The 72,089-nt window shown below is 44.3% G+C and overlaps 1 pseudogene; it reads left to right on the forward strand.

Annotated features, from left to right (window-relative positions):
* Positions 1 to 6,298: 6,298 nt before the first annotated feature.
* On the forward strand, positions 6,299 to 39,828 carry LOC121581376 (annotated as a pseudogene).
* The last annotated feature ends 32,261 nt before the right edge of the window (positions 39,829 to 72,089 follow it).

Consider the following 72,089-nt stretch of genomic DNA (forward strand, 5'->3'; position numbering starts at 1 on the left):
TCTATTTAGAGTGTTTATATGCTGTTTAGTATGGCATGTAGCCTATTTGAAATGATGTTTATTAAAATACTTTTCATTCAAATCATATGGTTTGGTTTCAATACTTCAAAACCAAATGGTAGGTCCAGGTAGTCACAAAAATAGATGGGTGTTGGTTAAATGGTGATTTTAATGAATGGATTGAATTTGGAGCTGCAGGTTTTTTTTTCTTTTGAGCGAGGAGCGGTTTTTAACAGAGATGTTGGAAAGGAAGTGGAGTGCCAGAGAGGTGCTTAAGTGGAGCGGTGAGCGATGAGCGGGATTTCTGACAGCTCAACTCCGCTCACATGGCTGAGACTCAGATTTTTCACTTAAAATGTATGCAAAACAAAAAACATTTGATTTAACAAACCATACAACTCTATGCACAATGACCATTTTTAACAAATTTACACTGAACATTTTACAAAAACACATTCACTGGAAGAACTGTGCAGTTGCAAAGTTTGGTAACAGAATTTCAGTTTATGTGACAACGTTTTCCAAAAACTCTGTGAAATATCTGCTCCAAATAACAATTCAAAGATGTCTGCAGAAACAATGGGGTGTCAGCTATGACATGACACCTTGAGTTTGAAAAAATTTCTTTTGGTTATTGAACTACACTAAGTGAAGTGGATTTACACCCGGTAACAGAATTGCGGTAATGGAATTGCATCATGGGTCCATGATCTGTACTACACAGAAATGCATAATTATGGATATGAATGTGATGGTGATGGTACATAAATATTCAATATCCTCCTTTGCATATTTAGGTATTATTCTACACACTGGCTATTATTTGAATGAGCTCCGCCACCAAACAAGACCAAATTTGTTTGGTCCGGACCAAATCTGAACCAATCATAGACGTCTGTTTCAAAAGTTTGGACATCAGAGAACAGCACAGTAGAGCTCAGTAGAGTAGAGTTCAGTACAGTAGAGTATAGTCGAGTAGAGTAGTACAGCAGAGTGCAGTATAGTAAAGTATAGTACATTATAATGTACTCTACTCGAATGTGCTCTACTGTGTACTGTACTGATCTCTACTCCACTCTATTTTATAGTACGTGACAGTACTGAACTATACTCTACTTTTCTTTGCTGTACTCAGGGTTGGGTAGGTTACTTTATAAATGTAATCCGTTACAATTTTGGACAGGTTACTAGTTACCTGTCCAAAATTATAATCAGTAACAAAACTTTTGGATTACCCAAACTCAGTAATTTGATTACTTTCAGTTACTTTTGGATTACTTTCCCTTTAAGAGGCATTAGAAGAAGACAAAAAGGATTCATCAAATGCATTTGGTGTGTCATCATAGTGGTCTCTGACTTGTGGTCAGACACGCTCAGGTGGAACAAACTTAAAATTGAATGTAATTGAGAAAACAGGTGTCATAATGTATTTTTTCTGAATTTCAAAGTAATCCAAGAAGTAATAATCTAGTTTTTCAAAAGTATCTGTAATCTGATTGCAATATTTTTTCTGGTAACAATAACTCTTTACTTTTTTATATTAGTTGGCAGGGGTCTTTACTTCAACATCATTGTGGTTTGATGTATTTCTAATACCTATTTAAGACTTTCTGGTAGATGTTTTCCCTTTTCCATCTGTTTGACAAGAAATCAAAGCCTTTGCTTATTCCTAATTTTTAGGATGGAAAATGTATATATACCTTTATTTCATTTGAAACCCAATTTGACATGCTCTTAGAAACTTCATGTTGGTGCTCATGGGTCCTTCTAGATGGAAATGACCATCTGCTAAATGACTAAAATGGAAATGTTTTACATACAGATCTCATAATACTGTATTGAATTTTTTTCTTTGTCACAAATACAGTGCCTTCAGAAAAGACTCATACCCCCTGAATTCAAAATGGATTAAATAAAAAAAAATCTTACCCTTCTGCACACAGTACCCCATAATGACAGTGAAAACATGTTTTTAGAAATGTTTCCAAATGTATTGAAAATTAAATACAGATATCACATTTACATAAGTATTCACACCCCTTAGTCAATACTTTGTAGAAGCACCTTTGATGGCAATTGCAGCTTTGAGTCGTCTTGGGTATGTCTGTATCAGCTTTGCACATCTGGATTTCTGGATTTTCTCCCATTCATCCTTGCAGATTTTCTCAAACTCTGTTAAGTTAGATGAGAAGCAGCGCTGAACAGCAATCTTCAAGTCTTTACACAGATTTTCAATGGGATTCAAGTCTGGCCTTTGACTGGGCCACTCAAGGACTTTCACATTCTTGTTCTGAAGCCATTCCAGCATTGCTTTGTCTGTATTCTTGGGGTCATTGTCCTGTTGGAACATAAATATTCACCCAGTCCAAGGTCGTTTGCACTCTGAAGCAGGTTCTCATCAAGGATTTGCCTGTATTTGGTTCCATTCATTGTTCCCTATATCCTTACCAGTCTCCCAGTCCCTGCTGCTGAAAAGCATCCGCATAGCATGATGCTGCCACCACCATGCTTCACGGTAGGGATGGTGTTAGACGGGTGATGAGCTGTGCCTAGTTTTTTCTCCAAACAGTGCTTTGCATTCAGGCCTAAGAGTAAATGTTTTGTCTCATCAGACCACATAATCTTTTGCCTTATACTCTGAGTCTTTCACATGCCTTTTTGCAAACTCCAAGCATGTATGAATAATTTTAGCCAGTAGTTTTGAGAGTGGTGCTCATGAGCCAAAAGTGGTCCCTGTTTTTTGTGTACTGCATCATCCATTTCATATATGTTACGTCCTGCAAAAAATATTAATGTTATTTTTCTTTTGCAATTTTAATGATATGTTACGAATCCAATCCAGTCCCGGAGTGCATCTTTAATGATTTGTGTATTTCCAGGAGCTTTCAGCCTCCAGCTGACGAACTACACTTCCGCTAGACTTTCTCCCCAGTTACGCGATCGTCCCGAGTTACCACAACTACAAAGTCATAAACCTCGCCTATTATTACAATTTATCTAAATAAAAAATAATTTTAAACCTAACCTTAACACTAACCACACTGCTTATGCCTAACCTTACCTTAAATTAAGACCAAAAAGGTAATTTTTGTTTTCATGAATTTTTACAATATAGCCAATTTTACTTTGTGGCTGTGGTAACCAAGTTACGCTTACACACAGGCGTTCGAGCCTATGTTTTGAGCACGCTAGATAGCTAATTAGCACAGGTGTTCATCACATTTACATTTTAGTCATTTAGCAGACGCTCTTATCCAGAGCGATTTACAGGAGCAAACGCTGTAATATGGCCGTGTGGAAACACTAACTCTCACCCTATAAAGGTGTGTAGTAATTTAACCTTTTTATTACATTTTTTGGGGAAATTATTTCTCGATGATATGAAAGGTACATTCTTTATGTTTAACTTTCAGAACGAGCGTCGGGGCTCTTAACAAAACACCCCCGGCCATAGATACCTTCATGAATAGACGCTAAAGGTAGTTAGCGCCTATGAATGGGCTAGCCACATTTATTCTGTGAGTTTGGAGCTTGTTTTTGTCGGTTTGGTGGCTACTAAAGTTCAGGCTTCAATAATAAGGAAAAGGTCAATGAGCGTGAGCTAGGGGGCGGAATCGATTATGCTGAGCCGCGGGGCACCGGTCTATGGCCCGTGACGTGAACGGGTAAAAGCGGTAAGGGAGGAGTGCCCTTCTCAAATCGAACAGTAATCTTTGCTGCTCGGTCATGTTGTCAACAAGGCAGCATGGTGCATCATCCAGAAACATGCATCTCTTTCCCATAAAATATATGTTTAATTTTCAAACAAGTTTTCATTGGGAAGGCAGATAGTGTTTTATCAAAGGGACTTTTGCATGTGAAAACACAGAATCCTACTCATTACTCCACATGCTTTGTTTTGAGCCGACTTCTCCGTGGGCTTTGAACGGTGCACTTGGGTCACGCCCGGAAGCGAAGGCAGCCGGTTCCAAAACAAATGCAATCAACTTTCACCCGGTGCAAAACACGCCTACCCGGGCGCACAGGGCAGATTAATCGAATCGCCTCAGTGACGTGGTCCCTTTGGAACATGGTAGCTACTAGAATTGAGAGAGACCACGTCTTTGTAATGGCTATAGCCTTGAGCTGACAAGAAAGCCAAATGCATTGGATCTCATAGCCTTTGACACACAACCCTGGTTACCTGCAGACTAGGTTGACCTAGGCTAGGCCAGGATAATCAGCTGGTTGATAAACTGAATCAGGTTAGTTACAGTGGGGGGAAAAAGTATTTAGTCAGCCACCAATTGTGCAAGTTCTCCCACTTAAAAAGATGAGAGGCCTGTAATTTTCATCATAGGTACACGTCAACTATGACAGACAAATTGAGAAGAAAAAATCAAGAAAATCACATTGTAGAATTTTTTATGAATTTATTTGCAAATTATGGTGGAAAATAAGTATTTGGTCACCTACAAACAAGCAAGATTTCTGTCTCTCACAGACCTGTGACTTCTTCTTTAAGAGGCTCCTCTGTCCTCCACTCGTTACCTGTATTAATGGCACCTGTTTGAACTTGTTATCAGTATAAAAGACACCTGTCCACAACCTCAAACAGTCACACTCCAAACTCCACTATGGCCAAGACCAAAGAGCTGTCAAAGGACACCAGAAACAAAATTGTAGACCTGCACCAGGCTGGGAAGACTGAATCTGCAATAGGTAAGCAGCTTGGTTTGAAGAAATCAACTGTGGGAGCAATTATTAGGAAATGGAAGACATACAAGACCACTGACAATCTCCCTCGATCTGGGGCTCCACGCAAGATCTCACCCCGTGGGGTCAAAATGATCACAAGAACGGTGAGCAAAAATCCCAGAACCACACGGGGGGACCTAGTGAATGACCTGCAGAGAGCTGGGACCAAAGTAACAAAGCCTACCATCAGTAACACACTACGCCGCCAGGGACTCAAATCCTGCAGTGCCAGACGTGTCCCCCTGCTTAAGTCAGTACATGTCCAGGCCCGTCTGAAGTTTGCTAGAGTGCATTTGGATGATCCAGAAGAGGATTGGGAGAATGTCAGATGAAACCAAAATAGAACTTTTTGGTAAAAACTCAACTCGTCGTGTTTGGAGGACAAAGAATGCTGAGTTGCATCCAAAGAACACCATACCTACTGTGAAGCATGGGGGTGAAAACATCATGCTTTGGGGCTGTTTTTCTGCAAAGGGACCAGGACGACTGATCCGTGTAAAGGAAAGAATGAATGGGGCCATGTATCGTGAGATTTTGAGTGAAAACCTCCTTCCATCAGCAAGGGCATTGAAGATGAAACGTGGCTGGGTCTTTCAGCATGACAATGATCCCAAACACACCGCCCGGGCAACGAAGGAGTGGCTTCGTAAGAAGCATTTCAAGGTCCTGGAGTGGCCTAGCCAGTCTCCAGATCTCAACCCCATAGAAAATCTTTGGAGGGGAGTTGAAAGTCCGTGTTGCCCAGCGACAGCCGCAAAACATCACTGCTCTAGAGGAGATCTGCATGGAGGAATGGGCCAAAATACCAGCAACAGTGTGTGAAAACCTTGTGAAGACTTACAGAAAATGTTTGACCTGTGTCATTGCCAACAAAGGGTATATAACAAAGTATTGAGAAACTTTTGTTATTGACCAAATACTTATTTTCCACCATAATTTGCAAATAAATTCATAAAAAATCCTACAATGTGATTTTCTGGATTTTTTTTCTCTCATTTTGTCTGTCATAGTTGACGTGTACCTATGATGAAAATGACAGGCCTCTCTCATCTTTTTAAGTGGGAGAACTTGCACAATTGGTGGCTGACTAAATACTTTTTTTCCCCACTGTATAACTGGGGTTGGACCGAAAACCTACAGGATGGTAGCTCTCCAGGAACTGGGTCGGAGAGCCTTGACCTAGGCTATGTCAGGCAGAGATGCCATTCTTGACATTGCATTGCATACTTGGATTGGCGTAAGCATGGGCTAGACTAGAGGGAGATTTCATCATATGTCTTACACCAGTAATTAGATTTAAATCCATGAAGAGAAATGAACAAGTGCACACTCACTAACTAGTCTATACCCAGCACCTGTTCAAATGTGGTGGATTTTGTGCCCACTACTTTTTAAATGTTTATTGCCTGTCAGCTTACTGTTTTCCCTTATATCTCCCTCCTTTTCGCTCACCCTCTCTTCTCCCCTCTCGTCTTTCCTCTCCTTTTGTCTTTCCATCATTTTCTCTCATCATCTCTCTCTCTCCTCCTCTCTCCATCTCTCCATGCTTTAGCCCCAGGGGATGGTTGAGCCCAAAGTCTACCATGCTGTGGTGATTATCTTCCTGGAGTTCTTCGCCTGGGGGCTGCTCACCACTCCCATGCTTACAGTAGGTAAACCACCACCACACACCCGAGCCCACCCAGCCGTTCCACTAACACAGGCCTACCTAGGGATACATACAGTACAGTAGGGGCTTCTCACCACGCCCATGCTTACAGTAGGTAAACCACCACACACCTGAGCCCACTTGTCTGGAACACAAGCTTACCTAGGACTACATTACAGTAGGGATACAATGCATGCTCACCATGCTCATAAACGTCCACACACCTGAGCCCACCTATTCCCAAGCTTACTGTACATTGTGCTACCTACAGTAGGTATAGGCCAACACATGCTCACCACGCCCATGATCACAGTAGGTAGGTTAACCACCAACTGCTCCCCTTACATACTGTACGAAAACAAGCTTACTTAGGGCTACAGTACATAGTAGGGTACATAAATGTACATACAGTAGAGATACAACACATGCTCATTAGGTTTACATTCTAGTCATTTAATAGACACTCTTATCTAGAGCGACTAACAGTAGAGCAGGGTTAACTCGGTCCTAGGGACCCCAGGGGGTGCACGTTTTGGTTTTTGCCCTAGCACTACACAGCTGGTTCAAATAATCAACTAATCATCAAGCTTTGATCATTTGAATCAGCTGTGTAGTGTTAGTGCAAAAACCAAAACCCCTTGGGGTCCAGAGGACCGAGTTTGGGAAACGCTGCAGTAGAGAGTGCATACATTTTTTGTACTTTTTTGTACTGGTCCCCGTCGGAATCGAACCCACAACCCTGGCGTTGCAAGCGCCATGCACAGGACCCCCTCATGCTATGCTAATCACAACCTGGGCTCAAGTGTGACTCTCACACACCTAAGCCCAAATGCTCCCCTTCCTTGCTTAGGGATGCATACAGTTGGGATGTACAGGTGTCTGCCAAAATAAAGGAAACACTTGAGTAAATGAGGGATACAAAGTATATTGAAAGCAGGTGCTTCCACACAGGTGTGGTTCCAGAGTTAATTAAGCAATTAATACATCCATCATGCATATGGTCACGTATAAAAATGCCCAGTTCCCCATTTATTTTGGCTACCATGGCTAGAAGAAGAGATCTCAGTGACTTTGCTCCTTTGAGACCCCTCTTTCATAGTGAGTCACCAAATCTCAACCCAATTGAACACTTATGGGAGATTCTGGAGCGGCGCCTGAGAAAGTTTTTCACCACTATCAACAAAACACCAAATTATGGAATTTCTCATGGTAGAATGGTGCCGCATCCCTCCAATAGAGTTCCAGACACTTGTAGAATCTATGCCAAGGCCCATTGAAGCTGTTCTGGCAGCTTGTGGTGGGCCAACACCCTATTAAGACACTTTATGTTAGTTTCCTTTATGTTTGCAGTTACCTGTACAATACATGCTCATTGCTCACCCCGCCCATGATCAGGGTAAACTACAACCCACCCACCTGCATGAAAAACAAGCTTACTTAGGGCTACAGTACATAATAGGGTACATATTGTACATACAGTAGAGATACAGCACAAGCTCACCACACCCATGCTCACAGTAGGTAAACTACCTCACACCTTAGCCCATCCACCTGTTCCACTCTACTATATGGAACACAAGCTTCCTTAGGGCTACAGTAGAGTATGGAATAGGCTGAGTTTCCCTAACCATACAACCTGTCTGGAAAAAACTACAGGTCCTTGTTATAGCATAATTGGAAAATGTTGTTGCCTGTTTTCCGCCGGAGTAGGATAGAAAACAGCACATGACTCAGACTATTCTTTAAAGGATACTATGGTTGGTGTATGTGTCTTTCTTTGTCTTAATGTGTTTTTTTGATGTGTTTTTTATCATGTGTTGGTCATTGTTGTGTGTCCTGTCATTGTAAGTCATTGATGATATATGCTGTGATAAAACAATTTCCCAAGTTGGGATTAATGAAGTAATACTCTACTCTACTCTCTCTCTACTACAATCTACTCTCATATAGTGCCTTGCAAAAGTATTCATCCCCCTTGGATTACAACCTGTAATTTAAATGGCTTTTTATTTGGATTTCTTGTAATGGACACCCAAATTGGTGAAGTGAAATGAAAATGATTTTTTTTTCTAAGCATATGTATTCTCCCCCTTTACTATGAAGCCCCTAAATAAGATCTGGTGCAACCAATTACCTTCAGAAGTCACATAATTAGTTAAATAGATTGCACACGGGTGGACTTTAAGTGTCACATAATCTGTCACATGATCTCAGTATATATACACACTTGTTCTGAAAGGCCCCAGAGTCTGCAACACCACTAAGCAAGGGGCACCACCAAGCAAGCAGCACCATGAAGACCAAGGAGCTCTCCAAACAGGTCAGGGACAAAGTTGTGGAGAAGTACAGATCGAGGTTGGGTTATAAAAAAATTATCAGAAACTTTGAACATCCCATGGAGCACCATTTAAATCCATTATTAAAAAATGGAAAGAATATGGCACCACAACAAACCTGCCAAGAGAGGGCCGCCCACCAAAACTCACGGACCTGGCAACGAGGGCATTAATCAGAGAGGCAACAAAGAGACCAAAGATAACCCTGAAGGAGCTGCAAAGCTCCACAGCGGAGATTGGAGTATATGTCCATAGGACCACTTTAAGCCGTACACTCCACAGAGCTGGGCTTTACGGAAGAGTGGCCAGAAAAAATCCATTGCTTAAAGAAAAAAAATGATCAAACAAGTTTGGTGTTTGCCAAAAGGCATGTGGGAGACTCCCCAAACATATGGAAGAAGGTACTCTGGTCAGATGAGACTTAAATTTAGATTTTTGGCTATCAAGGAAAACGCTATGTCTGTCGCAAACCCAACACCTCTCATCACCCGAGAACACCATCATAGTGGTGGCAGCATCATGCTGTGGGGATGTTTTTCATCGGCAGGGACTGGGAAACTGGTCAGAATTGAAGGAATGATGGATGGCGTTAAATACAGGGAAATTCTTGAGGGAAACCTGTTTCAGTCTTCCAGAGATTTGAGACTGGGACGGAGGTTCACCTTCCACCAGGACAATGACCCTAAGAATACTGCTAAAGCAACACTCGAGTGGTTTAAGGGGAAACATTTAAATGTCTTGGAATGGCCTAGTCAAAGCCCAGACCTCAATCCAATTGAGAATATGTGGTATGACTTAAAGATTGCTGTACACCAGCGGAACCCATCCAACTTGAAGGAGTTGAAGCAGTTTTGCCTTGAAGAATGGGCAAAAGTCCCAGTGGCTAGATGTGCCAAGCTTATAGAGACATACACCAAGAGACTTGCAGCTGTAAATCCTTTAGCAAGCCGCTGTAACTATAAGGTGTGACTGCTCATGAGAAACCACATACACAGCCTACCGCAGAGCCTTACAATACAATGTAATGTCATTCACCAATATCTCAGATCTCTGTAGAAGTCTCTGAGCCACACCCGCCACCACACCACTAAACACTAGTGATGGGGATAAAAATCGATACAGGTACACATCGAGATATTATTTTTGATTATATATTATATCGTTTTGACAATATCGCAATATTATTTTTGTGCAAGTTTGCTGTACCTGCACCAAAACAGTATTGTTCCTTCATAGCTTGTTCTCCATCTTCTTTTTAAATAGGGAGTCATTTTGTTTTCAGCACTTTTGTTTCCATGACTGATCAAAACTTGTTTTCTCATGGCTCCCTCTAGTCCCTCTGCAACAGACATATGGTGAGCAATATGTTTGGAACATTGAATCGCAATAAAATCACAGTACATATAGAATCGTGAGTTTTGTAACACATATAGTATCGGCACCAAAGTTTCGTGATAATATCGTATCGTGAGGTCTCTGGCAATTCCCAGCCCTACTAAACATAACAAGTTCATTATAAGTTTCTCTGGATAAGAGAGTCTGCTAAATGACCTAAATGTATGTTCATAACTCCCTCCCCTCAAACAGGACTGTTTTAATGCATTATAATGCATTCATAATGACTGGTTATAATGCATTCATTCCTCCCTCCCCACTCCTTCATAATTCTGTCCTAAACCCAACCAGACTACCAGGGAGTGACATTTCCCAACAAACAGCTCCACAAACAGCTATGAATAATTGAATTGATAATCAAATGTTGAGGGCATGATAATGCAGTCTGTGTTGTGGGAATGAGAGGCTCAGTGTCGACAGATGCTACTTGGCTCAGCAATATGAAAAAGACATCAAGCAATGTATTGTTTGAACAAGGTGTCTTTTGCTTTTGAAAGGGCTTCTCAAAGGGAGTGGGAGAGAGAAGGTTAGTGAGTGGTTATTGTTCGACTATAGATGTTGTAGACACATCCGGGCACACACGACTCCCCTCAATGGACGGACTAATCATATCAGACAAACTATATAAAAGTGAATATGAATTGAAAATGCATTGTTTGTGTTCAGGACATTTCATGTTTACCTTTGCTACAGCTGGGCTACTTTTCCCCACCAAACAAATGATAAACAACTACATCTACAGCCCACATTATGGACAGTTTCAAATGATTTGTTTGAAGTCAGTGCTATGTGTTGTTCATTAGACTGTTTCTTACTGGACAAGTTCAGATAGCACCTCCTCGTTTCATTCCATTTCGGAATGTTTTCTTCGGTTTCTCACCTACTGAGCACGACCCTGGTCTGTGTGGAGGGTTAGTGGTGCTTATTGTGACTATGAAAATCTGTTCCACTTACTGGATCTCCCAGGGGGAGGTTGACATTTGCATGTTGCGTTAATCAGAGGGCAGTGGAGAGGGACGCTGGCTTCACTGTTTCCACTCAGGTCCTCCTTAGTTAGATGCACAGCTCAGTGAGCTCCCACTGTGCCCTATCCATTCACCTGTTCCTGCTACAGTACTCTCGCATGCTTCACCCTCTCTCACGCTCACACACTCTACTGCACCCACTGAGGTTCCCACTTTCATTAGCAACAGCCAGAGCCTCTCTCAGCCTCACCAAAGCCACTGTATTCTGCATCTGTGCAGGAAAACTCTCTTAGGGCAGGGTTTTTGCCCTAGCACTACACAGCTGATTCAAATAACCAACTCCTCATCAAGCTTTGATTATTTCAATCAGCTGTGTAGTGCTAGGGTAAAAACCAAAATGTGCACCCATGGGGGGCCCCGAGACTGAGTTTGAGAAACCCTGTCTTAGGGGCCTAGAATGGCTTCTCCTCTACATTTTGCATTTGGTCCATGTCCTCCTGACCAATACTCAAACCCTGTATGTGTTTGTTCTCTTAGTCCTGTCTAAACACTCACAGGGTCATGCTCCTACTGGTGTCAATGACCCCTCGCTCACCTGCTCTCAAACTGTGTTCCTCACCAATACTGTCTGTAGACTTTGAACTGCATCACATTGATTTAGGCTGAATTTGCACCATCATGCCCGACCCCTGTTTGTGAATTTGAAGGAAATGATACCATCTGCCTGCTTGCTTCAGAGTACTTTTCGGTCACTTAGACCTTCATCAGGCAATAACGTTGTACTTTAAGTGTGTTATTTACACACAGTGTGCTGGAGTCCCTCCCCTCAACCTTTCTACATCCGTTTCCATTATCTAACTAAACGTTTTCTCTCAGTATCTCAGACCCAGAAAGGTCACTATCAGGTAATGGAGCGGATATTGTGTAGTGGGTACCTTCCTGTCAGTCTGCTGTAGGTTGCCTAACTGTTGACTAACTGAAGTTACTGTAGTCAACACCAGCCACTGTATGTCATTACTTAGGTCTGTTACACTGTACTAATATGGACACAACCGTTTTTTGTTTTCTCAGTGGCTCTTTATATTGGAGTGGATAGTGTGTGTGCATTGGTGCTTTCCTTTGTTTAAGTTTGACTAACGCTGAAGTGTATACCAGTCACTGTCCTGTGTGGGTCATTTTACTGTAGGCTACTGTATGGACACAGCAGTTGATGAGGTGTTATGTGTTTGTTTCCCAGGTCTTATATGAAACGTTCCCTCAACACACATTCCTGATGAATGGGCTTATTCACGGTGTCAAGTTAAGATGTTAACAGCCGCCTAACCTGTTGCAGCTAGGACACTGAAGGTAAGATAACGACAGTTAACAGCAGCCTAGCCTGTTGCTCTCTAGCCTGTAGCTAGGACACTGAAGGTAAGATAACGACAGTTAACAGCAGCCTAGCCTGTTGCTCTCTAGCCTGTAGCTAGGACACTGAAGGTAAGATAACGACAGTTAACAGCAGCCTAGCCTGTTGCTCTCTAGCCTGTAGCTAGGACACTGAAGGTAAGATAACGACAGTTAACAGCAGCCTAGCCTGTTGCTCTCTAGCCTGTAGCTAGGACACTGAAGGTAAGATAACGACAGTTAACAGCAGCCTAGCCTGTTGCTCTCTAGCCTGTAGCTAGGACACTGAAGGTAAGATAACGACAGTTAACAGCAGCCTAGCCTGTTGCTCTCTAGCACAGTACTTCCCAACCCTCTCCTTGGAGACCACCAGATGTTTTAAAATTTTTGTTTTAGCCCTAAATTGGTTTACCTGATTCAATTAGTCAAGGAAGGGGTTGATGATTAGTAGACTAATTGAATCAAGTGTGCCAGTTTAGGGCTACAACAAAAATGTGAAACGTCTGGTGGTCCCAGAGGAGAGGGTTGGGGAAACGCTGCTCTACCCTGTAGCTAGGACACCCTGTAGGTAAGAAAGCGCTAAGCTAGCCGCTGCCTAGCGAGGACACTCGTCACTCAGCAGGTTAGATAAGAGAGAGACCCGTCATGGTAGAACTCTCTCTGCCAAGCACCGTGTGTTTGTTTTACCACTGACAGCTGCAGTAGTGCATGGCATCTTATCTCATGTAGGCTAAACTCAAAATGTTACATTTTAATCTCAGGTTGCCTGTTTAGTGGGGTGTGGAGATGACGGCAGTGTGGATAGTATACACTGAGTATACAAAACATTAAGAACACCTGCTCTTTCCATAGACTGACTAGGTGAATCCAGGTGAAAGCTATGATCCCTTATTGATGTCACAATCAGAGTAGATGAAAGGGAGGAGGCAGGTTAAAAAAGGATTGTGTATGTGTGCCATTCAGAGGGTGAATGGATTTCAGATTTTAGTGCCTTTGAACGGGGTATGGTAGTAGGTGCCAGGCGCGCCGGTTTGTGTCAAGAACTGCAACGCTGCTGGGTTTCCTGTGTGTATCAAGAATGGTCCACCACCCAAAGGACATCAGCATGATCCAGAATGATTGTACATAACTGTAGTTAGTTACTCAGTAGCTCAGTGCACAGCTCAATGAGGTCTCATTTCTCTCACTCCTTTTTCTCTCTCCCTCTCACGCTCTTCTCTTTCTCTCCTCTCCTTTTTCCTCTCTCCCTCTTTATTTCTCTCTCCCTCTCTTCCCCTCCCCTCTCTCTCCTCCTCTCTCCCTCTCTCCTTTTTACTCTCTCTCTCCCTCTCTCTTTATTTCTCTCTACCTCTTTCTCGCTCCCTCTTCCTCCCTCTCTCTCCCCTCTCTTTCTCTCCTCTCTCCCTCTCTTCCTCTATCTCCCTCTCTCCCTTTCCACTTTCTCACTCCCTTTCTCCTTTTTCCTCTCTCTCTCTCCCTCCCTCTCCCTTTCATTATTTCTGTCTCTACCCCTCCCTCTCTCCCGCCCCCTCCTCTCTCCCTCTGTCTCCTTTTTCCCGCTCTCTCCCTCTATCTCCCTCTTCCTCGCTCTCCCTCCCACCCTCTTTCTCCTCTTTCTCTCCCTCTCTCCTTTTTCTCTCTCTCCCTCTTCCTCTTTCCTTTCTCTCCCTCATTTTCCCTCTCTCTCCCTCCCTCTCTTTATTTCTGTCCCTACCTCTATCTCCCTCTTTTTCTCGCTCCCTCTTCCTCTCCCTCTCTCTCTCTCCTCTTTCCCTCTTCCTCTCTCTCGCTCTCTCCTTTTTCCTCTGTCTCTCTCCTTCTCTTTATTTATCTTTTTCTCGCTCTCTCTCCCTCTATCTCCCTCTTTTGCTCTTCCTCTTTTTCTTGCTCCCTCTCCCTCTCTCTATCCCTCCCTCTCTTTCCCCCTCCTCTCTCTCGCTCTCTCTTCCTGCCCTCTCTCCTTCTCCCCCTCTCTCTCTTCCTCCCTCCCCTAGGGTCTGCTGTCGTTCCTGAGTGCTCCTCTGATTGGAACGTTGTCAGACGTATGGGGGAGGAAGTCATTTCTACTGCTAACAGTATTCTTCACCTGCACCCCCATTCCTCTCATGAAGATCAGCCCATGGTGAGAACACCTCTAAGATAACACACACTTCACTCTACTTACTACATCTTGATGGGCTGTGATTGTACAGAGCCGGATTAAGCCTACTCATGGAATAAAAAGCATTGTCAACTTCAAGTGTTTAGAGACATGAACGTGTTTGAAGTTCAGGAGTAGGCTATGCAGCTGGCCCTGTATCTCTGCCGTTTTGCTGTGGTTCAACCAATGTTAAAGTGGACCATCACTGTAGTGGTTTCCACAGTCATGATAGAGCTTTACAGACTTGCTAACATTCCTCCTCTCTCCTCCCTCCATTCTCTTCCTTCCTGTCTTACATCCTATCTCCTCCTCTCTCCTCTTCTCCTCTCTCCTCCTCTCTCCAGGTGGTACTTTGCAGTCATTTCCATGTCCGGTGTGTTTGCCGTCACCTTCTCTGTGATCTTTGCATACGTGGCAGACAACACAGCAGAACACGAGAGGAGCACAGCCTAAGGTTTGGTGAGGAGTGATACTGAATGACTAGATTTTAATGATAACCCCGATGGACAACCTATCAGTGTTATTTTTGCTGTCATATATTCTGGTATTGTTAGAATGACACCAGGTCTCCCTCTTCTCCTTTCCATCTCTTCCTCACCCCCACCATTCCCCTCCTCTTCACCCACTTTCTTTCCCTTTTCTCCCCTTCCAGGTGTCGGTCACGTTTGCAGCCAGCCTGGTGACCAGCCCAGCCATCAGAGCGTACCTGTCGTGTCTCCTGAGTGGCGCAGTGGTCTAAGGCACTGCTTCGCAGTGCTAACTGTGCCACTAGAGATCCTGGTTCGAATCCAGGCTCTGTCGCAGCCGGCCGCGACCGGGAGACTCATGGGCGGCGCACAATTGGCCCAGCGTCGTCCAGGGTAGGGGAGGGAATGGCCGGCAGGGATGTAGCTCAGTTGATAGAGCATGGCGTTTGCAACGCCAGGGTTGTGGGTTCGTTTCCCACGGGGGGCCAGTATAAAAAAAAAATAAAAATGTATTCACTAACTGTAAGTCGCTCTGGATAAGGGCGTCTGCTAAATGACTAAAATGTAATGTAAATGTATGGTGACACCTTGGTAGTGATCCTGGCTACGGCCATCGCCCTGCTGGACATCTGTTTCATCCTTGTGGCTGTCCCTGAGTCACTGCCTGAGAAGATGAGACCGGCCTCCTGGGGGGCACCCATATCCTGGAAGCAGGCTGACCCCTTCGCTGTGAGTACTACACTGTACTAAACACTAATATACACTGAACAAAAATATAAATGCAACATGTAAAGTGTGGGTCCCAAGTTTCATGAGCTGAAATAAAAGATCACAGAAATGAGCCAAGTAAAGCCCCCCCGGCCAAACCCTCCCCTAACCCGGACGACACTGGGCCAATTGTGCGTCGCGCTATGGAACTCCCGATCACGGCCGGTTGTGAAACAGCCTGGGATTGAACCCAGGTCTGTAGTGACGCCTCTAGCACTGCGATGCAGGGCCTTAGACCGCTGCACCACTCAGGAGGCCAGATGTCTCAAGTTTTGAGGGAGCATGCAGTTGGCATGCTGACTGCAGGAATGTCCACCAGAGCTGTAGCCAGAGAATTGAATGTTCACTTCTCTTTGATAAGCCGCTTCCAACGTTGTTTTAGAGAATTTGGTAGTATGTCCAACCGGCCTCATATCCGCTGACCACGTGTATGGTGTCTTGTTGGTGAGTGGTTTGCTAATGTAAACGTTTTGAACAGAGTACCCCATGGTGGCGGTGGGGTTATGGTATGGGCAGGCATAAGCTACGGACAGCGAACACAATTGCATTTTATCGATGGCAATTTGAATGCACAGATGAGATCCTGAGGCCCATTGTCGTGCCATTCATCCGCTGCCATCACCTCATGTTTCATCATGATAATGTATGGCCCCATGTCGTAAGGATCTGTACACAATTCCTGGAAGCTGAAAATGTCCCAGTTCTTCCATGGCCTGCAGAGTCACCAGACATGTCACCCATTGAGCATGTTTAGGATGCTCTGGATCGGTGTGTATGACAGCATGTTCCATTTCCCGCCAATATCCAGCAACTTTTTTTTGGGGGGGGGGGATATCCAGCAACTTTCCAACAAGTCAGTTTGTGAAATTTCTGCCCTGCTAGAGCTGCCCCAGGCCAAATGTAAGTGCTGTTATTGTGAAGTGAAAACATCTAGGAACAACAATGTCTCAGCCGCGAAGTAGTAGGCCACACAAGCTCACAGAATGGGACCGCCAAGCGCGTAGCGCTTAAAAATCTGTCGGTCCTCGGTTGGAACACTCACTACAGAGTTCCAAACTGCCTCTGGAAGCAACGTCAGCACAATAACTGTTTGTTGGGAGCTTCGTGAAATGGGTTTAGGCAGCCACACACAAGCCTAAGATCACCATGTGCAATGCCAAGCATTGGCTGAAGTGGTATAAAGCTCGGCACCATTGGACTCTGGAGCAGTGCAAACGCGTTCTCTGGAGTGATGAATCACGCTTCACCATCTGGCAGTCCGACCAACGAATCTGGGTTTGGCGGATGCCAGGAGAACACTACCTGCCCGAATGCTTAGTGCCAACTGTCAAGTTTGGTGGAGGAGGAATAATGGTCTGGTGCTGTTTTTCATGGTTTGGGCTACAGTGAGGGAAAAAAATATTTGATCCCCTGCTGATTTTGTACGTTTGCCCACTGACAAAGACATGATCAGTCTATAATTTTAAGGGTAGATTTATTTGAACAGTGAGAGACAGAATAACAACAAAAAAATCCAGAAAAAACGCATGTCAAAAATGTTATAAATTGATTTGCATTTTAATGAGGGAAATAAATATTTGACCCCTCTGCAAAACATGACTTAGTACTTGGTGGCAAAACCCTTGTTGGCAATCACAGAGGTCAGACGTTTCTTGTAGATGGCCACCAGGTTTGCACACATCTCAGGAGGGATTTTGTTCCACTCCTCTTTGCAGATCTTCTCCAAGTCATTAAGGTTTCGAGGCTGACGTTTGGCAACTCGAACCTTCAGCTCCCTCCACAGATTTTCTATGGGATTAAGGTCTGGAGACTGGCTAGGCCACTCCAGGACCTTAATGTGCTTCTTCTTGAGCCACTCCTTTGTTGCCTTGGCTGTGTGTTTTGGGTAATTGTCATGCTGGAATACCCATCCACGACCCATTTTCAATGCCCTGGCTGAGGGAAGGAGGGTCTCACCCAAGATTTTACGGTACTTTTGTTCTCATTTTTTTTTGTTCTTTTTTTTTTTTTTTTTACGGTATTTTGTTCTCATCTGACCACAACACTTTCACCCAGTTCTCCTCTGAATCATTCAGATGTTCATTGGCAAACTTCAGACGGCCCTGTATATGTGCTTTCTTGAGCAGGGGGACCTTGCGGACGCTGCAGTATTTCAGTCCTTCACGGCGTAGTGTGTTACCAATTGTTTTCTTGGTGACTATGGTCCCAGCTGCCTTGAGATCATTGACAAGATCCTCCCGTGTAGTTCTGGGCTGATTCCTCACCGTTGTCATGATCATTGCAACTCCACGAGGTGAGATCTTGCATGGAGCCCCAGGCCGAGGGAGATTGACAGTTCTTTTGTGTTTCTTCCATTTGCGAATAATCGCACCAACTGTTGTCACCTTCTCACCAAGCTGCTTGGCGATGGTCTTGTAGCCCATTCCAGCCTTGTGTAGGTCTACAATCCTGTCCCTGACATCCTTGGAGAGCTCTTTGGTCTTGGCCATGGTGGAGAGTTTGGAATCTGATTGATTGCTTCTGTGGACAGGTGTCTTTTATACAGGTAACAAGCTGAGATTAGGAGCACTCCCTTTAAGTGTGTGCTCCTAATCTCAGCTCGTTACCTGTATAAAAGACACCTGGGAGCCAGACATCTTTCTGATTGAGAGGGGGTCAAATACTTATTTCCCTCATTAAAATGCAAATCAATTTATAACATTTTTGACATGCGTTTTTCTGGATCTTTTTGTTTTTATTCTGTCTCTCACTGTTCAAATAAACCTACCATTAAAATTATAGACTGATCATTTCTTTGTCAGTGGGCAAACGTACAAAATCAGCAGGGGATCAAATACTTTTTTCCCTCACTGTTTGCCCCTTAGTTCCAGTGAAGGGAAATCTTAAGGCTACAGCATACAATGACATTCTAGATTCTGTGCTTCCAACTTTGTGGCAACAGTTTGGTGAAGGCCCTTTCCTGTTTCAGCTTGACAAAGCGAGGTCCATACAGAAATGGTTTGTCGAGACCAGTGTGGAAGAACTTGACTGGCCTGCACAGAGCCCTGACCTCAACCCCATCGAACACCTTTGAGATTAATTGGAATGCCAACTGCGAGCCAGGCCTAATCGCCCAATATCAGTGCCCGACCTCCCTAATGCTCTTGTGGCTGATTGTAAGCAAGTCCCTGCAGCAATGTTCCAACATCTAGTGGAAAGCCTTCCTAGAAGGGTGGATGCTGTTATAGCAGCAAAGGGGGAACCAACTCCATTTTAATGCCCATGATTTTGGAATGAGATGTTCGACAAGCAGGTGTCCACATACTTTTGGTCATGTAGTGTATTGGTGACCGACAGATGCATATCTGTATTCCCAGTCATGTGAAATCCATAGATTAGGGCCTAATGAATTCATTTCAATTGACTGATTTCATTATATGAACTGTAACACAGTAAAATCTTTGAAATTGTTACATGTTGCATTTATATTTTTGTTCAGTATATTATAGTACTGTCCTATACTACCTCCTGGGGAGCACCCATATCCTGGGAGCAGGCTGACCCCTTCACTGTGAGTACTATACTAGGGCTATACTATGCTATACTGTAGTACTATAACTGACTTTACTATATTATACTACTGTACTTGACCTCCTGGGGAGCTCTTATCTCCTTTTGAGCAGGTAGACCCGTTCGCATTCAGTACTGTAGTACTGACCTGTAGTATACTATAATGTACTATTAGATACTATTATGCCTGAGGGGAGCCCCCATCTCTTGGGAACAGGACAACCAATCTGTGTTTGTGTGGCAATAAAATGAATGTGAATCTAATGTGTTGTGTTTCTCGTCTCTCTCATCTCCCCTCCAGTGTTTGCGTAAGGTGTGCCAGGACAGTGCTTCTCATCTGCATCACAGTGTTCCTGTCTTACCTGCCAGAGGCAGGACAGTACTCCAGCTTCTTCCTCTATCTCAGACCGGTACTGATGATCCCAAATACACCCTACCCCCTAACCTCATCCCCTAACCCTTTACCTCCCTGAGGCCGAACAGTACTCTAGCTTCTTCCTCTAACCCCCTAGCCTCAACCCCTAACCCCCAGTGCTTGACTTGGGCAAGAGCTCATCGGAGCTGAGTACTACTGCTTGAGCTCCTGTTCCTCTTATAGAATATTAGCTCAAAAGTATCGTAGAGTTCCTGCGCCTAAATATAAACAGTACCGGCACCCAAAATGAGTACCGGAACCTATTTCAGTCCAAGTCAAGCACTGCTAACCCCTACCCCTTAGGCACTTCCTCCTAGAGGTAGACAGGGACTGACCAGAACCAAACCAACCCCTAGTCTCAACCCTACCCCCTATATTTCTGTAACCAGTGGAAAAGTTGTAAAAGTTGTAAACAGCAGTATGTTGCATGCACAGTGTCAGCAGGTGTTTTGAATAGCATATTTTGGTGAGTAGATTCAGTGATGCATTAGCACTTTTATAGTTGAGAGAAATCTTGCGCTTTCACCCACAAAGGTTCAGTGTACAAAAATACTACAATGTAGTCATATCTGTAAATTCACTGACTGGCGGACTTTGTTGGAAGGCCTCTGAGTAAACCAAACTCCTTTTTCAAACTTAACCTCCTCAGAATGTGGCCTATGTGCTGAGCATGAACATTTTTGGTTATTTTTAAACAACGAAGTGACCAACGTTGGTTCAATAATTAGAATTCCATTTAATTCTGTTTTTCGTTCTGTTTTTCTCTGTGAGCTCAATGCGCACATGTAGTAGGGAGTTGTAGTTTCCAACAGGCCGATATTCTACATAGTTTAGCACATAAAACGTAGTAATTAACTACAATGACCATAATCCATTGAGCATCTACTTGTCCGGTCTGTATTTATTTTACGCCTGCTACAGAAGAGAGAAGAATGCGCAATCGTAATAGAGAGCAACTGTTGCTTCGCTAGGTATCTCTACTTGAAAATATATGATCGGAGTGATTGATAGTTTGAGTTTGAGTTAATTTTTTTACAGGGACAGTGCACATTAATCAACGTTTCAGTAAAAGTGCCGGTTTTAGCCAGCCGGCTAATTTTCAACCGCAGTCCCTGGGCAGGTTATTAAAAACAATTACAATATGGACAATAACAACATAGAACAAGACATAGCATACAGACATAGCAACATAGGACAAGCAAGACGTAGCATACAGACCGAGCAACATAGAACAAAAAGCAGCAAGTTGGTATTCAGCAGTCATAAAAGTATGCCTTATTTACTTTGAACAACTACAAAATAGTGATGTTGTCAGACAGCATAGGCAGCAGCTCTATAGAGATGAGATCACTTTGAATGAAATAATAAAGTCATCAAATAAAACAACTGAAATATTTTATTAAAGTAATGTGAATAATCATCATGGGACTTTTATTAATTATTTTATTCTGTGTTATAGCATTCAACCCACATAATGCATAGTGCTTTTAATGTAAAAAAAAATAAATACATCGAAATCGAAAAACGCGATAATTTTTTTATAAGCAAATCGAAACCGAACCGACCTGAAAGCACTAATCGCTCAGCACTACTGTTTACAAGCAGAAGCTCAAACAGGACGTACCAGTGACTCGCTCCATTGAGAAATGGTAATCAGAATCAGAGATTATGCCACAGGACATCTTTGTTAGCGCTGATTGGAATATGTTTCGGGACTCCGCCGATAACATCGACGAGCTAAGAACCTCCGTCACCAGCTTCGTTAGGAAATGCATCAGCAACGTTGTCCCCACAGTGAAGTTTCGCTGCTTCCCCAATCAAAAGCCCTGGATTAACACAGAGGTTGGTGCTAAACTAAAGGACAGGGCTATCGCAGACAACCCTGAGGTTACGACTGAGGACAGGAACAAGTATAAGAAGTCCCGCTACGACCTCCACACAGTCATCAAACGAGCAAAAGGACAATGTAGGAATAAGGTGGAATCATATTACACAGGCTCCGACGCCTGCCACATGTAACAGGGGCTTCAGTCCATTATGGATTGCAAAGGAAGACCCAGCTGTGATCTGCCCAACGATGCCTCTCTACCAGACGAACTCAATGCGTTATATGCACGCTTCGACAATAAAAACGCTGTGCGTGAGGGCCCCCACCGACCCAGAGGACTGGATGTTCTCGCTCTCCGAGGTCGACGTGAGTGAATTCTTTAATCAGGTCAACACTCTCAAGGCGGGGGGCCGGACGGTAATCTAGGGCGCGTTCTCAGAGCATGAGCAGAACAGCTGGCAGGTCATTTTCAACCTCTCCTTGTCCCAGTCTGTAATCCCCACATGTCTTAAACTGACCAACATCATTCCTGTTCCCAATAACTCTAAGGCTTCATGGCACAATGACTGCCGCACTGTATCACTCATATCACAAATCATGAAGTGCTTTACCGCCCCAACAGATCCATAGACGCAATCTTAATTGCACTCCACACTGCCATCACCCACCTAAATAAGAGGAAAACCTATGTGAAAATGGTGTTCATTGACTACAGCTCAGCGTTCAACACCATTGTCCCCTCCAAGCTCGTCAACAAGCTTAGGACCTGGGACTGAACACCTCCCTCTGCAACTTGATCTTGGACTTCCTGACAGGCAGACCCCAGGTGGTGAGGGTAGGCAACATCACCTCCGCCACGCTGACAGGGGTGTGTGCTTAGTCCCCTCCTGTACTCCCTGTTCACCCACGATTGCGTGGCCACGCACGACTCGTCATCAAAATTGCTGACGACAACTTATTATGTGACTTGTTAAGCACATTTTTGCTCCTGAACTTATTTAGGCTTGCAATAACAAAGGGGTTGAAAACTTCTTAACTCAAGACATTCTAGCTTTTCATTTTTAATTCATTAGTAAAAATATGTAAAAACATAATTCCACTTTGACATTATGGGGTATTCTGTGTAGGCCAGTGACACAAAATCTCAATTTAATCCTTTTAAAATTCAGGCTGTAACCCTGTAGGCACTGTATATATCTACCTCTATCACTCTATCAGAATCCCTGCACATTGTAAATATGGTATTGGAACTGACCGGATGGATGGATGGATGGATGGATGGATGGATGGATTCCGTGAGGTCTATCCCGGGGGTTGGTGATAGAGGGGAGGTATGTGCCGCGATGTTGGCTCCATCTGCTGGGAGTACACGGACTGGGCACCCTGACGCTGATGGGCCAAGTAGAGGTAATTAGGGGAGAGTGCCAGCCAGCCGTGCAGGCCACATAAAGGGAGCACCGTGGCACACTGCGAAGAGGACAAAGAGAGAGGCAAGGAGTGAGCATACGAAGGGGAACGAAGCTCCCGGAGGCACGGAGCCAAGTATAAGAAAAAGTACAGAGCCAACCCTGAATTAATTTGTTGTTATCTTTATTTTCGTTGCCTAGTAAAGTTGTGTTTTTCTGACTAGATCCTCCCTGTCTCTGTGTCCATCTCTGCACGCTCAACCCAACACCCCACGGTTTACCACAATATATATATATATACAGTGGGGAAAAAAAGTATTTAGTCAGCCACCAATTGTGCAAGTTCTCCCACTTAAAAACATGAGAGAGGCCTGTAATTTTCATCATAGGTACACGTCAACTATGACAGACAAATTAAGAAAAAAAATTCAAGAAAATCCCATTGTAGGATTTTTTATGAATTTATTTGCAAATGATGGTGGAAAATAAGTATTTGGTCACCTACAAACAAGCAAGATTTCTGGCTCTCACAGACCTGTAACTTCTTCTTTAAGAGGCTCCTCTGTCCTCCACTCGTTACCTGTATTAATGGCACCTGTTTGAACTTGTTATCAGTATAAAAGACACCTGTCCACAACCTCAAACAGTCACACTCCAAACTCCACAATGGCCAAGACCAAAGAGCTGTCAAAGGACACCAAAAACAAAATTGTAGAACTGGACCAGGCTGGGAAGACTGAATCTGCAATAGGTAAGCAGCTTGGTTTGAAGAAATCAACTGTGGGAGCAATTATTAGGAAATGGAAGACATACAAGACCACTGATAATCTCCCTCGATCTGGGGCTCCACGCAAGATCTCACCCTGTGGGGTCAAAATGATCACAAGAACGGTGAGCAAAAATCCCAGAACCACACGGGGGGACCTAGTGAATGACCTGCAGAGAGCTGGGACCAAAGTAACAAAGCCTACCATCAGTAACACACTACGCCGCCAGGGACTCAAATCCTGCAGTGCCAGACGTGTCCCCCTGCTTAAGCCAGTACATGTCCAGGCCCGTCTGAAGTGCATTTGGATGATCCAGAAGAGGATTGGGAGAATGTCATATGGTCAGATGACACCAAAATATAACTTTTTGGTAAAAACTCAACTCGTCATGTTTGGAGGACAACGAATGCTGAGTTGCATCCAAAGAACACCATACCTACTGTGAAGCATGGGGGTGGAAACATCATGCTTTGGGGCTGTTTTTCTGCAAAGGGACCAGGACGACTGATCCGTGTAAAGGAAAGAATGAATGGGGCCATGTATCGTGAGATTTTGAGTGAAAACCTCCTTCCATCAGCAAGGGCATTGAAGATGAAACGTGGCTGGGTCTTTCAGCATGACAATGATCCCAAACACACCGCCCGGGCAACGAAGGAGTGGCTTCGTAAGAAGCATTTCAAGGTCCTGGAGTGGCCTAGCCAGTCTCCAGATCTCAACCCCATAGAAAATCTTTGGAGGGAGTTGAAAGTCTGTGTTGCCCAGCGACAGCCCCAAAACATCACTGCTCTAGAGGAGATCTGCGTGGAGGAATGGGCCAAAATACCAGCAACAGTGTGTGAAAACCTTGTGAAGACTTACAGAAAACGTTTGACCTGTGTCATTGCCAACAAAGGGTATATAACAAAGTATTGAGAAACTTTTGTTATTGACCAAATACTTATTTTCCACCATCATTTGCCAATAAATTCATTAAAAATCCTACAATGTGATTTTCTGGATTTTTTTTCCTCATTTTGTCTGTCATAGTTGACGTGTACCTATGATGAAAATTACAGGCCTCTCTCATCTTTTTAAGTGGGAGAATTTGCACAATTGGTGGCTGACTAAATACTTTTTTCCCCCACTGTATATACTGCTGAAAAAAATAAAGGGAACACTAAAATAACACATTCTAGATCTGAATGAATGAAATAATCTTATTAAATACTTTTTTCTTTACATAGTTGAATGTGCTGACAACAAAACCACACAAAAATGATCAATGGAAATCAAATTTATCAACCCATGGAGGTCTGGATTTGGAGTCACCCTCAAAATTTAAGTGGAAAACCACACTACAGGCTGATCCAACTTTGATGTAATGTCCTTAAAACAAGTCAAAATGACGCTCAGTAGTGTGTGTGGCCTCCACGTGCCTGTATGACCTCCCTACAACGCCTGGGCATGCTCCTGATGAGGTGGCAGATGGTCTCCTGAGGGATCTCCTCCCAGACCTGGACTAAAGCATCCGCCAACTCCTGGACAGTCTGTGGTGCAACGTGGCGTTAGTGGATGGAGCGAGACATGATGTCCCAGATGTGCTCAATTGGATTCAGGTCTGGGGAACGGGCGGTCCATAGCATCAATGCCTTCCTCTTGCAGGAACTGCTGACACACTCCAGCCACAGGAGGTCTAGCATTGTCTTGCATTAGGAGGAACCCAGGGCCAACCGCACCAGCATATGGTCTCACAAGGGGTCTGAGGATCTCGTCTCGGTACCTAATGGCAGTCAGGCTACCTCTGGCGAGCACATGGAGGGCTGTGCGGCCCCCCAAAGAAATGCCACCCCACACCATGACTGACCCACCGCCAAACCGGTCATGCTGGAGGATGTTGCAGGCAGCAGAACGTTCTCCACGGCGTCTCCAGACTCTGTCACATGTGCTCAGTGTGAACCTGCTTTAATCTGTGAAGAGCACAGGGCGCCAGTGGCGAATTTGCCAATCTTGGTGTTCTCTGGCAAATGCCAAACGTCCTGCACGGTGTTGGGCTGTAAGCACAACCCCCACCTGTGGACGTCGGGCCCTCATACCACCCTCATGGAGTCTGTTTCTGACCGTTTGAGCAGACACATGCACATTTGTGGCCTGCTGGCGGTCATTTTGCAGGGCTCTGGCAGTGCTCCTCCTGCTCCTCCTTGCACAAAGGCGGAGGTAGCAGTCCTGCTGCTGGGTTGTTGCCCTCCTACGGCCTCCTCCACGTCTCCTGATGTACTGGCCTGTCTCCTGGTAGCGCCTCCATGTTCTGGACACTACGCTGACAGACACAGCAAACCTTCTTGCCACAGCTCGCATTGATGTGCCATCCTGGATGAGCTGCACTACCTGAGCCACTTGTGTGGGTTGTAGACTCCGTCTCATGCTACCACTAGAAATAATGTATGCACTAACTGTAAGTCGCTCTGGATAAGAGCGTCTGCTAAATGACTAAAATGTAAATGTAAAGCACCGCCAGCATTCAAAAGTGACCAAAACATCAGCCAGGAAGCATAGGAACTGAGAAGTGGTCAGTCACCACCTGCGAAACCAGTCCTTTATTGGGTGTGTCTTGCTAATTGCCTATAATTTCCACCTGTTGACTATTCCATTTGCACAACAGCATGTGAAATGTATTGTCAATCAGTGTTGATTCCTAAGTGGACAGTTTGATTTCACAGAAGTGTGATTGACTTGGAGTTACATTGTGTTGTTTAAGTGTTCCCTTTATTTTTTTGAGCAGTGTATATAATATATATATACTACTGTTAAAAAGTTTGGGGTCACTTAGAAATGTCCTTGTTTTCCATGAAAACATACATGAAATGACTTTAAATAGGAAATATAGCAAAATGCATAGGAAATGTAGTCATAGACTGGTGTTTTGCAGGTACTATTTAATGAAGCTGCCAGTAGAGTACCTGTGAGGCGTATGTTTCTCAAACTAGACACTAATGTATTTGTTCTCTTGCTCAGTTGTGCACCGGGGCCTCCCACTTTCTATTCTGGTTAGAGACAGTTTGCGCTGTTCTGTGAAGGAAATAGTACACAGCGTTGTACAAGATCTTCAGTTTCTTGGCAATTTTTCACATGGAATAGCCTTCATTTCTCAGAACAAGAATAGACTGACGAGTTTCAGAAGAAAGTTCTATGTTTCTGGCCATTTTGATTCTGTAATCGAACCCACAATTGCTGATGCTCCAGATACTCAACTAGTCTCAAGAAGGCCAGTTTTATTGCTTCTTCAATCAGCACAACAGTTTAACTGTGCTAACATAATTGCAAAAGGGTTTTCTAATTATCAGTTAGCCTTTTAAAATGATAAACTTGGATTAGCAAACACAACGTACCATTGGAACACAGGACTGATGGTTGCTGATAATGGGCCTCTGTACGCCTATGTAGATATATTCCATTAAAAATCAGCAGTTTCCAGCTACAATAGCCATTTACAACATTATCAATGTCTACGCTGTATTTCTGATCAATTTGCTGTCATTTTCAAGAACCCTATGGTCACTCTGACAAAGCTCCAGAGTTCCTCTGAGGAGATGGTTGTCCTTCTGGAAGGTTCTCCCATCTTTGTAGCACTCCCAACAATCAGTCCTTTATGGTAGAGTGGCCAGACGAAAGCCACTGCTCAGTTTGGAGTTTGCCAAAAGGCACCTAAAGGACTCTCAGACCATGAGAAACAAGATTCTCTAGTCTGATAAAACCAAGATTGAACTCTTTGGCCTGAATGCAAAGCGTCACGTCTGGAGGAAACCTGGCACCATCCCTACGGTGAAGCATGGTGGTGGTAGCATCATGCTGTGGGGATGTATTTCAGCGGCAGGGAGTGGGACACTAATCAGGATCGAGGGAAAGATGAACAGAGCAAAGTACAGAGAGATCCTTGAAAACCTGCTCAGGAACCCAGACTGGGGTGAAGGTTCACCTTCCAACAGGACAACGACCCTAAGCACACAGCCAAGACAACGCAGGAGTGGCTTCGGGACAAGTCTCTAAATGTCCTTGAGTGGCCCAGCCAGAGCCCGGACTTGAACCCGATCTAACATCCCTGGAGAGACCAGACAATAGCTGTGCAGCGACACTCCCCATCCAACCTGACAAAGCTTGAGAGGATCTGTAGAGAAGAATGGGAGAAACTCCCCAAATACAGGTGTACCAAGCTTGTAGCGTCATACCCAAGAAGACTCAAGGCTGTAATCACTCCCAAAGGTGCTTCAACAAAGTAATGAGTAAAGGGTTCGAAACCTTATGTAAATGTGACATTTCAGTATAAACCTGTTTTTTGCTTTGACATTATGGGGTATTGTGTGTAGATTGATGATAAAAAACAAGGCTGTAACGTAACAAAGTGTTAAAAAAGTCAAGGGGTCTACATACTTTCCAAATGAATTGTATGTATGTATGTACAGTGGGGAGAACAAGTATTTGATACACTGCCAATTTTGCAGGTTTTCCTACTTACAAAGCATGTAGAGGTCTGTAATTTTTATCATAGGTACATTTCAACTGTGAGAGACGGAATCTAAAACAAAAATCCAGAAAATCACATTGTATGATTTTTAAGTAATTAATTTACATTTTATTGCATGACATAAGTATTTGATACATCAGAAAAGCAGAACTTAATATTTGGTACAGAAACCTTTGTTTGCAATTACAGAGATCATACGTTTCCTGTAGGTCTTGACCAGGTTTGCACACACTGCAGCAGGGATTTTGGCCCACTCCTCCATACAGACCTTCTCCAGATCCTTCAGGTTTCGGGGCTGTCGCTGGGCAATACAGACTTTCAGCTCCCTCCAAAGATTTTCTATTGGGTTCAGGTCTGGAGACTGGCTAGGCCACTCCAGGACCTTGAGATGCTTCTTACGGAACCACTCCTTAGTTGCCCTGGCTGTGTGTTTCGGGTCATTGTCATGCTGGAAGACCCAGCTACGACCCATCTTCAATGCTCTTACTGAGGGAAGGAGGTTGTTGGCCAAGATCTCGCGATACATGGCCCCATCCATCCTCCCCTCAATACGGTGCAGTCGTCCTGTCCCCTTTGCAGAAAAGCATCCCCAAAGAATGATGTTTCCACCTCCATGCTTCACGGTTGGGATGGTGTTCTTGGGGTTGTACTCATCCTTCTTCTTCCTCCAAACACGGCGAGTGGAGTTTAGACCAAAAAGCTCAATTTTTGTCTCATCAGACCACATAACCTTCTCCCATTCCTCCTCTGGATCATCCAGATGGTCATTGGCAAACTTCAGACAGGCCTGGACATGCGCTGGCTTGAGCAGGGGGATCTTGCGTGCGCTGCAGGATTTTAATCCATGACAGCGTAGTGTGTTACTAATGGTTTTCTTTGAGACTGTGGTCCCAGCTCTCTTCAGGTCGTTGACCAGGTCCTGCCGTGTAGTTCTGGGCTGATCCCTCACCTTCCTCCTGATCATTGATGCCCCACGAGGTGAGATCTTGCATGGAGCCCCAGACCGAGGGTGATTGACCGTCATCTTGAACTTCTTCCATTTTCTAATAATTGCGCCAACAGTTGTTGCCTTCTCACCAAGCTGCTTGCCTATTGTCCTGTAGCCCATCCCAGCCTTGTGCAGGTCTACAATTTTATCCTTGATGTCCTTACACAGCTCTCTGGTCTTGGCCATTGTGGAGAGGTTGGAGTCTGTTTGATTGAGTGTGTGGACAGGTGTCTTTTATACAGGTAACGAGTTCAAACAGGTGCAGTTAATACAGGTAATGAGTGGAGAACAGGAGGGCTTCTTAAAGAAAAACTAACACGTCTGTGAGAGCCGGAATACCTACTGGTTGGTAGGTGATCAAATACTTATGTCATGCAATAAAATGCAAATTAATTACTTAAAAATCATACAATGTGATTTTCTGGATTTTTGTTTTAGATTCCGTCTCTCACAGTTGAAGTGTACCTATGATAAAGATTACAGACCTCTACATGCTTTGTAAGTAGGAAAACCTGCAAAATCGGCAGTGTATCAAATACTTGTTCTCCCCACTGTATGTATGTATGTATGTATGTATGTATGTATGTATGTATGTATGTATGTATGTATGTATGTATGTATGTATGTATGTATGTATGTATGTATGTATGTATGTATGTATGTATGTATGTATGTATGTATGTATGTATGTATGTATGTATGTATGTATGTATGTATGTATGTATGTATGTATGTATGTATGTATGTATGTATGTATGTATGTATGTATGTATGTATGTATGTATGTATGTATGTACAGTACCAGTCAAAAGTTTGGACACACCTACTCATTCAAGGGTTTTTCTTTATTTTTACATTGTAGAATAATAGTGAAGACATCAAAACTATTAAATAACACATGGAATCATATAGTAACCAAAAAAGGGTTAAACAAATTAAATTATATTTTATATTTGAGATTCTTCAAATAGCCACCCTTTGCCGTGATGACAGCTTTGCACACTCTTGGCATTCTCTCAACCAGCTTCATGAGGTAGTCACCTGGAATGCATTTCAATTAACAGGTGTGCTTTGTTAAAAGGTAATTTGTGGAATTTATTTCCTTCTTAATGCGTTTGAGCCAATCAGTTGTGTTGTGACAAGGTAGGGGGGTATACAGAAGATAGCCCTATTTGGTAAAAGACCAAGTCCATATTACGGCAAGAACAGCTCAAATAAGCAAAAAGAAACTACAGTCCATTATTACTTTAAGACATGAAGGTCAGTCAATCCGGAACATTTCAAGAACTTTTAAAGTTTCTTCAAGTGCAGTCACAAAAACCATCAAGCGCTATGATGAAACTAGCTCTCATGAGGACCGCCACAGGAATGGAAGACCCACAGTTACCTCTGCTGCGGAGGATAACTTCAGTAGAATTACCAGCCTCAGAAATTGCAGCCCAAATAAATGCTTCAGAGAGTTTATATATATATATATATATATATATATATATATATATATATATATATATATATATGATGTCATGCTCGTTGAATACAGGATTGGACCAAGGTGCAGCGTGGAATTCATACATGTTTATTAACGAAGTAAACACACAACAAAACAACAAAGGCAACGTAACGTGAAGCTCACAATTGCTACACACAAACAAGCCAAACGAGTCAAGATCCCACAACATAGGTAGGCAAAATGGCTACCTAAGTATGATCCCCAATCAGAGACAACGATCGCCAGCTGCCTCTGATTGGGAACCACACCCGGCCAACATAGATCTAAACATACTAGATCTACACATAGATATACACATTACATAGATACTCACTCCCTGACCAAACCAACTAGCGAACTCTATGTCAGGGCGTGACAGTACCCACCCCAAAGGTGCGTACTCCGGCCGCACCAACCTGACTCATTAGGGGAGGGTCCGGGTGGGCATTCAGCCTCGGTGGCGGCTCCGGGCGTGACGTCCTCTCCCTTTCTGCCTCTCCGATGCACCAAGCCCTGTCGGGACCCTGGTGTGGGAGGCCCCGACCCTGGAGAGGGGCCGACGTCTGGGCCTGGACCGACAATCCCCCCGCGATGCACCAAGCCCTGTCTGGACCCTGGTGTGTGAGGCCCCGACCCTGGAGAGGGGTTGATGTCTGGTTCTGGAGTGGAGCCGCTGACCGGAGCTGAACTGGACCCCGGTGGAGTGGACTGCTCTGGCACTGGAGTGGAGCAGCTGACCGGAGCTGGACTGGGCACCGGTAGAGCGGACCACTCTGGCACCAGCCGTACCGGCCTGGGGACACGCACCCACTGGTCCGGCGCGAGGAACAAGCACGGGCCGCACCGGGCCGGGAACACGCACCACAGGTCCGGAGCGAGGCGCAGGCACGGGCCGCGCCGGACCAGGAAAACGCACCACTGGTTTGGCGCAAGGAGCAGGCACGGGCCGCACCGGGCTGGGAACACGCACCATTGGTCTGGTGCGAGGAGCAGGCACGGGCCGTACCGGACTGGAGACACGCACCCCTGGTTTGGTGCGAGGAGCAGGCACGGGCCGCACCGGGCTGGGAACACGCACCACTGGTCTGTCACGGGGAGCAGGTACGGGGCGTACCAGGCTGGCGACACGCACCACCGGTTTGGTGCGGGGAGCAGGTACGGGCCGTACCGGACTGGATACACGCACCACTGGACCGTGGAGGCGCACTGGAGACCAGGAGCGTTGAGCCGGCACAACCCGTCCTGGCTGGATGCCCACTTTCGCACGGCACGTGCGGGGCGCTGGCACAGGATGCACTGGGCTGTGAAGGCGCACTGGCGACACAGTGCGTATCTCCGCATACCTTGGTTCCTCAATGAACACACGCTCCTTACAGCAAGTGCGGCTAGTTGGCTCTGGTCTGCCCCCTGGCTCCGCCAACCACCCCGTGTGCCCCCCATTTTTTTTTCTTGGGGCTGTCTCTCGGACTTCCTTTGTTGTTGGCACTGTTGGCGTTGTTGATCCTCTCCTACCTGGGCTTCTACCTTCGCCCAGGGTCCTTCCCCAGCAAATATCTCCTCCCAAGACCACATCTTCCCCACCTGTGTCCAGGGTGTTTGCTCCTCCTGGGCACACTGCTTGGTCCATTGGTGGTGGGATCTTCTGTCACGCTCGTTGAATACAGGATTGGACCAAGATGCAGCGTGGAATGCATACATGTTTATTAATGAAGTAAACACACGACAAAACAACAAAAGCAACGTAATGTGAAGCTCACAATGGCTACACACAAACAAGAGTCAAGATCCCACAACATAGGTAGGCAAAATGGCTACCTGAGTATGATCCCAATCAGAGACAACGATCGACAGCTGCCTCTGATTGGGAACCACACCCGGCCAACATAGATCTAAACATACTAGATTTACACATAGATATACACATTACATAGATACTCACACCCTGACCAAACCAACTAGCGAACTCTATGTCAGGGCATGACAATATATACTAAACAGAAATATAAACGCAACATACAGTGTTGTTCACATGTTTCATGAGCTGAAATATAAGATCCCAGAAATGTTCCATATACACAGAAAGCTTATTTCTCTCAATTTGTGCACAAATTTTGTTTATATCCCTGTTAGTGAGTATTTCTCCTTTGCCAAGATAATCCATCCACCTGACAGGTGTGGCATATCAAGAAGCTGATTAAACAGCATGATCATTAAACAGGTGCACCTTGTGCTGGGGACAATAAAATGCCACTCTAAAATATGCAGTTTTGTCACACAACACAATGCCACAGATGTCTCAAGTTTTGAGGGAGAGTGCAATTGGCATGCTGACTGCAGGAATGTTCACCAGAGCTGTTGCCAGAGAATTGAATGTTCATTTCTCTACAATAGCCGCCTCCAATGTCGTTTTAGAGAATTTGGCAATACGTCCAACCGGCCTCACAAACTCAGACCACTTGTAACCAAGCCAGCCCAGGACCTCCACATCCGGCTTCTTGACCTGCGGAATCGTCTTATACCAGCCACCCCAGACGGCTGATGAAACTGTGGGTTTGCACAACTGAAGAATTTCTGCACAAACTGTCTGAAACCGTCTCAGGGAAGCTCATCTGCGTGCTCGTCGTCCTCACCAGGATCTTGACCTGACTGCAGTTCGGCATCGTAACTACCTTCAGTGGGCAAATGCTCACCTTCGATGGCCACTGGCCTGCTGGAGAAGTGTGATCTTCATGGATGAATCCCGGTTTCGACTGTACCGGGCAGATGGCAGACAGCGTTTATGGCGTTGTGTGGGCAAGCAGTTTGCTGATGTCAACATTGTGAACAGAGTGCTCCATGGTGGCGGTGGGGTTATGGTATGGACAGGCATAAGCTGTCCATACTACAGGGATCCTGAGTGGCGCAGCGGTCTAAGGCACTGCATTGCAGTGCTAGAGGCATCACTACAGACCCGGATTAGATCCCAGGCTGTATCACAACCGGCCGTGATCAGGAGTCCCATAGGGTGGCGCACAATTGGCCCAGCATCGTCTGGGTTAGGGAAGGGTTTGGCCGGGATGGGCCTAATTTGTAAAAATAATTTGTTCTTAACTGACTTGCCTAGTTAAATAAAGGTTAAAAAAAAAATATATATATATATATATATATATATATATACAGTGGGGGGAAAAAGTATTTAGTCAGCCACCAATTGTGCAAGTTCTCCTACTTAAAAAGATGAGAGAGGCCTGTAACTTTCATCATAGGTACACGTCAACTATGTCAGACAAAATGAGGATTTTTTTTCTCCAGAAAATCACATTGTAGGATTTTTAATGAATTTATTTGCAAATTATGGTGGAAAATAAGTATTTGGTCAATAACAAAAGTTTCTCAATACTTTGTTATATACCCTTTGTTGGCAATGACACAGGTCAAACGTTTTCTGTAAGTCTTCACAAGGTTTTCACACACTGTTGCTGGTATTTTGGCCCATTCCTCCATGCAGATCTCCTCTAGAGCAGTGATGTTTTGGGGCTGTCGCTGGGCAACACAGACTTTCAACTCCCCTCCAAAGATTTTCTATGGGGTTGAGATCTGGAGACTGGCTAGGCCACTCCAGGACCTTGAAATGCTTCTTACGAAGCCACTCCTTCGTTGCCCGGGCGGTGTGTTTGGGATCATTGTCATGCTGAAAGACCCAGCCACGTTTCATCTTCAATGCCCTTGCTGATGGAAGGATATTTTCACTCAAAATCTCACGATACATGGCCCCATTCATTCTTTCCTTTACACGGATCAGTCGTCCCTGGTCCCTTTGCAGAAAAAACAGCCCCAAAGCATGATGTTTCCACCCCCATGCTTCACAGTAGGTATGGTGTTCTTTGGATGCAACTCAGCATTCTTTGTCCTCCAAACACGACGAGGTTGAGTTTTTAACAAAAAGTTCTATTTTGGTTTCATCTGACCATATGACATTCTCCCAATCCTCTTCTGGATCATCCAAATGCACTCTAGCAAACTTCAGACGGGCCTGGACATGTACTGGCTTAAGCAGGGGGACACGTCTGGCACTGCAGGATTTGAGTCCCTGGCGGCGTAGTGTGTTACTGATGGTAGGCTTTGTTACTTTGGTCCCAGCTCTCTGCAGGTCATTCACTAGGTCCCCCCGTGTGGTTCTGGGATTTTTTCTCACCGTTCTTGTGATCATTTTGACCCCACGGGGTGAGATCTTGCGTGGAGCCCCAGATCGAGGGAGATTATCAGTGGTCTTGTATGTCTTCCATTTCCTAATAATTGCTCCCACAGTTGTTTTCTTCAAACCAAGCTGCTTACCTATTGCAGATTCAGTCTTCCCAGCCTGGTGCAGGTCTACAATTTTGTTTCTGGTGTCCTTTGACAGCTCTTTGGTTTTGGCCCTAGTGGAGTTTGGAGTGTGACTGTTTGAGGTAGTGGACAGGTGTCTTTTATACTGATAACAAGTTCAAACAGGTGCCATTAATACAGGTAACGAGTGGAGGACAGAGGAGCCTCTTAAAGAAGAAGTTACAGGTCTGTGAGAGCCAGAAATCTTGCTTGTTTGTAGGTGACCAAATACTTATTTTCCACCATAATTTGCAAATAAATTCATTAAAAATCCTACAATGTGATTTTCTTTATTTATTTTTCTCAATTTGTCTGTCATAGTTGACGTGTACCTATGATGAAAATTACAGGCCTCTCATCTTTTTAAGTGGGAGAACTTGCACAATTGGTGGCTGACTAAATACTTTTTCCCCCACTGTGTGTGTGTATATATATATATATATATATATATATATATATATATATATATATATATATAAAAAAATAAAATAATAATAATAAGCAACGAACACAATTGCATTTTATTGATGGCAATTTGAATACACAGAGCTACCGTGACGAGATACTGAGGTCCATTGTGGTGCCATTCATCCGCCGCCATCACCAGCATGATAATGCACAGCCCCATGTCGTGCATATCGGTCCAGAGCATCCCAAACATGCTCAATGGGTGACATGTCTGTGTATGCAGGCGACCTGTGTAATGATCATGCTGTTTAATCAGTTTCTTGATATGCCACACCTGTTAGGTGGATGGATTATCTTGGCAAAGGAGAAATGCTAACAGGGATGTAAACAAATTTGTACACAACATTTTAGAGAAATACGTTTTTTGTGCGTATGGACAATTTCTGGGATCTTTTATTTCAGCTCATGAACCATGGGACCAACACTTTACATGTTGCGTTTTATGTTTTTGTTCAGTGTATATACTGGATTATGTCTCTTCTAAACTGTATATTCTCCCCAGATAATGAGGTTCAGGTCAGAGACAGTAGCAGCCTTCATCGCTGTGGTGGGCATCCTCGCCATCGTGGCTCAGGTTGGTGACCTTTGACACTTGTTGTACAGTTTTCTTTGACTTAGGTTGTGATGTATTTTCGGAAGTCAGAGAGTTGACATATCTGTAATAAATAAATCATTGATTGATTGATTACCTGCTGTGTTCTCTGTGTCAGACGGTGGTTCTCGGGATCCTGATGCGCTCCATAGGGAATAAGAACATCATCCTACTGGGCCTGGGCTTCCAGATACTACAGCTGGCCTGGTACGGCTTCGGATCACAACCATGGTCAGTACCAACTACCTTTTAATGTACTGTCCCTATCACTAACCTTGACCCAGGCCTCACCCTTACCCTAACATACTGGTCACAATAACAGTGAGCAGACATTGCTTTCTTTTCTTCTAATCAACTCTAAATTAAATGGGAATACAATTTCCATGAGTTGACAAAGTATATCGTCGCATTAAACAGCGCTATCCTGTCAGGCCCTTAGAGGGCAGCAAAACACCAACAACAATAGAGTTCACTGACCAGAGCATTGTATCTAGTTTATCCCAATGATCCACAGCACTGAACAGGTCACACTGCAAGGATCCTTTATCATGGGGTCAGCAGAGGACAGTTAATTTATAATATGCCATTTAGCAGACGCTTTTATCCAAAGCGACTTACAGTCATGCGTGCATACATTTTTTTGTGTATGGGTGGTCCCGGGGATCGAACCCACTACCTTGGCGTTACAAGCGCCGTGCTCTACCAGCTGAGCTACAGAGGACTTTATTGTTCAGGCTTTAACACTAATGTACTGTTAGTGGTTTGACCCAGGGGACTGAGAGGACAGGGGAGAGAAAGTAGTCCTGATGCACTGTATGTTGTCTTATGACGGTGACTGTTGTTAGTGTTGACTCTGATAGATGCATTGAAGAGAGGTTGAATACAGGCCAGATTAGTCCTGTCTCTGTGATATCGGTCTGTGAGGAGGATTTCCGTGTTTCCGCCTCCTGACTATATGACCTTTCAGTGTACTGTGTGTGTACACTCTGATCTGTTGCCTGCTGCTTCCTCTCTGGAGTTGGAAAATGCTTTGTTAAAGAATTACCTCAAATCAAAAGTTATCTTTTCTACAGCGATGGTTTGGTTTGAGCTAAGGTGTGTCTCGGCACACACACACACACACACAAATGTGGAGTGTGTTCATTCTCTCTGGTCGGGATAATGGAGTTGTGTTCTCTCTCTCTCTCCCATAAGGATGATGTGGGCAGCAGGAGCGGTAGCGGCCATGTCTAGCATCACCTTCTCAGCTATTAGTGCCATCGTGTCCCGCAACACAGACCCAGTACAGCAGGGTTAGCTACTACTACCACACACCAATATAAGACTGCCCTAATCAGAAATTGACCCCCTTCTTTTTCAGATCTGAAATTGTAGTCTAGATAATGTAGAATGTTTAGTCTAGGCTACTTGTTCAAAAGATTTCAACCCACAATGGTGAGCTTATAAATGATTTCTGAAGCATTTATGTAGTCGTTATGAAGGCGTTATAAATGTCCTATAAAGCCTTTGGGTCTATTGCAACCATCGATGGCCACCAGATTATCGCCAGCAGATCTCTCATTAAACCGTCAATATGAGCTAAATTCACCCGCACAGCTTATCTCAATTGCGATCCTTATTGGTCACCTCATTACCGCTCTCTGTTACCTTAGTCCTGCTTGCTACTGTACCAAGTCCTTCAAAGCATGTTCGCCCTCTGGTGGGTTTTATCATCGGAACAACTTAATCCTACTTATTGAGCAGACTAAGGGCGATTTATCTATTTGATAATCATTCCATATAACTGAACTGAAGTAGGCCGATATCCTGGTTTAATGTGGCAATTTACCCGACACGTTGTATGAATGGAAAACTAATGTTGATCTAGCCTACTGTTATTATTTTATTTGTTTCCAATTTATATAATCCTTTAAATACACCTGTCTTTAAAATACAATTGTCTGGTATATCCCTGGACTGTCCATATTTGAAATGTGTAAATACATCAAGTCAATCGTGATTAAGTTAAACCTATATAATCTATATTTTTTTATCAAATGAAATGTAGGCAAAAAAAAATTAAGTCATTTTTATATGAAGATTGAAAATGTAACCTAGAAGCAGCTGTCTGATATTATAATCACTTGACACTGTAACAACGGGAGATGAACTGAACTGCTGGTTTATCCTTGTGGGTTTTTGGTTTAAATCAAGTTTGCTTTAATGCGCAGGTTCATGTAATCTCCCGTTAGTAGCATTTTAAGAAAACCAGCGTTAACACAGTGGTATGTGCAAAGTTCAGCTTGTTCATTGCAATGGACCCCCTAAGTTGTAGTGTGTTTACTGTGTTCGATCATTGTGTAACCTCTTCATTGTCTGTCTCTAGGCGTGGTCCATGGGATGATAACAGGTATCCGTGGTCTGAGTAACGGTCTGGGCCCAGCATTCTATGGTTTCATCTTCTGTCTGTTGCACGTGGAGCTGACTGATCTGGACGCAGTAGACAGCCCTGGGAAAGAACCCAAACCCAACATGGCCAACCACACGGACCAGGTGAGACCAGTGACGACAGGACTAAGATAGATAACTGTCTTTTGAGAGGGACACACACACACACACACACTCACACACACACATACACAACCCTGATTCACACAATAGGGCCAAGCCAAGTTGAGCTGTACTGGGCTGGCCTGGTTATCTATCCATCATAGATGCTGGATGCTAGAAAGGATCATGTCAAAATAAAGTTTCTGAGCCAGTACAGATCAGGTCAGCCCTGTAGTGTGGATAAGGCAACACACTCACACATTTACTAACAATCACATATGTATTCTCTCTCTCCCTCCACAGAGTTCCATCATCCCCGGCCCTCCCTTCCTGTTTGGGGCGTGCTCCGTACTACTCTCCCTGTTAGTAGCCTGGGGGTCTGACCAGGAGGCTACAAGAAACACAGCAATGTAGCCCAGAGCCACTCACACAGCCCTCCCAGTAGCGGGGCAGAGGGCAAGGAGCCACTACTGGACGACAGATAAGAGAGTGGCTTCTTCTGAGAGCCAAGAAGATGTGTGTGTGTCGGAAGCACCTTGTGGGCTGTCCTCTGAAGTCTGAACACCTGAGTTCAAACAGTGTTGTGTAAGGAGTTCCCAAAGGCCCTGAGAGAGGGATGGAGGGAAGAGAGAGAGAGGATGGGTAGTGCTGTGGAGAGGTGTGTGTTGTGTTGGGAGAGACTTGGTTGAGCTGATCTCTGTCCTGAGTGAGTCCTGAGAAGCAGTAACAGGAAGAGGATAAAGGAGGATGTGATGTACAGGCTTGGCTTGTACTGCCAGAGAGCTACTAGGGCTCTGGTCAAAAGAAGTGCACTATATAGGGAATATGGTGCCGTTTTGGATACAACCGATGACTCTATTTCCTCTGTAGCCAAGAAGATCAATATGTGACAACAACCACAGTGTTCTTTGTCTAAAGAGAGTAAGTCAACAACGGTAACAGTAGCCACAGCTCGAGCTCTACTCTAATGGCCAATTTACAAGCTAACAAACTTCTGTTGTGACTTGTCAGATTTTATGTTTTAATACGTAAGAACAGAAAGCAGGTCTGCCTCTGTGTGTGTCTACAGCTGGGAGGGAAGCTACTGGATGCGTCCCAAATGGCACCCTATTCCCTTTATAGTGCACTGCCTTTGACCAAATGTAGTGCACTATAAAGGAAATAGGGCGCCATTTGGGACGTAATCAATGTAGAACATGAGTAGAGTGGAACTTCTTTAGATCCATCTAAGAGGCACTACCTAATCTTTTGCGTTTTTATAGAAGGACACTTACTTTCCTGAGAGAAGTGTGTATGAGAGAGACCACTTTATTAGTTGGAAATAAGTTTTTCAATGTTTACCTATCTGCCATACATTAGAGTAGCAGCCGACAGACAGATGTACGGTTTTGGGTTGTATATTATTCCTGTGTTCACACACTTAAGGCTAGTTGTGCTTCAAGTTTTTATTCCAGAGAAATGTTGACTTGAAGGGATGTTGTCTTCATATTAATATATTACAACAACCTGTATGTCTGACGTGGGTCTGTAATTGTTGCTATCGCTCCTATTGGAGGCTTTCAGTCATTTTAGTCTTGTTTTCTTCTTGTCTTTTTCTCACAACCCTCTTCTATGTGAATCTAGACACAAACTTAGTTAACACAAAGACTGGCAGGACTGTAGTTTAGTTAACAACTTGCCCATAGACTGCTTCTAGGTATGTATTCACAAAGCATCTCAGAGTAGGAGCGCTGATCTAGGATCTGTTTTGACTTAGAGTATATAATAAATAACAGTACAGTATATGGACCTAATCCTAGATCAATACTCCTACTATGAATATGGGCACTGATCTGTAATGTGGGAATCAATGTGAGCACTGAGATTTCCAACAGTCTTGGAATAATATCATTAGGTGTTCAGTAAGTTAAAATATCACTTGAACTGCTGCGGTAGGACAGTAAAGGTTAAATGTTATGTGGTATTAGAGATAATATTGCAAATGTGGTATTTTGGATTTAGACTGTAAAACAAGTTAAAGGAATCTTAGGACATTTTAGCTCCCCGTGTCCGTCCGTCCGTCTTTGATTATAAAGGTGTTGCAGATACCACTATAAATCTTTGCTGTTGTACTTTTGAAACAATCAATTTTTTTGTAAATGATACTCGTGCATTGAAATAACCAAATCACAAATGGAAATAGAACCGGTTGGTGTGAAAACGCTGGACATTTTATCAGAATTTACATTTTGTCCAATTCATTTTTATTTTTTATTTTTTATTTTTTGTGCCATATTTGATGTTTGTTTGTGACTACTTTAACTCTGGTTTTGTTATTGTTTGTTTATCCTTTTGTCTTAATTTTTTGGCTAAACGTTTAAGTGCTATTTGTAATAGCTTTTAACACTTGAACATTCCAATGTTGTTTTTTATTTGTGGATTTCTTCAACATTACATTTTGGGGATTTATTGAATGTTCAGCCTTGCATTTAAAAACACATTTCTCAATTTAATAACAAGCTGTAAAAATGTTTTTACTGAATTGTATAAATGACATCATAAGCATCATTGAATGTTCTGAGCTATACATGTTGTCGTTATGCCAACCAAACAAACTGTTCATAATTTCAGCTGGGTTAGCATTAACCCTGATCAAAAGCCTTATGGGCCCTGGTCAAAATAAGTGAACTACATAGGGAATAGGGTGACATTTGAGAGACAGACCAAATGTCTCTCAGAATCTATATTTATTTAAGTCAATGCTCAGAATGTATCGGATCAACACATATTGGACCAATAACACACAAGGACAGTAAACCCAATGACTAAGATCCTACATTAATTCAAACGATTCTTCACCAGCCCTAACACACAACACATTTACATTTCAAACACACAGGTGTTTCAGTAAATGCACAAACATTCTTGTACTTACAATACGTGTGTATGTTAACTTGAAGGATATGGCATCCTATAGGTCTGATTGCCACAGTAGTATGTTGCAGCTACATTTCTCAGACCGACCCTGGTTTTTCGGACCACTCCTGTTTTGTAGTCCCATGTGGTTTGTGGCCTGAGCTGAGCCTCCTCTCTGTGTGCCTACTGTTAGCCAAGAAATTACCAGACCAGGCCAACATGAGTGGAAATGGTGGAGAATATCATTTTAATATGTGAAACTAATGTCAAACTATTTATTTAAAGGTTTATGGTACATCAAGCTGTGTGACGTTCTCTTGCAACATACAGTAGGCTACATGTACAAACATGTACTGGAAATGGGGTCGTGTTCATTAGTGCACACCATAGCAAAACGTTTTGCAATGGGAAATAAAAATGAACATTTCTTATTGGGCAAGTTCAGTTCGTACCTCCCCACTGCACTCTGTTTCAGGTTGTTTTCTTCCATGTCATGCCTACTGAACACGACCCAGGCTCCAGCAGTAAGTGCCTGTTTAAAACCTCTCGGATCTCTCCCTCAGAACCTGCGCAAACACTGAACATTCTGTTCTGTTGTTCATTTCCTTTCATTTATATTATTGTGTTAGATCCTCGGTGTGTGTTTAACTGTGAAACATGAGGACGTTCTAGTTTTTAATCAGAAGCAACACCTCCCTCCCACTACAAGGTTATTTTGAAGCCACTGATAGGACCCTTTTTCTGTAAGCAGTTAGTACACATACTGATAGGACCTTTTCTCTAAGCCAACACTGAAAATTACAGTTTTAAACAAAGATTACTATATTACCTAAATTAAAACCATTGATTTTAGCCTGTTAATTCAGAACTGTCTATAATAAACAAGCAAAAGAGGAAAGAGCACACCCTAAAGCAAACACACACAGTATTGTCGTAAATACAATGTAATTGGTTTCCTGAAAAAGACAGTTGATTAAACAAACACAACCCCCATAGCGTTCCTGATGATGGACAATCTGTGTGTACAGTTTATCACACCTGAAGTGACAGCTCTATGTCTATTAATGGCCTGTGATCCTGGCCTGTCAGCCAGATTCCATTAAGAACTTTCTCTAAATGTTGAGGATCATCATCTCCTGGTGTACTAGGGGGTCTGGTATGGTATGGTCTTGCCACAAACACAGACTTAGACACGTGTGTAGACACACACACACCTAGCATATCAGTATGTAATGCTGATGTAGGTAGCCTGACAGCAGGCAGTTACAGTTGAAGTCGGAAATTTACATACACTTAGGTTGGAGTCATTAAAACTCGTTTTTTTCAACCACTCCACAAATGTCTTGTTACCAAACTATAGTTTTGGCAAGTCGGTTAGGACATCTACTTTGTGCATGACACAAGTAATTTTTCCAACAATTGTTTACAGATAGATTATTTCACTTATAATTCACTGTATCACAATTCCAGTGGGTCAGAACTTTACATACACTAAGTTGACTGTGCCTTTAAACAGCTTGGAAAATTCCAGAAAATGATGTCATGGCTTTAGAAGCTTCTGATAGGCTAATTGACATCATTTGAGTCAATTGGAGTGTACCTGTGGATGTATTTCAAGGCCTACCTTCAAACTCAGTGCCTCTTTGCTTGACATCATGGGAAAAGCAAAATAAATTAGCCAAGACCTCAGAAATAAAATTGTAGACCTCCACAAGTCTGGTTCATCCTTGGGAGCAATTTCCAAACGCCTGAAGGTACCACGTTCATCTGTACAAACAATAGTACGCAAGTATAAACTCAATGGGATGACGCAGCCGTCATACCGCTCAGGAAGGAGACGCGTTCTGTCTCCTAGAGATTAACGTACTTTGGTGCGAAAAGTGCAAATCAATCCCAGAACAACAGCAAAGGACCTTGTGAAGATGCTGGATGAAACCGGTACAAAAGTATCTATATCCACAGTAAAACGAGTCCTATATTGACATAACCTGAAAGGCTGCTCAGCAAGGAAGAAGCCACTTCTCCATAAAAAAGCCAGACTACGGTTTGCAACTGCACATGAGGACAAAGATCGTACTTTTTGGAGAAATGTCCTCTGGTCTGATGAAACAAATGTAGAACTGTTGGGCCATAATGACCATCGTTATGTTTGGAGGAAAAAGGGGGCAGGCTTGCAAGCAGAAGAACACCATCCCAACCGTGAAGCACGGGGGTGGCAGCATCATGCTGTGGGGGTGCTTTGCTGCAGGAGGGACTGGTGCACTTCACAAAATAGATGGCATCATGAGGAAGGAAAATTATGTGGATATATTGAAGCAACATCTCAAGACATCAGTCAGGAAGTTAAAGCTTGGTCGCAAATGGGTCTTCCAAATGGACAATGACCCCAAACATACTTCCAAAGTTGAGGCAAAATGGCTTAAGGACAACAAAGTCAAGCCCTGACCTCAATCCTATAGAACATTTGTGGGCAGAACTGAAAAAGCGTGTGCGAGCAAGGAGGCTTACAAACCTGACTCAGTTACACCAGCTCTGTCAGGAGGAATGGGCCAAAATTCACCCAATTTATTGTGGGAAGCTTGTGGAAGGCTACCCGAAACGTTTGACCCAAGTTAAACAATTTAAAGGCAATGCTACCAAATACTAATTGAGTGTATGTAAACTTCTGACCCACTGGGAATGTGATGAAAGAAATAAAAGCTGAAATAAATCATTCTCTCAACTATTATTCTGACATTTCACATTCTTAAAATAAAGTGGTGATCCTAACTGACCTAAGACAGGGAATTTGTACTAGGATTAAATGTCAGGAATTGTGAAAAACTGAGTTTAAATGAATTTGGCTAAGGTGTATGTAAACTTACGAATTCAACTGTAATTGATCTCCCTGGTCAAAGTATTTAGAACCGTTCTGATTCCAGAAAACTCAAGACGATGGAGAGGAAGAACAGCATCCTCCATCGATGGTCCCCCACCAGCAGTCGCTTCCAGACTGCACTCCACAGACTGCAGAGTAACAGATTGAGGACCAATCTGGAGGGAACCTTCAGTCTGGTGCTAGAACGGAGGTTCCTCTGTGGCCTGATGAGAAAATATGCAGGTTATATATATATATACAGTGGGGAGAACAAGTATTTGATACACTGCCGATTTTGCAGGTTTTCCTACTTACAAAGCATGTAGAGGTCTGTCATTTTTATCATAGGTACACTTCAACTGCGAGAGACGGAATCTAAAACAAAAATCCAGAAAATCACATTGTATGATTTTTTAAGTAATTAATTTGCATTTTATTGCATGACATAAGTATTTGATACATCAGAAAAGCAGAACTTAATATTTGGTACAGAAACCTTTGTTTGCAATTACAGAGATCATACGTTTCCTGTAGGTCTTGACCAGGTTTGCACACACTGCAGCAGGGATTTTGGCCCACTCCTCCATACCTTCTCCAGATCCTTCAGGTTTCGGGGCTGTCGCTGGGCAATACGGACTTTCAGCTCCCTCCAAAGATTTTCTATTGGATTCAGGTCTGGAGACTGGCTAGGCCACTCCAGGACCTTGAGATGCTTCTTACGGAGCCACTCCATAGTTGCCCTGGCTGTGTGTTTCGGGTCATTGTCATGCTGGAAGACCCAGCCACGACCCATCTTCAATGCTCTTACTGAGGGAAGAAGGTTGTTGGCCAAGATCTTGCGATACATGGCCCCATCCATCCTACCCTCAATAGGGTGCAGTCGTCCTGTCCCCTTTGCAGAAAAGCATCCCCAAATAATGATGTTTCCACCTCCATGCTTCACGGTTGGGATGGTGTTCTTGGGGTTGTACTCATCCTTCTTCTTCCTCCAAACACGCGAGTGGAGTTTAGACCAAAAAGCTCTATTTTTGTCTCATCAGACCACATGACCTTCTCCCATTCCTCCTCTGGATCATCCAGATGGTCATTGGCAAACTTCAGACGGGCCTGGACATGCGCTGGCTTGAGCAGGGGGACTTTGCGTGCGCTGCAGGATTTTAATCCATGACGGCGTAGTGTGTTACTAATGGTTTTCTTTGAGACTGTGGTCCCAGCTCTCTTCAGGTCATTGACCAGGCCCTGCCGTGTAGTTCTGGGCTGATCCCTCACCTTCCTCATGATCATTGATGCCCCACAAGGTGAGATCTTGCATGGAGCCCCAGACCGAGGGTGATTGACCGTCATCTTGAACTTCTTCCATTTTCTAATAATTGCGCCAACAGTTGTTTCCTTCTCACCAAGCTGCTTGCCTATTGTCCTGTAGCCCATCCCAGCCTTGTGCAGGTCTACAATTTTATCCCTGATGTCCTTACACAGCTCTCTGGTCTTGGCCATTGTGGAGAGGTTGGAGTCTGTTTGATTGAGTGTGTGGACAGGTGTCTTTTATACAGGTAACGAGTTCAAACAGGTGCAGTTAATACAGGTTATGGGTGGAGAACAGGAGGGCTTCTTAAAGAAAAACTAACAGGTCTGTGAGAGCCGGAATTCTTACTGGTTGGTAGGTGATCAAATACTTATGTCATGCAATAAAATGCAAATGAATTACTTAAAAATCATACAATGTGATTTTCTGGATTTTTGTTTTAGATTCCGTCTCTCACAGTTGAAGTGTACCTATGATAAACATTACAGACCTCTACATGCTTTGTAAGTAGGAAAACCTGTAAAATCGGCAGTGTATCAAATACTTGTTCTCCCCACTGTAGACTCATGTTCTCCAACTGCATAAATTGCCTATATGCTGCAGAGGCATATGATGCTTCATGTTAGAACATACACTTATTTGCATGGTTTGAATATAGGCTATGTTGACATATAGATGTAGGTCAATGTCAAGAAGTAGCCTATAGAACTTTAACTCTACCCACATGTACATATTACTTCAACTACCTCAACTAGCCGGTGCCCCCGCACATTGACTCTGCACCGGTACCCCCGTGTATATATAGCCTCCCTACTGTTATTTTATTTTACTTCTGCTCTTTTTTTCTCAACACTTTTTTTGTTGTTGTTTTATTTTTACTTTTTTGTTAAAAATAAATGCACTGTTGGTTAAGGGCTGTAAGTAAGCATTTCACTGTAATGTCTGCACCTGTTGTATTCGGCGCATGTGGCCAATAAAATTTGATTTGATTTGATTTGACCTGTATCATCCTTGCGCCTATAATAAACTCCACTATAAAGACGTGCTTATTATCACTAGGCCGATAGGCTATTGCGTAGGCTATTTGAAGGAAAGTCGGCCATGTAATAACATCGACTGTTGTTCCCTGTTACAAATAGATTACACATATTGGCCTTAACCCTAGGATGCATAGTAAAAATGATGCCCCAAGAATGCATATGCAGGGTCAAATTTACCCGATAATGTAATATCTGTGTTTTATTTATATGGGTTTAAAATATTATCAATTTTGTGGAACATAATTATTTTGAGTGATGATTTGGACCTTTCAATAATTATTTTATTGTTTAAAATGTTTTTAGTCGCACTTCAACAGTTTGATACACATTTCAATGATAACATATTATGAAAATTCATAACGGCTGTTGAAAATATTAGCATATTTTTCTTACAATCAATCTTACAATCAAAGTTTCACATTCAACCTTTTTAGTGTGAAGAACAAAATAAAACCACCTTAAGCATGTTTTATAATATTTCAAAACATTTATTTGAAAATCCAAATTTCATCATCAATATAAACGACAACACTAACAATTGTGAACTTAGAAAACATAAACACTAAAAGGAACAAAGTGTGTGTGCCTGGATACAGCCCTTAGCCGTGGTATATTGGCCATATACCACAAACCCCCAAGGTTCCTTATTAATATAATAAACTGGTTACCAACGTAAATAGAGCAGTAAAAATACATGTTTTGTCATACCCGTGGTATACGGACTGATATACCACGGCTGTCAGCCAATTAGCATTCAGGGCTCGAACAACCCAGTTTATAATTACAAATAATTTGTAGACTGCATATTGACTGCAAAAAAACATAATCATTTCAAACCTTGCTTACGTGTCTCTCTATTAGGTGTGGGAATACTTGGGAACAGATTTCTTAAATAAAAATCACTTGGAGCTCATTTCCTGGTGTTTTTACAGTCTTTTATGGCCAACAATGAAATTGTTGAAATGAATTATAATTTTGTTGCTCAGAAAACTTGATGGGCCAAATAAAACCACCCGGGGGCCAAATTCGTCCCGCGGGCCGCCACTTGGGGAACCCTGTCCTAAATAATCATTTGAGAAACATGCAGTTTAAAGTCAATTGCCAATGGATTAGGAAAGGAAGATGCTACGTCCATGGCAATAGATCAACACATGATTCGTATCTGGGTTTTGCATCCCTAAATATATTGTGACATTTTCATTCTTTTCACAGCCCTTTAAGTATTGACAATAAGGACAGTGACAAGAGTAAATGTAGTATGCATGTGTGCTATGCCTACTGCTTCTAGAATTTATAAGATTATAAGAAACGTTTACAGTAAATGTCATTCTCTGGACCATGACAGAGCTGACAGTTTTAAACATATGGCTCAGTTGGTATGAGCAATACCAATACTTATATGCCAACAAAAACAAAGAATGGGTAGATTGTTTTAAAATGGTATTATCTTTATTAACAATATTTGAATATTGCAAGACAGGCAGCCCCTACCCCACAAAAAACACAAGAGAAGACATCTTGATTTTTGTACACTTCATTTTGGCCCATTCTACCCCTCACCTTTCCATGCATGCAAATGGTCCCCAGTTTGTTGCTGTAATACAGTTTGTGTTCTCAGTCAACTTGCTTGGTAAAGAAGGGTCAATAAAGAAATATAAACTGCTGAAAGATGTCGTAAAGGACAACATAGCTAAAAAGGAACATATCAATTCCTAGGTTAGACAAAATACAGCTAGGAATGTGTTCAGCTCGACATTAGCAAAATGTTTACACGACTTCAAGTGCAAATTGCATTCCACTTGGAGATTCGGACACTGTCAAGGTTTGGTCTTGAATACTGTGATGCGTGGTTTGAAGGAGTCAGGCGCAGGAGGGTAAATCAGAGTATACAGAGTTTATTCCGTAATCCAGCGTAACCAGTCCAGTGCGCAAAACAGGTGCACTGGAACAAACATGCACACAGGGAAAATACCCCGGCAATACAAAATACTGAGCTCAACCGAGGACAAGGAGGCAGAGGACAAGGAGGCAGAGGGAACATTTAAACACGTACTAATGAGGGGAATATGAACCAGGTGTGTGTAATTGACAAGACAAGACAAATGGAATTATGAGATATGGAGCGGCAGTGGCTAGAAGGTCGGTGACGACGAACGCCGAAGCCTGCCCGAACAAGGAGGGGAGGCAGCTTCGGAGGAAGTTGTGACAAATACAAACATCTGTAATGGGTTCAGGGTTGTTTATACGAGAGACAGGTGTAGTGGACTACTAGCTGAACCAGCAAGCATGAGCAAATATATGGCCTTTTGGTTATTAGTGGAGTGAAGAGTAGTGGACCCACCAGAATGTATCCAAGGCAGGATACCCAGAAGAAACCACAAAGGAATCTCCGGTTTATTGTAGAGATGCGGTGGTACGCTCTTGCTCCAGCGCCACGGGATACAGTTCTACCGTGACAGAGCTTAGGCGAGCAGACCCCATTAAGCAGACACTTTTAAGCGACTTAGTCATGCGACTTAGTCATGCATAGCTTAACCTCTTTCTAAATATGTTGGAACACAAATTGCTTTATGTAATGAAGAGTACATGTGTAATAAAACAATCCACTTTTAAATTGTTCTCTAATTACACATTACAGAATACCCAAGTCGACTGTTTTATTGGTGTGACATGCGTCACCTAACTGTGATTGCACCCAGGTGCGTCTTGTTATTGGTGGGTGGGGTTTTTCCTATACATTCCCATTGTTTCCCAGTGGCTAGAAGATTCCCATTATTTGTAAAGGTTGGAGTGCCTTGAGAGGACAAGAGAAGTGAAGGTGACTTAGACCAAATTTCCAGTAATGGCAGCCTGGTAGTTGAATCGTAAGTATGAGTATGATCTCCAGCCAGGATCAGCTCTCCTTCTCCCTGGACACGCCTCCCTAAACCTATGACCTTTGTATGTATTGCTGTTTCTAATTTAAAGTGATATAATCATTGTATGACCGTTAGCGCTGAAGATTGTGTGATATAATTGCGGAGCGCTCCAATGGTGATTATAGAGATGTGACTCTCTAACATTGGTGCTGAAAGGTATTGGTGCTTCAGAAAATAAATCTGCTGTCTATTTGAAATCTATCTCAGGCACATCAGATACAACTAATTGCATTAGGCTGTATCAATGGCTTTGTGATTCGTTGGCCAGTCAATTCAGGTGTGATAAGGCCGGGCTGGATAAAAATGCTTTCTTGCTGTTCACTTGGAAATGAATTAGGAAACATGGCATCACTTTGTTTTTCCATAATAACTGCTATGTAACTGCTATGTAACTGCTATGTAACTGCTATGTAACTGCTATGTAATTACAGTCTAGCGGTATTAGTTGTTAGATACAGCACAACTCCAGCCAACATGTTTCAGAACAATGCTTATACTGCATTTATTACTGTGTACTAGTTGTATAGGTTTGAGGGCGGCTTGATGTAGTGTGACCAGATACACTGTCATTACTACTTACATAGGCATCCATCTCACAGTTGCTGAATGATTATGGATTGATAAGTGATTTGTAGTGAACCGCATAGTTTTAAGTAATAGATTTCTGAATAGATTTCACTTATGATTCAAATCATGGACCTCATTCCTGTAAATCACTCATTAATGTGCAAAAACCTTCCTCAACCATGAATGCTTACTCTCAGAAGAATCCTCCATATTCCTCCTGCCCCTGGGCGAGATCATGCAACATCACAAAGTTCACTTCCACTGCTATGCTGATGACGCCCAGCTGTACCTCTCCACCAAACCCACCACTCCCCTCACTCATCAGCTGCCTTCACGACATCCAGAGCTGGATGAACATGAACCTCCTCAAACTCAACAGCAACAAGACAGAGGCTCCAAATCCACTCTCTCCAAGCATCACCACAGATGGTTTCCCGGTTCATCTGTAAACACATGTCAAAAGCCTCAGTGTCTCCCTGGATAGTTCCCTCTCTTTCCAACCCCACATAAAAACCAGCACCCGGACAGCATTCTTCCACCTCCGCAATAACTCCAGGCTCCACCCCTCTCTGTCACACTCCAGCACTGAAACCCTCATCCATGCCATGGTTACTTCCTGACTAGGCTACTGTAACACTCATCACCAGATGCCTTGGTTACTTCCTGACTAGACTAATGTAACACTCTCCTCACCAGATGCGTTGGTTTCTTCCTGACTAGACTACCGTAACACTCTCCTCACCAGATGCCTTGGTTACTTCCTGACTAGACTACTGTAACACTCTCCTCACCAGATGCCTTGGTTACTTCCTGACTAGACTACTGTAACACTCATCACCAGATGCCTTGGTTACTTCCTGACTAGACTACTGTAACACTCATCACCAGATGCCTCGGTTAATTCCTGACTAGACTATTGTAACACTCTTCTCACCAGATGCCTTGGTTCCTTCCTGACTAGACTACTGTAACACTCTCCTCACCAGATGCCTTGGTTACTTCCTGACTAGTGTAACACTCTCCTCACCAGATGCCTTGGTGGTCCTCTGTAGCTCAGCTGGTAGAACACGGCGCTTGTAACGCCAAGGTAGTGGGTTCGATCCCCGGGACCACCCATACACAAAAATGTATGCACGCATGACTGTAAGTCGCTTTGGATAAAAGCGTCTGCTAAATGGCATATTATTACTATTATTGGTTACTTCCTGACTAGACTACTGTAACGCTCTCCTCACCAGATGCCTTGGTTACTTCCTGACTAGAATACTGTAACATCCTCCTCACCAGATCCCCACCAAACTCATCAATAGACTCCAACTGGTTCTGAATTGCTGCCAGAATCCACACCAGCACCAGATCAACTGAACACATCAAACCAATCCTGGCTCCCTGTGCAATCCTGTATTAACTTTAAAATACTCCTCCTCACATACAAAGTCCTCCACAACCTGGCACCCACCTACCTCTCTGATCTTTTCCCAGTCTATTCCCCCTCCCGCTCCCTCCGCTCCTCCTCTGCTGGTCTCCTTGTCTCCCCCCCATTCCACCTCTCCACCATGGGTGCCTGGGCCTTTAACACCTATTCCCAACCAAACCCTTACCCTAAGCCGGGTAACCTACCTCCTTAAACCAAACCCTTACCCTAAACCGGTACCCTACCACCGTAAACCAAACCCTTACCCTAAACCGGGTACCCTAACACCTTAAACCAAACCCTTACCCTAAACCGGGTACCCTACCACCTTAAACCAAATCCTTACCCTAAGGTATCCTCTTCCCAACCCCTCCCTTCTTTTTTTATCGGTCCTATTTTGTCTGGTCCTTTGATTTGAGATTGTTTAAATGTTTTATTGCTGTTGATTGATGCACTTGATTTTATGACCTTATGTATCACACTTAATTTTATGTAGGCCTACTTTTAATGTAAGATGTCTTTGAGAGTCCTGAAAGGTGTCCGCCAAATTAAAATGAATTATTATTATTAGTAGTAGTAGTGAATCTGTCACGACTTCCGCCAAGGCTGCCTCCCCTCCTTGTTCGGGCAGGTTTCGGCATTTGTTGTCACTGGCTTACTAGCTACTGCCGATCCCATTCTCATCACTCCACTTGTCATGTCTTGTCTTGTCAATCACACACACCCGGTGCTCATTCCCCTAATTAGTATGTGTATAAGTGTTCCCTCTGTTCCCCTTGTCTTTGTGAGTGATTGTTTCATTGTGAGAGCGGGTAGCTTGGTTGAGCTACTCTTCCATTTGTTATTGCCAAGGTGGAATATTTCCCTTGTGATAGTTTCGTATTGACGCTGGGTGCGTTTTATTTACGTAAACGAAATAAACTCTGGACTTCAGTGTTTTACCTCCTGCGCCAGACTCCTTCATTCACACCTCATCACAGAATCACTCACCCGCTGAATGAAGTCAGCAGGAGAAGACCACATGCCTGGACTTGTGGCAAGGGTCCAGGAGCATTCCTCGATGCTGGCCAGCTTGGGGGAAGCGATGGATCGGGTTCTTCAGGTAGTACAACGCCAGGAGAGGAGAGGACCTGATCTTTCGAGACCAGCTGGTCAACCGGATCCAGCCACCTACACCCCAGCCCCTGGAGGGATCCAGATATCCCGGCCACCGGCGTTTGATGGGACGGCAGCGCGATGTAAGGGATTTCTGCTCCAACTAGAGTTGTGTTTCTCCAGCATCAGGCCGGCGCCACTGGAGCGGGAGAAGGTATCCGTCCTCATTTCCTGCCTTTGTGGGAGAGCCCTGGAGTGGGCCAACGCGGTGTGGAATGAGGGAGGTGCCGCGTTGGAGGACTACGGGGAGTTTGCTCGCCTCTTTCGGGCCGTTTTCGATCACCCGCCTAAGGGTCGAGAGACGGGCGAACGACTGGTCCATCTGAGGCAGTGGACGAGGACCACACAGGACTACGCGCTGGAGTTCCAGACGCTGGCAGCGGGGTCCGGGTGGAACGAGCGGGCCCTGATCGACCATTTCCGGTGCCACCTAAGGGAGGACGTCCGGCGGGAGCTAGCCTGCCGTGATGCCATGCTATCGTTCTCCCAACTGGTGGACATGGCCATTCGGCTGGACAATCTGCTAGCAGCCAGAGAACGTCCTGGTAGGGGTCTGCACGTTCCCACTCCGGATGATTCTGACCCCAAGCAGATGGAGCTGGGGGGAGCCGCCGGTCGAGAGAGCGCAGGAGGACAGCGACAGTGCCACTCTGGTGGCACGAAGGGACAATCCACTTCACATCGCAGTCAACGTTCCTTTGGGTCTGGAGGCGGTAGGCAGGGTACTCATGCATCACCCCAAGTAACAAACACCCAAAATTGTTCAGAGCCCTTTGCGGCGCTCTGTACTTTATCTATCTCCATTCCCGATCACCTGGTAGTTTCCCAGTGTAAGGCGCTAGTCAATTCAGGCGCAGCTGGGAACTTTATGGACAGGGCATTTGCACGCTGTCAATGCATTTCATTGGTTCCCCTATCCATTCCACTCCCCATCAGAGCACTTGATAGTCGACCATTAGGGTCCGGGTTGGTTAAGGAGGTTACTGTACCAATCACTATGATTACACAGGAGACGCATGTTGAGCAGGTCACTTTTTTGATTATTGAGTCTCCTGCTTACCCTGTAGTCTTAGGTATTCCGTGGTTAGCCCTTCATAACCCCACTTTTTCATGGCCGCAGAGGGTTCTTACGGGGTGGTCGCGTGAGTGTCCGGGTAGGTGTCTAGGTGTTTCCGTTGGTGCGACCACGGTGGAAAGTCCAGACGGTACCCCCACCATGCGCATTCCCCACGAATACCATGATCTGGCACTCACGTTTTCCAAGACGCAAGCGACTAAATTACCACCTCATCGGGAGGGGGATTGCGCGATAAACCTTTGGGTAGACGCTGTACCTCCCAGGAGTCATGTGTATCCCCTGTCGCAGGCTGAAACGGAGGCTATGGAAACATACGTCACTGAGTCCCTGCGCCAGGGGTATATACGTCCCTCCACTTCACCTGCTTCCTTGAGTTTCTTCTTTGTGAACAAGAAAAATGGTGGTTTACGCCCGTGCATTGATTATCGACCACAGAATAAGGTGACTGAACGATTTAGTTATCCTCTTCCCTTCATTCCTTCAGTGATTGAGTCAATGCATGGGGCCCATTTTTTCACCAAATTAGACCTCAGGAGTGCCTACAACCTGGTGCGTATTCGGGAAGGGGATGAGTGGAAAACCGCATTCAGAACAACCTCGGAGCATTATGAATACCTGGTGATGCCCTACGGTTTGATGAATGATCCATCCGTTTTCCAGTTCTTTGTGAACGAGGTGTTTCTGGACATGCTTGGTCGCGGTGTGGTGGTCTACATCGATGACATCCTGGTGTATTCCGCTACGCGCGCCGAGCATGTGTCCCTGGTTTGCAAGGTACTGGTCCGACTGCTGGAGAATGATCTTTATGCCAAGGCAGAGAAGTGAGAGTTTTTCCAGCAGTCAATCTCCTTCCTCGGATACCGCATTACTACCACAGGTGTGGAGATGGAGGGAGATCGCATTTCAGCCGTGCGTAATTGACCGACTCCAACCACGGTGAAGGAGGTGCAGCGCTTCCTTGGCTTTGCCAACTACTATCGGAGGTTTATTCGGGGCTTTGGCAAGGTCGCAGCTCCCATTACATCTATGTTGAAGGGTGGGCCGTCCCGGCTCCGCTGGTCTGCTGAGGCTGATTTGGCCTTCAGTAGATTGCGGGGTCTGTTCACCTCAGCCCCGGTACTGGCTCACCCCGATTCATCACTACCGTTCGTAGTGGAGGTGGATGCGTCTGAGGTAGGGATAGGTGCTGTCTTATCCCAACGCTCGGGCACGCCACCCAAGCTCCGCCCCTGTGCCTTCTTTTCGAAGAAGCTCAGCTCGGCGGAGCAGAACTACGGCGTTGGTGATCGGGAGCTGCTGGTTGTTGTCCGAGCTTTGACGGTGTGGAGGCATTGGCTCGAAGGGGCGAAACACCCTTTCCTCGTCTGGACAGACCACCGTAACCTGGAGTACATTCGGGCAGCGAGGAGGCTGAATCCTCGCCAGGCCAGGTGGGCCCTATTCTTCTCCCAGTTTGATTTCACACTCTCATACATTCCGGGTACGAAGAACGTGAAGGCAGACGCACTGTCTTGGCTGTATGACACAGAGGAGAGGCCCAGAGACAACACCCCCATACTCCCGGCCTTATGCATTGTGGCGCCGGTAGTATGGGCGATGGATGCTGATATAGCGCAGGCATTACGCACAGATCCATCTCCACCGCAGTGTCCAGCTGGGCTGCAGTACGTACCTGCACTTATCCATGATCGTCTGATCTACTGGGCACACACGACACCCTCCTCTGGTCATCCAGGTATCGGTTGTACAATGTGCTGCCTGACCGAGAAGTACTGGTGGCCTACCTTGGCTAAGGACGTGAGGGTGTATGTTTCCTCCTGCTCAGTGTGTGCCCAGAGTAAGGCACCTAGGCACCTCCCAGCGGGTAAGCTACAACGTTTACCAATTCCACAACGACCATGGTCTCACCTTAGTATTGATTTTCTTACTGATCTTCCCCTCTCCCAAGGTAACACCACTGTCCTGGTCGTTGTGGATCGCTTTTCGAAGTCCTGCCGCCTCCTTCCTCTGCCCAGTCTCCCCACGGCCCTACAAACTGCAGAGGCTCTGTTTACGCACGTCTTCCGGCACTACGGGGTACCAGAGGATATAGTGCAGAATACGCTCAGAACTCTCTCCGCCACTCCTCAACTAACCTAACACCCTTCCAATGTGTTTTGGGTTACCAACCAGTCCTGGCACCGTGGCACCAGAGCCAGACCGAGGCTCCTGCGGTGGATGACTGGTTTCGGCGCGTGGAGGAGACTTGGGACGCTGCCCACATTCGCCACCAGCGCGCCGTGCGTCGTGAGAAGGCGAACTCTGACCACCACCGCAGGGAGGCCCCGGTTTTCGTACTGGGGGATCGGGTCTGGCTCTCGACCCGGAATCTACCCCTCCGCCTGCCCTGCCGGAAGCTGAGCCCGCGGTTTGTGGGGCCGTTTAAAATCCTGAGGAGGATAAATGAGGTTACATACAGGTTGTTACTCCCCCCTGATTACCGTATGAACCCTTCGTTTCATGTGTCTCTCCTCAGGCCGGTGGTAGCTGGTCCGCTCCAGGAGTCTGAGGTGCAGGAGGTTCCTCCACCTCCTCTGGACATTGAGGGGGCCCCGGCATACTCGGTCCGTTCCATACTGGATTCGAGGCGTCGGGTGGGGGGCCTTCAGTATCTCGTGGAGTGGGAAGGGTACGGTCCGGAGGAACGGTGCTGGGTCCCAAGGAGGGCATCCTCGATCCCTCCCTGTTGAGGGATTTCCACCGTCGCCATCCGACTCGCCCTGCTCCGCGTCCTCCTGGAGCCGCGCGTCAAGGGGGGGTACTGTCACGACTTCCGCCGAGGCTGCCTCCCCTCCTTGTTCGGGCAGGTTTTGGCGTTCGTCGTAATAATAATAATAATAATATGCCATTTAGCAGACGCTTTTATCCAAAGCGACTTACAGTCATGCGTGCATACATTTTTACGTATGGGTGGTCCCGGGGATCGAACCCACTACCTTGGCGTTAGAAGCGCCGTGCTCTACCAGCTGAGCTACAGAGGACCACACCGGCTTACTAGCTACTGCCGATCACATTCTCATCACTCCACTTGTCATGTCATGTCTTGTCTTGTCAATCACACACACCTGGTGCTCATTCCCCTAATTAGTATGTGTATAAGTGTTCCCTCTGTTCCCTTTGTCTTTGTGAGTGATTGTTTCATTGTGAGAGCTTTGAGCTACTCTTCCATTTGTTATTGCCAAGGTGGAATATTTCCCTTGTGATAGTTTCATATTGACGCTGGGTGCGTTTTATTTATGTAAACGGAATAAACTCTGAACTTCGGTGTTTTACCTCCTGCGCCTGACTCCTTCATTCACACCTCATCACAGAATCGGGAAAAAAACACCCACATAAAGATGTAATTGGCAAGTTTTTAAAATAATACTCTTACTTTAAAACCCCCTTTAAAAATAATCCAGCAGGAAACAGTCTTGAAATGAGGAATATATCCTATTTTTCTGACAAAAAAAGGATTACTGTGGAAAGACGCATTATGGAATGGAGACGTGAAAGTGATAAAGCAATTCTCAACATTTCACATCAGAATGTAGGACTACATTTTTTATGTTGGAATAAACATTAATCTGAGAATACATACCTTTCCCCTTCAGCACCTCTGCACAAACAAGTTATAGGCTGACACACTGCGCTTATAACCAGCAGCTTTGCAGCGCCGGGTGTTGCAGGAGGTATTAAGTTAACGCCCATAGTTACCAATCCAGTTCTGTAATTTGAAAGGAAAGCGTTGTCGTTAGATGTAACTCAACTAAAAACATTCAAGCATAACACTGTATAACTTCTGTGTTGATAAAATACAGTTTACAGTATTATAATTAACATGATTTTACACTGTTGCCTGATTCTGACTAATCCGCCGTGTTTTAGGTGTTGGATTGTTTATTGAAAAGCACTTAAAATGAAAAGCACTTAAAGCGGCAATCGGCTGTAAAAACAAAGCATCTTCCATGTTCCTGTTTGGGTAAAAAGCTATGGGACGGGGCTGGAGAATGTTACCACTCTCAAATTCATAGCCAGAGCTGACCATCCATAATATCGCTAGAGGCTATACAGTGTTTGTTTACATTTACTTTGTTTACAAACATTGGAGTAAAACAAGCTTTTATTTGGGGTTCTGGTGGGGTATGACAGTTGAACTAAGCTCATAATGCATTTATAAGTTATATATCTTCAAGAATCAATGGGTACAAAAGTCCAAAGATGGATGTAGAAACTGCTGATTTCCCCTTTAAAAGCTTAATGACAAGTAGCTAGCTAATCTGACTAAATATTTCACCTGTTGAAGTGTTTTACTTATTATTTTGAAACAAACATTGAAGGGAATTGTTGAACATACCTTCAGTGATCGGAAAAGTAATCATCGAGTGGGAACAGACTAGAATGGGAACAAAGAAATTGCATGTAGCTACAACGTTTTGAGGATAGCTAGCTAATCTTTTTCTAGCTAGCTAACATTACTGTAACTAACATTCTTTAGGTGATACTAGCTATATTACCTAGCTCAGAGACTATGAAACTATGAAAATCAGGGTCTAAACAGCTCTCCAAGTTATAATTAAAGCATGCTTTTATAAGAACCATACTTGCCAATGACATAATTAAGTTGTAGAAGAACTTTCCTTTCCTGTAAATATTACACGGTACACTCACGATCAAAAGCTCAAGGACAATTTCCCGCGAAACCCAGGACTTTCACACTAAAAACTCCCGGGAAAGGTTTTGGGTTTGGCTTCTATGGTGAACATGCGCACTCAGTCTCCGTTAAAATCACCATTGAAAGGGTCGTGTATCACACAGTACGATGTGGGGTTCTGAATCACTATTCGAAGGTAACGAGTACCACATTCACAATATGAATGGTGTGATTGGTAAGATGTTTCCACCCTTTAATGGGGTGATTGTTGTGTTCTAATCGGGTGCACCAATTCAGGCCGAAACTCTGTGTGGGTTCTGAACGACAACTCCGAGCATCCATTGACCGAGGAGGTCCAGAAGTACCTTCACCACTACGATTCTAGCCATACATTATATAAAGACCAACATGTAAATGCCAATTCATGGGGGGAGATTGTGGAGACACTGGGGTCCGACGCAACCACTTGTTCGAAACAAGTGGGGTAGGGTTCACAACAAGTTCGTCAAGGCAAAGAAAATAAACAAGGCGGGTCGCAGTGGAGATGCCAGTGGAGAGGCTACTCCAGAAATGTAACAGTTAGCTGCTGGCTTGTTCGGGACGTGAAGCATGAGAAGACTGAAAGCAACATACCGTCTTCAACAAAGGATGAGGTACAGTGAGGGAAAAAAGTATTTGATCCCCTGATGATTTTGTACTTTTGCCCACTGTCAAAGACATGATCAGTCTATAATTTTAATGGTAGGTTTATTTGAACAGTGAGAGACAGAATAACAACAAAAATATCCAGAAAAACGCATGTCAAAAATGTTATAAATTGATTTGTATTTTAATGAGGGAAATAAGTACTTGACCCCTCTACAAAACATGACTTAGTACTTGGTGGCAAAACCCTTGTTGGCAATCACAGAGGTCAGACGTTTCTTGTAGTTGGCCACCAGGTTTGCACACATCTCAGGAGGGATTTTGTCCCACTCCTCTTTGCAGATCTTCTCCAAGTCATTAAGGTTTCGAGGCTGACGTTTGGCAACTCAAACCTTCAGCTCCCTCCACAGATTTTCTATGGGATTAAGGTCTGGAGACTGGCTAGGCCACTCCAGGACCTTAATGTGCTTCTTCTTGAGCCACTCCTTTGTTGCCTTGGCTGTGTGTTTTGGGTCATTGTCATGCTGGAATACCCATCCACGACCCATTTTCAATGCCCTGGCTGAGGGAAGGAGGTCCTCACCCAAGATTTGACGGTGCATGGCCCCGTCCATCGTCCCTTTGATGTGGTGAAGTTGTCCTGGTCCCTTAGCATAAAAACACCCTCAAAGCATAATGTTTCCACCTCCATGTTTGACGGTGGGGATGGTGTTCTTGGGGTCATAGGCAGCATTCCTCCTCCTCCAAACACGGCGAGTTGAGTTGATGCCAAAGAGCTCGATTTTGGTCTCATCTGACCACAACACTTTTACCCAGTTCTCCTCTGAATTATTCAGATGTTCATTGGCAAACTTCAGACGGGCATGTATATGTGCTTTCTTGAGAAGGGGGACCTTGCGGGCGCTGCAGGATTTCAGTCCTTCACGGCGTAGTGTGTTACCAATTGTTTTCTTGGTGACTATGGTCCCAGCTGCCTTGAGATCATTGATAAAATCCTCCCGTGTAGTTCTGGGCTGATTCCTCACCGTTCTCATGATCATTGCAACTCCACGAGGTGAGATCTTGCATGGAGCCCCAGGTCGAGGGAGATTGACAGTTATTTTGTGTTTCTTCCAATTTCGAATAATCGCACCAACTGTTGTCACCTTCTCACCAAGCTGCTTGTAGCCCATTCCAGCCTTGTGTAGGTCTACAATCTTGTCCCTGACATCCTTGGAGAGCTCTTTGGTCTTGGCCATGGTGGAGAGTTTGGAATCTGATTGATTGATTGCTTCTGTGGACAGGTGTCTTTTATACAGGTAACAAACTGAGATTAGGAGCACTCCCTTTAAGAGTGTGCTCCTAATCTCAGCTCGTTACCTGTATAAAAGACACCTGGGAGCCAGAAATCTTTCTGATTGAGAAGGGGTCAAATACTTATTTCCCTCATTAAAATGCAAATCAATTTATAAAAAATTTAACATGCGTTTTTCTGGATTTTTTTGTTGTTATTCTGTCTCTCACTGTTCAAATAAACCTACCATTAAAATGATAGACTGATTATTTCTTTGTCAGTGGGCAAATGTACAAAATCAGCAGGGGATCAAATACTTTTTTCCCTCACTGTAAGTTGACTGAGAACACATTCTCATTTACAGCAACGACCTGGGGAATAGTTACAGGCAGGGGCGCAACTTTCACTGGGGACGGGGGGGGGACGGGGGGGACGGGGACATGTCCCCCCACATTCTGAAATTGTCCCTCCCAGTTTTATCATTGGAATGTGATAGAAAACGATGCAACAGTGTCTTTAGGACCATGCGGACGCCTCCGAGTGGTCGGGTAGGCTGTTTGGCGTGTTTATCCGACTGGTTAGATAAATAAAAAAAACGTCTAAAACCAAAGTTGCGCCCCTGGTTACAGGGGAGAGGAGGAGGGATGAATGAGCCAATTGGAAGCTGGGGATGATTAGGTGGCCATGATTGTATGAGGGCCAGATTGAGAATTTAGCCAGGCCACCAGGGTTAACACCCCTACTCTTACGATAAGTGGCATGGGATCTTTAGTGACCACAGAGAGACAGGACACCCGTTTAATGTCCCATCTGAAAGACTGCACCCTACACAGAGCAATGTTCCCCATCACTGCCCTGGGGCATTATCTTTTTTTAGACCAGAGGAAAGAGTGCCTCCTACTTGGCCCCCAACACCACTTCCAGCAGCATATGGTCTCCCATCCAGGGACCAACCAGGACCAACCCTGCTTAGCTTCAGAGGTAAGCCAGCAGTGGGAGGGCCACTGTCATTCAGGACAACAACCTCTCCCTCAACATCAGCAAGACAAAGGAGCTGATCGTGGACTACAGGAAACGGAGGGCAGAGTACGCCCCCTTTCACATCGACAGGGCTGTAGTGGAGAGGGTCGAGAGCTTCAAGTTCCTCTGTGTCCACATCACTAAGGATCTATCATGGTGCAAACACACCAACGCAGTCATGAAGAGGGCACAACAACGCCTCTATCCCCCTCAGGAGGCTGAATATATTTGGCATGGGCCCTTAGATCCTCAAAAAGTTATACAGCTGCACCATTGAGAGCAGCACCGCTTGGTATGGCAACTGCTTGGCATCTGACCACAACAAGGCGCTACAGAGGGTAGTGCGTATGGCCCAGTACATCACTGGGGCCGAGCTCCCTCTCATCCAGGACCTCTATACCAGGCAGTGTCAGAGGAAGGCCCTACAAATGGTCAAAGACTCCAGCCACCCAAGTCATAGACTCTTCTCTCTGCTACCGCATGGCAAGCGGTACCGATGCACCAACTCTGGAACCAACAGGACCCTGAACAGGTTCTACCCCCAAGCCGTAAGACTGCTAAATAGTTATACCGCATGGCAAGCGGTACCGATGCACCAACTCTGGAACCAACAGGACCATGAACAGGTTCTACCCCCAAGCTGTAAGACTGCTAAATAGCTGGTTAAATAGTTAACCAAATAGCTACCCTGACTATCTGCATTGACAATTTTTGCACAAACTTTGTTGACTCATCACATACGCTGCTGCTACTTTTGACTATATTTCACTTTATTTCTAGTTATATGTACATATCTACCTCAATTACCTCATACCCCTGCTCATCGACTCGGTACTGGTACCCCTTGTATAGCCGAATTATCGTTACCCATTGTGTATCTATTATTACCTTTATTATTAAGTGTTTTACGTTTCTATTATTTCTCTATTTTCTTTCTCTCTGCATTGTTGAGAGGGGCCATAAGTAAGCATTTCACTGTTAGTCCACACCTGTTGTTTACGAAGCATGTGATGGTTTGATTCTAAATGTGATGTTCACTGGATAAACTAGCTATGAGTTTAACATATTTGGCTGAAAATAAACTAGTAGCCAGTTGTTGTTGATGCCCATGGTGGAATCATACCTAACCTGCTGGCTCCTGAAGCCTATATCTCCATGAGTTCCTGAGTCTAGCTAACGTTAGCTAGCTAGCGTCGTGAGTTAGCATTTTGCTAGGTAGCTGAGCTGTTTTATAAGTAAACGGCTGATATGAATCAAACACAGTAGCTAGCTAGCAAACCCTCCTTCGCGACAATGTTATTGGGGCAGGGGAATGTCAGATTCGTATTTACATTTTATGTTAACTGTCATTGAACTGTCACTATTGGTTTCAGAGCCGAGGCGAAATAAATTGTCTGCCATGTTTTGTGTTTTGATAAGGGCTCAGAGTGACGTCATGCACTCAAGAATGTTCAACCAATCACCCGACGGGTTCTATGTCGAGACTTACTTTTACATTTTAAGCGCTATAGCGCAGATTTTCACCGATACAGATTGAATCAAGCCCTAAACCAAAAATCTGACATTGTTTTTACTATGGAATTTGGCTCTGCTTTAAGATGGTTGAAAGCATAGTGATAACACATTGGGAATTCAAAAAACTTCTGGCTGTCTTTTTGAGTGGGTAAATAAAGGTTGAAATCTCATTGATCAACGTCTCAACCAAATATTACCCACATTGAAATGACGTGGTGTGCCCAGTGGGTAGCTGCTTCAACATCTCTAAGAAAGAAGATCTCTTCCATATTTTCCTTTTCTAAACATGGGAGAAATGACACTTAATTCAAATTCAATGGCCATGACATTGGTTACAGATAGTATTGACAATATTTGTACTGTGCCCATAGATCCTGATATTACAAATCAACAAATAACCAGAATCACCTCTCTGAGATGTAAGATCATAAAACTGTTACAATGGAATGGAGAGTAAGCATGTTTTGACAAGAGTAACTTTACACAAGTATTTATACTTTTAAAGTGCAAATTAAAACAGTTGTACTTCTAAAGTGCAAATGAAACGTTTTTACTTCCAAGGTGGAAATGATATGTATTAGAAAGCATTATTATTTGTTCCTCTGTGCTTGTGTCAGGATGAAATAATAATTGTGACTGGACTGGAATGTATTGTGATCTATACAACGGGTGGGCCTAATCCTGAATGCTGATTGGTTAAAACCGCATTCCAGTCGGTGTCTATTGCGCAAGTTACCACCGGCTAAATCTATGACGTTAAAATGCCTATTTACTCTGTTCCATCTGACTGCGCAATCCACTGTCTCATCAGCCCAGCCAAGCAATTTATAAACTTGATCTCCACTATAAAAAGCATCTAGACATTATCTCACATTTCTTTTAGACTAACATTTAGTTTTCAACAGCGGAGATTTGTATAAACCTTGCTGTCTGTCTCTCCGACATTTGCAACATAGTTTCAATATTCAAATTCGATCTCCAGCTGTAAATGAGATGCAGGGACTCAGGAAGCAGGTGCAGTCGGTGAGTTTAATAGGAACGAACATGGAGTGAATACAAAACAGTAGCGTCTAAACAGGAAAAGATACGACCTAATGGGTGATACAACGGAGTGCTAGATAAAGGGAGTGATGAAGTCCAGGTGTGCCTCATGATGGGGCGCAGGTGTGCGTAATGATGGTTGCCAGGACCGGTGGTTAGTAGACCAGCGACGTCGAGCGCCGGAGGGGGGGAGAGGGAGTAGATGTGACACCAGCTGTCCCATAGTAATGAACGTGTCGGGAGTCGGGACTAGACAGACAGGCTGGCAACGTTTCTCAGCCAGTCGAAATCATGAATCAGCTGGCATCATTTTTATGGATATATACAAATGTCAAAGTTGCGTCAATTCAAATCTGGTATTAGGAACAAAAGAGGTCAACACTACTTCTAAGATATACTAGTATTTTAATTAATATAAAACCTTCAATGGTAAATATGATGTTTCGTATATACGGGCTCCCCGATATGCCTCGCAGGGCACTCAGAGAACTAAATCCATTGTTTCAGATTGTTCTTCTAATACTCTTACAGAGAGAGAGTTCCCACCTCTCTGCTGGCCAATCAGAGTAGAGACTTGAGCGTGGTTTAGACTTACTCAGCCTATCCGTTGGCGCACCGGCTGTTCCCCGCCTCTTCTGTTACCAGGCATACGTTTATCATAACAACCTGTCATAGTGAGAAGAGCCAGCTCCCCTAGACACCATTCCTACGTCCAAGGAAGGTTCACAGATCACAAAGAACCAGTATAGTCTAGTATTTGTAGACACAAATCCTTATCTCATTTTACCCCCTAAAACAGCTCTTCACATCAATCACAGCTTGCCAGGTGACACAACCTACATTAGCCCAGTCAAGAATGCATTCTTTCTAAGTTAGTCATCCCATCAATTAGGAGAATAATAAATCCCCCATACAAAGAAATGTCAATTGAAAAAATATAAAATGAAACGAAGTGCTGCTAGTTTGCAGTCTTTCCAGCTTCAGTTTGAAGTGATTGTGTTAGCTGTGTTGTTGGCTAGCTCCTCTGAACAACAGTGTCCTGACGAGTGAGCAAATGTTCTATGCCAGGCGAAATCGCGCCTCATTAGCTCATTGTTATGGATGTATCCAAATAAAACAAACAAATGCAACTGCAGCTACTTTGCTGTTATTCTGGCTGCACTTTTTGACGTGACTGTAAGTTAGCCGTAGTTGGCTAGCTAGCAAGCAAGGGATAAGACCATTGCCAGCCAGTATGGCAATGGAACGTTTAGCATGAATGACTGGGTCCCGTTCATAGATACAGATCAAAAAGACTGAACGACTGGGTCGCGTCTCTAGCAACCGAACTGATAGAACGAATGACCAGCCGGCTTGGGTAGCAACCCTAGATTTGTGTCTGGACTATATCTTGTGGAAGGATGAAATAGTATGAATAAATTCATCAAAATAACATTTTTAATTAAAATATGTTAATCATTATTTGAATATGTTGGTAACCCTTTGTATAAAAGTGATAATGTCCTCGAAGCCGGTGTTTGGAGGATATATAGTATTGGCACGGTTTGCCAATACTAACAACACCCGTGCCAATATATCCTCCAAACACGAGCTTCTCGGCCATTGTCACTTAAGCAGAGACGCTGTCATAGCACATTTAGGTTCTAGTCCCAGATTAGGTGCACGAGACTGGAAGAATGCGTACATGCTTCTAATTAGTTCTCCTGGAACTATCTCGGGTCCACACGCATGCATGCACGCACGCACACACGTGGACCCAGTCACACACACAGACACACAGAAGGACGCACGCAAAGACACAGTCACACACAAACACACATAGTCCCCCCCCCACACACACACACCTCCATAGTAAATGAGCGTGTCCATTAACCCCCCAAAGCCCCAGTAAACAATGTTGTTTTTAGGAACGCTGGAAAGGGGCAGCAGGAAGGAATCTTTCTCTAGAACGAGACACCTTGGGACCCCGGGCGGTCCAAAGGGGAAGAACGTCACACTCGGACAGAGCAGAGAGAGCGGATGGCATCACCTCTTCCTGACGGGACAGTGTGGATCATCATGGCGCCCTGGCGGAGCCCTCGGATGAATCACTCTGTGAACTTTATTGTTGTTCCTGTCAGGCAGTTTCGTGTGAAAGGGTCTCTGTCTCTCACCTCTGCTGCACCCCTGTTCCCTTCCCATGTTCTATATGTAGACCTCCGTCGGTGGCGTGGCTCCAGACCGACTTTGTCCTTCCCTCCCAGTGTCCACGGATGTTGGGTGGACCATTAAAACAGGGATGGGTGTGTCCCACCCGACTGCCGCTTGGACAAAGGTTGAGTCCCAAATGGCACCCTATTCTCCATATATTACTACTTTTGACCTGGGCCCTGTAGTGCACTATGTAGGGAATAGGTTTCCTTACGGGATGCAGCTAGGGGCCGGGGGAGCCTCTGGGGAACATGACTGTTTAGTTTTTGTTCCATCAGGGGAAGGTTGGGAACTGTGAAGGTTTGACAGAGTAGACCCACCATGACGGTACCCACTCTCCTTCCCATCCTCACATATACTGTATATATTTTTCAAGACAAGCACTTTATGACACTGTGGCAGACTTGGCCGAATAACAAAAACTAGGCTGAGCTACATATATTATCATACATGATAACAGAGAGAGAGAGGCCTTCGCACGGCTCTTATCAGGCTGAACCCTGACCCTGTTGTTTTAGTTGTCATGTTTGAACAGTGTGCGTGCGGCTGGTTACCTACATAGAGGAATAAGCTGAGGGCTATTGGGTGAGCTTTTCAATACTGTGTCAAGGACATGAATGTGTAGCTCAAGGCTTGAGTTACTCGAAGGGCCGGTTGACCGGTGAATCTCCATTGAAAGTGGTTTGTAATCTAGGCTTAATCTGTTTTAAACCCTATTCCCCCACTGACTGTTGTCCTGCGTTTATCTGGCCATTTTGAGGCTGATGCTATCATCATGAGGTTTCTACTGTACCTCAACAGACGTCAGCCACACTGTCCACTATGGGTTTTATGGGTTAACTAAGTAAGGCCAAGATTTAATCCAGACCGCAGAAGATCTGCGTTGTAGCAAGGTTGACATTTAAAGGTTATTTACAATTGAGCCAACATCTGCAGCGTTGACTGCAGATGTAAGATTGCCTTTAAATGTTGCATAGCCGAAAAGAGGGTGATCGGATTGAATAGCTAAGTAAGTAGAGTCAAGCCCTAACAGATTTGCTCTAACAGTAAGAGATTTGCTACCTAAACTGTGATGACTCCATGGGTGTCCAATCTTGCTGCTTCATCCAGACTGTCCCTCATTCCTGGGCAGAGCAGGTCTATGATCAGTTTACTATATACACTGAGTGTACAAAACATTAAGAACACCTTCATACTATTGAGTTGCAACCCAACCCCCCCTCCCCCCATGTTGACTCCAATGCTTCCCACAGTTGTGTCAAGTTGGCTGGATGTCCTTTGGGTGTTGGACCATTCTTGATACACACAGGAAACTGTTGAGCATGAAAAACCCAGCAGTGTTGCAGTTCTTGACACAAACCGGTGCGCCTGGCACCTACTACCATACCACTTAAATATTTTGTCTTGCCCATTAACCCTCTAAATGGCACACATACACAATCCATGTCTCAATTGTCTCAAGGCTTAAAAATCCTTCTTTAACCTGTCTCCTCCCCTTCATCTACACTGATTGAAGTGGATTTAACAAGTGACATCAATAAGGATCATCGCTTTCACCTGGATTCAACTGTTCAGTCTATGTCATGTTCATGTTTTGTACACTCAGTGTATATACTGAAACCTGACCTTAGATCAGTCTGTAGGAGCAGCTACATAATCATCTCTGAGCTGGCCACTGCCGTGAAGTGTGTAATAGGATTTCAGAGAAACCCCTGAGAGAGAAGAGGGAAGGAGAGGGAGAGAGAGAGGAGAGAGAGAGAGAGAGAGAGAGAGAGAGAGAGGGGCGAAAGAGAGGCCTTGGGTCCGAGCTGTGACTTGCCTCCCCCAGGCCCCTGGAACCGGATGAGGGCCAGCAGGATTAGGAGTCAGTCGCTCAGTCAACAACAGCCTTCTGACTCTATGTCTACATACCAAATACTGCGACACCCTATTCCCTATTTAGTGCACTACTTTTGAACAGAGCCACAGAGCCATAGGGCTCTCGTCAAAAGTAGTGCACTACATACACTCTTAGAAAAAAAGGTGCTATCTACACTGTAAAGGGGTTACCGTGAATTTGACAGTAGCTTGGCAAACAAAATTCTATATTTCATATTACAATACACCTGCTGTAATATGAATACGGTATCAAAGCAAGTGCTGTGTAATGACAGTACAATACCGTAAATTGACTGTTTTATACTGTAAAAAAACGAAATGCTAGCGTAATCTGAATGAATGGATGAATGAATTACCTACCTTGAACCAAAAAGGGTTCTCCTATGGGAACAGCGAAAGAACCCATTTGGGACACAGATCATGGCTCCATGGCTACTGGTTACATACTGTCAACATTAGCATCATGTGTTTACCGGTCATCTGTTATCCTTCAGTTGTCGTCAGTAAGTAAGCCTGTCTGAGCCAGAATGGCCCATAGGGGCAGGAGCCTATCTGGTGTTTCCTGTAGCGTGAGGCGGCTTGATGTACAAGTACACCCCCTGGACAGGACGCTAGACTGTCAATACTAAATCAAAACTGCTGAGCTTAGCTCTATGCATGCCCCCAGTCTTAAATTGTTGTTCAAAAGAACCTCAGTTGACCTCAAAACATGTATTTGTGTTACGCATCAAACATTATTTGTGTTATAATGTCGCCAATAACTAGACCTGGCATTTATTTGTGCGCTCGTTCTCGCTCTTATTTCCATCAGAAATGATGGGAAAGGAAATGGTTTTCTTCGACTTTGAACTGGAATCGAGACATAAAATAGTATCTTGTTTCAATTTCCTCAAATGGTTATTGAACTACACTGTCAAGGAGGCTAAACAAACCTTACCATAAACACCCACAATCAGTCACTGCGTATTGCTAAATAAAATCAGAATTTCCTCAATGGAAATTTGGTAACACTTTATTTCAAGTGTACCTACATGACTTGTATTACTTATGAATGTGTTATGTAATCGTTATGAATGTATTGTGAAGTGTTATACCCTTAAAATAAACTGTTGCCGGAAATGTTGTGCTGTGTAATACAGTGAACAAAAGACTGGAACTTAGAACAGGGTGATTAAAACTAAAACTGCCTAGTGCCATAATCTTATTATAACTCCACGTACCTACAGACAGACTTTATGAGATTATAATTTGTGCCAATGCGTGCATCACAACCCTATTAGCTTCATTACAGCTTCTGACGTGCTGAAATCGGTTCATTGGCTCAAAGCTGCTGGTCACCCTTACCCTCAACCGCACTAAACGGCAGCACACTCATTACACATGTTTTCTATTCTAGTTACTCTGTCCTCTGCAGGATCTGGTCTCCGTTCCAAATGGCACCCTGTTCCCTAGTGCACTGTTTTTGACCAGAGACTAGTACTTTTGCACTATAGAACCCTATGGGCCCTGGTCAAAAGTAGTGCACTACAGGGAATAGGATGCCATTTGGGACGCACCCCTGATCTCTGCTCTGTCCTCTGTGATCGGAGGAAGCAGTTCTCTGGAGGTTTGCCAGCCATCACGGCTGCATCCCAAATGGCACCCCTTTTCCTACATAGTGCACTACTTTTACAAGGGGAATAGGGTGCCATTTGGGACATACAGTGCTATGAAAAAGTATTTGCCCCCTTTCTAATTTTTTCTACTTTTGCATATTTGTGATACTGAATGTTATCAGATCTTCAACCAAAACCTAATATTAGATAAAGGGAACATAAGTGAACAAATAACACAACAATTACATATTTATTTCATAAACAAAGATATGCAACACCCAATTCCCCTGTGTGAAAAAGTAATTGCCCCCTTACACTCAATAACTGGTTGTGCCACCTTTAGCTCCAATGACTCCAACCAAATGCTTCCTGTAGTTGTTGATCAGTCTCTCACGTTGCTTTGGAAGAATTTTTTCCCACTCTTCCATGCAGAACCGCTTTAACTCAGTGACGTGTGGGTTTTCAAGCATGAACTGCTCGTTTCAAGTCCTGCCACAACATCTCAATTGGGATTAGGTCTGGACTTTGACTAGGCCATTCCAAAACTTCCAATTTGTTGCTTTTTAGCAATTTTCATGTAGACTTGATTGTGTGTTTTGGATCATTGTCTTGCTGCATGACCCAGCTGCGCTTCAGCTTCAGCTCACAGACGGATGGTCTGACATTCTCCTGTAGAATTCTCTGATACAGAGCAGAATTCATGGTTCCTTCTATTAAGGCAAGTCGTCCAGGTCCTGAGGCAGCAAAGCATCCCCAAACCATCACACCACCACCACCAGGCTTGACCTTTGGTATGATGTTCTTACTGTGGAATGCAGAGTTTGGTTTTCACCAGGCATTACTGGAACCATGTCGTCCAAAAAGTTATACTTTTGAATCATCTGTCCATAGAACGTTCTTCCAAGAGTCTTGATGATCATCCAGGTGCTTTTTGGCAAACTTGAGTCAACTTTTTGGACGAGATGGGTCAACTATGACAGACAAAATGAGAAAAAAAAATGCTGAAAATCACATTGTAGGATTTTTAATGAATTTATTTGCAAATTATGGTGGAAAATAAGTATTTGGTCAATAACAAAAAGTTTCTCAATACTTTGTTATATACCCTTTGTTGGCAATGACACAGGTCAAACGTTTTCTGTAAGTCTTCACAAGGTTTTCACACACTGTTGCTGGTATTTTGGCTCATTCCTCCATGCAGATCTCCTCTAGAGCAGTGATGTTTTGGGGCTGTCGCTGGGCAACACGGACTTTCAACTCCCTCCAAAGATTTTCTATGGGGTTGAGATCTGGAGACTGGCTAGGCCACTCCAGGACCTTGAAATGCTTCTTACGAAGCCACTCCTTCGTTGCCCGGGCGGTGTGTTTGGGATCATTGTCATGCTGAAAGACCCAGCCACGTTTCATCTTCAATGCCCTTGCAGATGGAAGGAGGTTTTCACTCAAAATCTCACGATACATGGCCCCATTCATTCTTTCCTTTACACTGATCAGTCGTCCTGGTCCCTTTGCAGAAAAACAGCCCCAAAGCATGATGTTTCCACCCCCATGCTTCATAGTAGGTATGGTGTTCTTTGGATGCAACTCAGCATTCTTTGTCCTCCAAACACGACTGAGTTGAGTTTTTACCAAAAAGTTATATTTTGGTTTCATCTGACCATATGACATTCTCCCCAATCCTCTTCTGGATCATCCAAATGCACTCTAGCAAACTTCAGACGGGCCTGGACATGTACTGGCTTAAGCAGGGGGACACGTCTGGCACTGCAGGATTTGAGTCCCTGGCGGCGTAGTGTGTTACTGATGGTAGGCTTTGTTACTTTGGTCCCAGCTCTCTGCAGGTCATTCACTAGGTCCCCCCGTGTGGTTCTGGGATTTTTGCTCACCGTTCTTGTGATCATTTTGACCCCACGGGGTGAGAACTTGCGTGTAGCCCCAGATCGAGGGAGATTATCAGTGGTCTTGTATGTCTTCCATTTCCTAACAATTGCTCCCACAGTTGATTTCTTCAAACCAAGCTGCTTACCTATTGCAGATTCAGTCTTCCCAGCCTGTTGCAGGTCTACAATTTTGTTTCTGGTGTCCTTTGACAGCTCTTTGGTCTTGGCCATAGTGGAGTTTGGAGTGTGACTGTTTGAGGTTGTGGACATGTGTCTTTTATACTGATAACAAGTTCAAACAGGTGCCATTAATACAGGTAACGAGTGGAGGACAGAGGAGCCTCTTAAAGAAGAAGTTACAGGTCTGTGAGAGCCAGAAATCTTGCTTGTTTGTAGGTGACCAAATACTTATTTTCCACCATAATTTGCAAATAAATT

Source organism: Coregonus clupeaformis, unplaced genomic scaffold (genome assembly GCF_020615455.1).
Source record: "Coregonus clupeaformis isolate EN_2021a unplaced genomic scaffold, ASM2061545v1 scaf0102, whole genome shotgun sequence".
NCBI classification, from domain to species: Eukaryota; Metazoa; Chordata; class Actinopteri; order Salmoniformes; family Salmonidae; genus Coregonus; species Coregonus clupeaformis.